The sequence below is a fragment of the Ylistrum balloti genome, unplaced genomic scaffold, assembly GCF_031769215.1.
Source record: "Ylistrum balloti isolate Yb309-2 unplaced genomic scaffold, AGI_CSIRO_Ybal_v1 Utg370364, whole genome shotgun sequence".
Taxonomy (NCBI): domain Eukaryota; kingdom Metazoa; phylum Mollusca; class Bivalvia; order Pectinida; family Pectinidae; genus Ylistrum; species Ylistrum balloti.
The window spans coordinates 342,037-414,125 of NW_026782257.1; the positions used below are offsets into that span (position 1 = coordinate 342,037).

General features: G+C 39.2%; 1 protein-coding gene across 4 annotated transcripts; it reads left to right on the forward strand.

Annotated features, from left to right (window-relative positions):
* Positions 1-1,181: 1,181 nt before the first annotated feature.
* LOC132553876 (microphthalmia-associated transcription factor-like) lies at positions 1,182-29,876 on the forward strand. Of its 4 annotated transcripts, XR_009554361.1 has the most exons (9): positions 1,182-1,296; positions 18,648-18,864; positions 21,374-21,610; positions 21,921-22,025; positions 24,028-24,196; positions 24,361-24,436; positions 25,742-25,889; positions 26,336-27,565; positions 27,614-29,876. XR_009554361.1 is itself a non-coding variant. In XM_060218160.1 (8 exons), the coding sequence occupies exons 1-8, from the start codon at positions 1,190-1,192 to the stop codon at positions 26,633-26,635; spliced, it is 1,359 nt and encodes a 452-aa protein (XP_060074143.1). In that variant the 5' UTR covers positions 1,182-1,189; the 3' UTR covers positions 26,636-29,876. The 4 variants fall into 4 exon arrangements, 3 of the variants coding, with proteins under 3 accessions (XP_060074143.1, XP_060074144.1, XP_060074145.1); XM_060218160.1 differs by having other exon boundaries at positions 26,336-29,876; XM_060218161.1 differs by lacking the exon at positions 1,182-1,296 and adding an exon at positions 3,721-3,762 and having other exon boundaries at positions 26,336-29,876.
* The last annotated feature ends 42,213 nt before the right edge of the window (positions 29,877-72,089 follow it).

Genomic DNA, 72,089 nt, shown 5'->3' on the forward strand with positions numbered 1-72,089 from the left:
AACGATTACATGGTATGACGTACAACAACACCATATTATACAAGTACATAACATGGTATGCGAACGCATATTATATCTTTTCTGTGCATAGGTGTTGTTATCAACCAGTATTAACTTTCTGGTTTGAAGACGAGAGTGAAGGTAACTTCGCACACCCATCTGGCCCCCTTATCATTGTTACTAAACACAATTTTTATTTTGTATAAAAAACAAAAACAAAACAAAAACATCCCAAACATGGATCCCCAAAAAAGTATTTAAAAAGTTAAAAAGTCAATTTATTCTACCGATTTTAAAAAACGAAAAAAAAATGTTCATTTTCCCGCCGTTGTACTTTCATTCCATTGATGGAAAATAAAATTCATTCAAAATGTATATCAATCTTATTTTATGTAATTGAATGATATCTATGCTGTTGAAAACATAAGGATAAAAAGGCATACTGACCCGTATTCTTTAATAATGACTGCCACCTACCAAAATAAATGTAAACGAGCAGACGACAGGTCCAGGGCAACTGTTAATAGTTGTATTCAATTATTTGAAAAACAATTATAATTATAATTTGAGGAAATTATATCATATAATCTCTTAATATTGGGAAATGTATGATCTAATTGGTCTCTGTGATCGTTTTTAGTAAATGTTTTAATTTCCGGGTGTCCATTTTCATTGGCGAGAGCTATATAGGTAATGTTTCGTTTTCAAAACGAGGTTATTCGGAAGTGCTGTACTTAGATCATCAAAAGTACAGCTGAAATCTGGCCTAACTTGGCAAATAAACGAAAAAGCACAATCCACTGCTAGTTGAATGGAAAAAAGACGAAAACTGAATCACCTAGTGTGCGAATTTACGAACTGTGCGAAATTACGTATCCATGTTCTATATCTATATTATGCGTTTCTGTTTAAACTTTAATTTGTATTCGAGTTAAATAATTATGCTATTTAAAACTAATTATTAAACATTGGTGTGTAGCACGTAAGTCACGAAATGAAAGCAACCCAAGGTCTATGACGTCCAGGGAATTCCCCAGGTGGTGACGATATTTCTATTTATAAATACTCTCAAGAAATGCTGGGTTCTGATTGGTTCATTTAGACGTGGAGCCATTTTGAAGGAAACAGAAACATCGACGGAATATTGTGCGTATAAAAATCATAAATTTTACGTGAAAATCGTCAAGAAATGCAAGATTCTGGGATTGAGTTCGACCTCCCTAGTCAACTTGAGGCCGACTCACTCACTGAAGATGGAAATTTCTACGCGTTGAAGAGCAAAGTCATCGGAGGAAGGTAAATTCCTCCCCTTTCGTGTACACGCTGTAATGTGTCATTGCTTGTATATACAACTATAGACAGTCTTAACCGAACCTATTTGTGTCCGAAATGTTAGATCATGAAACATGTGTGTGTATACCTACATATCATTTATACACTATGGCCAATATTTCTTCACACTGTTGGTAAAATGCCGTATCATTCATGTATATCCATGTACAAGCTACCTAGGGGGCGTTTTGTATATATAAACAAACGTTATCCATTGTACCTAGTCACGATCGATAACAAAGACATGGAAAGGTTGGGACCGTGACAGCTCTTTTATTTTCGATTGTTCATATTGATATGTTTTAAACCAGCAAAATAAACATGTATATTTTTGAGGGGATGAAACACACAAGCTAAATATATATTTTAAGTCGACCACACATCGGTCTACATTGTAGGCCATGGTGCGCTCGTTCTGTATAATGACCCCTAGGGCCTAGTGTACACCAGACAGGTAAAAACAGATATGGCTGGCAGAAAAAGTCCAGTGAGATTGTGTTTTTGTTATATCTATTATGTTTTAAATCCAATGTGACCACACAAATGTACCCACACAAAAAAATCTCTTTAACATGTGCATGTCCTGTAAGACATGTGGGTATAGTTTGTACACCCCCCCCCCCAACCCCCCAACCCCCACCCGACCTCTTCCCCCAACCCCCCCACCCGACCTCTTCCCCCAACCCCCCCACCCGACCTCTTCCCCCAACCACCACATTAAAATATGGAAGTCTATGTATCCAAACCTAAAATATGATAGGTAGTATTAAAATGTTACTTATGAGTACTGTCTGGAAATGAGCCCATCTATATGTTATTTTTTCACGATATAATAGATAAATTATGCCTTTAGCCAACAATAAGCCCATGCCTGCACGGCAATAAGCCTATTTATAAGCCTATTTATATGTGTTGTTGTTCAGGAGATAGTTGATTGGGTGATGCAGTTGTATTTCACTTGCAGCTGTCCAATGTTTGATTCCCAGAATAAACATGAAAGGTAGGGGGTTACCTGTCCAACCATGTGGTTATTCACCAGATACTCTACTTTCCTCCCACAGTAATACCCTTTGAGCATTACATCTGGGTCAACCAGAGTGATTAGTATAAGTTTAAAGTTGAAGTAACTTGTCTCGTAATTATTGGAAGAAAAAAAATTTAATTTACTATTTCATTGATTTACAATAAGCTTTCCTTTAGCTCGAAGTCATTTTCTTTGGCTCAGAGTCAGGTTGTTATGTTTATCCCTGGACTGATACAAGAGTAGATAACCTGAAGGAATGAGGACACCTAAAAGTTATCACACTTACACATGAACTATATTAGCTATACCTAATGTGCCAGATAGATAGGATCATAGGTAAGGCCCAAGTCAGTATCTTTTTATCTACACATGCGTATCCTGCAACTGGTGCTGCTGTTGTTGGGATACTCCTGCCACATATATTTTTGCTGTATTCCGAAAACGGCTGTATTTTAGCATGTGCATTAATTCGACGGAATTACTTCCTGAATTAACTTGAAAATTATATTACTAATACAAATAACTGTTGAAATGAGTTCTTTTTTGATATTCATAAAATCGCTGTCATAACTGTTGCAGTTTGGAATTACATTTCTACGCGTTGTAATTATTTGGCATACATTATCCGGCAAAATTCAGCGTAACGTCAGCGACAAGTAAGCAAAATTGAACAACAGAACTACTGAAGTTTTGATTGTTAAATTTTCAATCAACGTTGCCAAATAAGTAGAATACATGGTCAGAAATATAAGCCGTATTTGAAGACACTTGCCATGTTTTCTCCGTAGATGTAACATTTGTACCTAACATAGTACATTTACATTATATTCCTTCATCAACTTAAATAACTTCACCAGTTTCACAAACAATATTGTTTCCGCTTTTTGCAGAGCTGCATTCTGAATAAAAACCTAATCGTGGATCTACACAGATGCATACCATAATTATCATAAAAAAAGCCACATTGGCCCAGTTACTGTATTTGATCTAATAACATGTAGTGTACCTGCCTATATAAGTGCATCCCCTAGTGACTGAACATCGGTTGCAGACGTAATTGAATAGTCAGTTGTAATCGGTTTATTCTTCTGATGCGATTTTGCCGATTATAATCGGTTCAATAATTTTCAATTTCTTGGAAGAAACGAGTGGAAATACTTGGTTTATAACATGTAACTGTTTTTGACTCCAAAAATGAATCATAAAATACAAACAAGAATACTAGTATGACAAGGATACCACAATGACCACCACTACCAACCTCAGGAAAATTTATCTTTCATTAGGTTTACAGCCACAACTCAAGAGAGATTCGGCATAGCGGCAACGATTATAAATGTGCTGCAAAAGTTGTAGGGGGAAATGAGTGGAAATACTTGGTTTACAACATTTAATTACTATGACAGGTATGCAACTTAGTAGAAAAATGTTTTATCTTTCCAACAATGTATGATTCATAACTATGTAAAACATTGCCTGAGTGCTAATCCTTGCATGGTTGCTAGAAATTGGCATTTTGGAATTCGGACTATTGGTCACAGCTGAAGACAAAAATAAAATTGGGATATATAGCCTGATCCCTTAGGACTAATAGTTCTTAAGTCGCCATTTTTGTCAAACTTGAATAGCAAGTGGTCTCTCTTTACACACTCATAAAGAACGAAACTATAAATCAAATGAAAAATACAGATATTTCTTAAATTTTACAGATGAATTAGTTATGAGCAACACAATCATTGGAATCCGTAGTTTTAATATTCTGCTTATTGATTTGATCTGATCGTAAGTGCACCGCTAGCATCTGCACCGTTTTCAGAGAAAATAGATGGGTATGCTAATTAAAACCTACAATAAGGCGCTGTCACATTCTAGCGTATAGAGCCAGTGTATGAGGAACGTATAGAATATCTCGAAAAATTGTTTATATGCACAACTTTTCAGCATTTGAGGTCGATTTTCGGTTAATGACCGTTAGAGTAACTTGAGCCAAGCGTATGAGTAGAGTGCGCAAAGCGTATGTGATGTATATTTGAGTTTGACATATACCGACGTACGAGTAACGTATATCTGCGTACCTCCGACATATGAGAAACGTATGCAGAACGTCAGCCTAACGTATGATGAGCGTACACAGCGGGGCTATAAAAGGTGGCAGATTGCGAATTTCGTCATTCTGCCAGTAGACTTCAAGCTGTCAAGATGCCAAGGTTTCACCCCCCACCCCCCATAATGGAAATACGCATGTAATACACACGGGATAAGTAGGCTGTATGCTCAACGTATGAGAAGCCTACTCGACATATGAGTAACGTACCTTCAGCATACCTCTAGCGTGTTTAGCGTATGCCAAAAAAGTCCATACGTTCCTCATACGCTAGCTCTCTACGAGTGTGACAGTGCATATAGATGTTGATGAACAGGCGAGTTAATTGTTTGTTTGATGCAAAATGCATATTTAACCGATAAAGATATGCAAAGTCGAGTGAGAATATTCAACTTTAGGGTACATATCTAGTTATTTGCCAAAGTAATCTTATGTTCGGATGTCGTCTGGTTTTAATCAGATTGTTTACACTGACAACAAAATAATGGACTCTTTTTGCTTTTGATTTCTGTTTGTTAAAAATAGCAGTAACTTTTATGTTCAGAAATTGTCTGGTTGTTTTCCGGTTGTTTGCATTGACAACAAAATTTTAAACTCGTAATTTTCTTTCAATATATAGTTATTGCTGATGGGGAAAGAAACTGAAGAAAACTGTTCAAATATAAAAAATTAAGTACTAGTGATATGCTTATTGACAAAATCAAACAAGACTAAACCGAAATGGGTTAAGATTGAGGGGCCATCTGGTGATAACTTACAATAAGAGGCACAGTGAGCAGGTAAACACTTGCGCTTTCATTCTCCGTAATTCGATAGAACTTTTTCATTGTATTTTTCGTAGATATTCATTAAGCATGTTTCTGCTTAATTCATACAATAAATAGCATAAAAAATGGCGACGTACATATAACATAGGTGTAAGTCATCCTTTGAGCAAATTCATTTAGCCATGTGCTATGTAAAGATTCTGCCTTGTGATCATTTCCGGGCAGGGAGCGGGAAATTTGAAATGAGTATGGAAAGCGTTCAATTAAGCATCCATTTTGTGATTTTGCAAACAGTGCACTAATTGGATGGAACATGACAATAATACATTAATTTTTCACTCTAGCATGGGAGGTGGGCATGTTACAAGACAATGATAAAGCATATGTTGACATTTCTGCTGAAACTGCAATATAGTGTGATATACATAGGTTTCTCATAACCAGACATGGCCCTTTTCTTGGATGAAGATGTTATGTGGTTTATATTGATATGAAATCTAAAAAGACTTCCTAAAATCATGATTAACAGGTTTGTATTTTATTACATGTAAGATTATATATTTTAAGTCCCATCCGCTCTATAGAATTAGAAAATGACAAAACAATTTTTTCCTGGTAATGAATTACTCAGCAGATTTTTACTCTTCACTGCATTTAAAGTTTACCTTACGTCTTAACTTATATAAGTTATATATAGCCTAGTTTGATTCGAACATGCATGTGCATGCCCTATTTTACAGCCAATCAATGGAAGTTTTTGGTTAACAAATCAAATTTAAAGAAGCACTTGATTTTTGAATATTTCTCTTCACGTTAAGGGTTTTAAAACAAAAATGTAATGTAGTCTTCTTGTTTCAGTTTGTTGAAATTCTATAATTATGTTCAAAGCTGAAGGTTTTTTGTTTTATTCAATTTGAAAAAAAAGAAAATGCATCGCAAACCAATATTTATGACAACACATCAAGACAGGTATATTTTTAAAAAGTTTTTATACCCCCATATATGGAAGGATGATCACCAAAAACAATGACAGCTGTATGTGTTAAACAACTGCCCATTGGCAGGAAGTCTGTTGATGTGTCATATGTAGCTTAGTCACTGTCGATACTTCAGCTTTCCCCCATCACATTTAATGTTTGTCCGTGTAAGCTGCAGAGGTACTAGTGCCCTTCGTTATTTAACCACTAGGTATGTATATATGTACTCAAACAACACTTGTCAATTTGTTGAGTGTTAGGTCATATGGTAAACATGCTTCACCATACCATATTTATACGATAATATGGCTGATTATGTCATGAAAAAAAAGTGTAAAATACCTTTTCCCTGTATATTTCGGATTTTGATAAACTTTTCAAATTTCCCTGGGTCCATGGTCAGTTGTTTCTCTGGCAGTCCATCCCTTAACAATTCTTGTTATCACTATTTCTTTATAAACCATGAATGGATCTTTTTCAAATTTCATGTGTAGGTTCCCCTTGGTTCCAGTTTGTGCATATTTGATTTTAGGACTGATTAGTGAAACCAAACAGCTGACATTCAGTCAGCTTGGATTTTAACAGTTAAAGTTTGCTATAGCTATTTCGTAAGAAGTACTTTAGGGAGCTCTTCTCTCTGTCCTTATATTAGTTGTGCCCATTTTGACACTGATCACTTGAACAAAATGGCTAACTGCCAGACTGCTTGAGTCTCTAAGTTTGTTATTGTGAGGAAAGGTATTCTTAAGTTTGATATGTGTATTTTCTATAGTCCCTAGTTGCGCTTATTTAATTCTGATACAAATCAGCAAAACAAAATTGCTGTTGGCTGGACATCTTGGATTTTTATAGTTCTGTTGGGAATAATTCTTATGATGATTTCTTGAAATGTTATGAAAAGATTTTTCCCTTGGTCCGAAGTTGTTCCCATTCATTTTTTTGTCTGCACTAGGTAACAAAATAGCTGACTTGAGACCATCTTTTGACCCTTGAGGTTTATCATCGCTATTTTTAAGAAATTTCTTGTTATCAAATAATTAGGAAGAAATGGGGAAATAAGGGAAAAGTCGAAAAAAACATAAATCTTGCATAGGTCAAAGTTCAGCATTTTTGATTTCAGTATAGTCAGACATATCTTGAGGTCAAAGTTCAGTATGTCAAGGACCATTCTTCAAATAATCTATGGTGAGTCTTTACTTTAAGTTGAATGTCAACAGGGACATTTCTGTCTTGTTATACTGTCTTTCTTATTTGGAGGTCAGATTGTCCAATTTTACCTAACTCATTACTGCCTTTGAGATCAGTTAAGCAAGGTACATGTTTCTGAACTCTTCACAATGGGAGGCACATATATTGTAAGTGTTTGTTATTTTTGTGAGGAGTTCAATGGTACACTGAAAAGAAACTGCATTATTTGGCTCTGGACAATTAATTGATACTGTAAATCAATTTTTCAGTGGCAAAACTGCAGTCAAGAATGTAAAATAAATACTCATTTTCCATTAAAAATCTCTGATGTAACTTCCAAAAATATCAAGACAAAGTTTGTTGGAGGTTAGATTTCAAGATATTATAAAGGCAGTGAACCTCACTTCAGTTTTCCATATAAAATAAAGGAAAATGTTTAATCTTTCCAACAAAATATGTTAAGGAAATTGTCAGAATATGGAGAAAATATGACTTACCAGATTCAAAATTATTTTATTTTGATTGATAAGCACAAGTTTCTTCCTGCTAAGGCCAAACAAACAAAAATATTCGATGTTTTTGGTAACCCTACCCACCCTAGTATATTTTGTGCTCAAAGTTTTAAATTCAATTTTCAATTGTCAAAATAAAGGTCTTCTCCTGTGTAAACCATGTAAAAATATTGTTTTGTCTACCTACTTACCCTAACTTTTTTCAGCATGTTACAAGAAACAGGTAGTTTTTTGTTTGGTCTAACGGGTAATTAATAAGCAAAGGTGATTACATGGAATGTTTTGTGGTAATGACCAATATTATAACTCTGTTTCCACATACAATTGTGCATCGTGTTATGTTGAAACCCATCAGTGACAGATCAGGGTAAAGATCAGCAGGTTGTGATGGCTTTACATTTCCTTCGTAATGGTCACATTGCTTTAGAAATTACGGTAAAGCAATATTAAATTCTCAGTTTAAATGTTGTCTAAACGAAGCAGTGTAAACGTGATGAAGAGTAACGCAGAAATATGCGTCTATTTTAGTTGTCAGAAAGTATCAGACTGTACTTAGGGCTGTCGCTATATGTCAGAAGTTTTTGTGACTATTTAAGTTGTCATCATTTTAAAAGAGACTAGACTACTTTAAACCCCACTTGAGTTGTCAGCTTCTTCTGTTTATTATAGTTACTTACCGGTACTTTCTAGAATGAAGTTAATTTATGTAAACTTTTTGTAACAGTTGTCAATCAAGTTGTTAAAAATTATCCACCTTATTGAATCTTAACAAGTATTAAAATTTACGTCATGGTACTTTTTAATTAAAAAAAAAGACTATCAAGACTTTCAACATTTTTTAAAATGTTTCATAATATTTTCACGGTCCACTGAACCAGAATTTATGTCTTAATTACAAACACTGTGTCCTTGAATGGGGGGAGGGTGTTCCAGATCAGCTGTCTTTAAATAGGTCAGATCAGTGTCTTGAAGTGCAGTGTTAACAACAAGATATAGCGAGGCTACCCATGTGGAAAAGTTTGTGAGCTATATATTGAATAGGGTCATTTTTGAAGTTTTTGCCTCCCTTAGTATTTCGGGCATATCCAGGGTTGAGTTTTGATGGAAAAAGTTAACAATGGCTTAAAAAAAAAGAAAACTTTGATGCTAGTGGATAATGTGCAAAAAAAAAAAATATATAATATAAAGAATCTGAAAGGGAGATAACATGGAGTGTTTTAACAACATTAATCACTTACACCAGGTAAGCAGAAACCTTGGGATTTGTTTTTATAATCAATAGTCTCCTCCTCCTGTTGTGTTAACTTTCAGAGTCACCTATTTGCAGTATAAACTTCTCATTGTTATTAAAAATAGATTTTACCATAACCAGCTTTTTCTTTTGATGTGATAATTTCTCGTTTGGGTTGTTTTATTATTTTATGAGCGATAAGAAATTTCATTGAAAAGCTTTATGATATAGGCCTTTCTTTGGAATTTTATCATTGAAATGCTTTTCTCTCATTAAACTAATGTTTATTCAATGCATTTAGTCCTTATTGAATTTTAATGTTTTTCAAAGTTTCCATTTTTTAATTTGTAACTCATATAAGTGAATTTCTTTGATTTTAATCCAAACTATTATTTTGGAAAGTCAAAAATAAATTTTAAGTTGCAGAGGACAATTAACAAACAAAAGTTATGGTTTTTAACGAAAATCATCTTTCTCAAAATTAATATCGATTTTGTAAACTTATATATAATATATATAACGGATTTCTTCTGATATTTAATACAGTTTTTAAAATTTACTTCCACTGCATGCTTGATGCAGACATACTGACAGATATTCAAGTACCTTTGAACCAACTCTCCTTTCATAACATACTGAGGATCTAAGAAGGCATTGAAAAGAAATTATTTGGTAGAAAAAGAACCTTGTTCCACCATATGTTAAGCGGTTGAAATTTAATATCATAAATTAAAGGCTTTCTGAAATATGTTTCTTGGATAAAGAATGGAGCATATGAATGTAAGGTTACATACATATGTTCAGATTGTTATGAATGGTGATATAAAATGTCACTTGCATGATAAATTTGATGTTCGAGATTTAATGATAGTGGGAGTTCATTATCATAGAAAATATAACAAAAATATTGGTTCATTTTATTTGTATAAGATGCATACAGATGTATATGTAAATCTGTTAATATTTTATATGTATATTAAAAATGAAAATTCACCTGTATTTGTTCGAGATATGTTTGTGAACTTTTTAAGATTTTAACAAAGGGCTATCTGGTTTTATATTCTAAGCAGCAGTATTTAGTCGTTAATGAGAAATGCTTTAAAATTTTAAAATTAGAAAATATATGACTTGCAAGTTGACAGGCTGAATGATGTTCTAATTAATGTTGTTTAGTTGTGGAGGTAAACTGAAATCTGTAAAACTGTCACATACCTATATGTAGCTGTAAACGTTCGGTTGTTTGATATGTCCTATAGATTAAGACTATGTAGGACCGTTAAAAATATAGTCAAGTTTTCCTTCTTTCAGTTTTTACTTTTACCAAATTTATTAAAATTTGTCAATGTAAACACCTTGAATTTGGTGTTTTACCAGAAATGCAATCGTGAAAGTCGTGGGGACTGCCTTAACTTTACATATGGCCAGTGATTATTGTCATTGTCAGTATAAGAATTCAGATAAGTGTATATATATATGTATATACATAAAGAATATAGGTTTGAACATAGCCATCAGTGACTATTTTGATAATGAGTTGGTAAAAATATGTTTCATGAAAGAAAAGTACAATTTATGAAGAAAAAAAAAGAGATCAAGATCATATTTGTTGATTCAGCGACTCAATGATATGATTAGTGGCCATTTTTAAATCTAATGATCAAAGGGAATTCGAGAGGAAAAACACTTGAAAGAAATTCAGGAAATGTCTTGTGGTTTCACGGTAATAACTAAGGCTGAACGAGTATTGAGGAAGTTTTCTTTTATTTTGTTTGTCACTTTTCAAAGCTATTGGGGTATAGCTATCTATATAGCCAGTAGGAGGGCCGAATTCTGAGATGAACCAATGTTTCAGTTTTAATCGGCTACATTATGTTGACTGGATGTCTTCAGCTAGTTCTGCATATTGATACTCTTCCTTTTTTTCTATTGTTTGCCTCAGTGATTACCAAATAGTAACTAAATTGAACTTTCAAATAATTACAAACAGACATTTGAGATATGAATTTGTTAAGTTGAATTTACATGTCTCATCCTCCTAGAATCATTTTTACAAGTTAAACTGCATTTTAATGTCTAGGTTATGTTGTTGTGAATATAATTTCCATCTACTGAACCAGTTATTATGTATGTAACTAAACTTCACACTGCCCTGTGTCGATAACATGATAAAATCTTACTAAGTGACTGTGACTTTTTATATTCCTTTAAGTGGTATTTTTCTGATCACAATAGTGCATTTGTTGGACAAAATGATTATGCAACAATTTTCTGTAATTTCATAAGTAATGGTGATAATGAAAACTATGGTGTTCAAGTATTTAACTGTTCAATAGGCCATTTAAGGTAGTCCTGTTACATCAGTAGGTTGTTGACTGGGACAATAGAGAAGTTCTATTACATAAGTAGATTGTCGACTGGTACAATAAAGTTGTTCTATTACATCAGAAGGTTGTTGACTGGGACAATAAACTTGTTCTATTACATCAGTAGATTGTGGACTGGGACAATAAAGTTGTTCTATTACATCAGTAGGCTGAGGACTGGGACAATTATGTTGTTCTATTACATCAGTAGATTGTGGACTGGGACAATAAAGTTGTTCTATTACATCAGTAGGCTGAGGACTGGGACAATTATGTTGTTCTATTACATCAGTAGGTTGTTGACTGGGACAATAAAGAAGTTCTATTACATCAGTAGGTTGTTGACTGGGACAATAAAGAAGTTCTATTACATAAGTAGATTGTCGACTGGTACAATAAACTTGTTCTATTACATCAGTAGATTGTGGACTAGGACAATAAAGTTGTTCTATTACATCAGTAGGTTGTGGACTAGGACAATAAAGTTGTTCTATTACATCAGTAGGTTGTTGACTAGGACGATAAACTTGTTCTATTACATCAGTAGGTTGTTGACTAGGACGATAAACTTGTTCTATTACATCAGTAGGTTGTTGACTAGGACAATAAACTTGTTTTATTACATTAGTAGGCTGAGGACTAGGACAATCAACTTGTTCTATTACATCAGTAGGTTGTTGACTAGGACAATAAACTTGTTTTATTACATTAGTAGGCTGAGGACTGGGACAATAAACTTGTTCTATTACATAAGTAGGTTGTTGACTGGGACAATGAACTTGTTCTATTACATCAGTAGGTTGTTGACTTGGACAATAAAGTTGTTCTATTACATCAGTAGGTTGTTGACTGGGACAATAAAGTTGTTCTATTACATCAGTAGGTTGTTGACTAGGGCAATAATCTTGTTTATTACATAAGTAGGCTGTTCACTGGGACAATGAAATAGGGTAGTTCAAACTGAAGTTGGTGTGAATTGAAAGATCAATAAAGGATACGAAGCTATGGCTATTTCACTGGAGACCTGAATTTTTCTGTGTTATCAAGGCTGTGGCAAGCATTGATTTATATTTCTTTTACCTGAATTTTATAGCCGAAAGATGTCAGGGAACATATACTCTCTTTTATGACTTATTTGTGTACAAAGATATGCGATTTTGTTATCCCAAACTTGTATGAAATCTGCAATGACTAACTTTTCAGCAAGTCTTTCTTTCATGATGTCACAAAAACACATTGAAACAATAAACAGCTCTCGCAAATCACCATTAAATCAGTTATTATTTCTTGTCAGGATAATTGTTTTGGTAATAGTTTGTGTACTGCACCATCTTGAACTCGGAGAGTAGTCTCATGGTTATGAGTAAAATATTTATTTCACATTTTTTTTAATAATTTACAGATGTTTATATCATTTTATCCTATGAATCGTGTCCCAGAGACCTCTTCTCTGAATATAACCAAATTTTTTACAACATAAAAAATTTTAATATATATATATATATATATCAGATACATAATATTATGGTATAGTGTATGAAATCTGAATAACAAATTCCGAGGCCTTGGTGAAAGAACCAATTATATATATATATAAAGATTGGAAAATAAGACACTCTATTTTTTATTTAAATTAGGTTTCTTTTTAGGTTTAAATCATCATACATGTTACAGTTTCTACGTGATATTCAATATATATTGTAATGGGACATGTATATGTTTGTGAAAATTACGAAACCCTGTAAAGTTGCTCAATGAACACTTACTTGACTATTTCTTGTGTCTTATGCACGTTACTATCCAGCTCTTTAGAGCATTACCAGTAGTAAATTTCCGAGGGAGTTTTTAATGGTGGCAGATTTATATAAAACAGTACTAGGTAATTTGTCGTTCACTGGCATGTGCTCCGATGGCTTATAAGCATGACAAATTTGATTTGTTAAGTAGTGGGAATAAGAAAAAAAACTTATTTAAATAACAATTGGCTGGTACAGATGAAAATGAAAAGGAAATAGTTTTTGAATTGCCTAGAGTAGTAGTGAATGGAATTCCTTATTAGGATATAGGAGAATGGGGTGCCCTATGGGGTACCCCTGGGAAGGGGGTAACGCATATATATACAACGTATTGTCACCTGTAACCATCATTTGGTCATGTTTCCTAAAGTCTGTTGTATGTGTAACGCTGTTAGTGGAATATTTAGACATAATTACATTTATGAATTATTTGCACAAATTCTGCAGAAATTCACTTCCTTCAATGGACATTGTCATCTGTTGCCTGCACAGACAATTGTAATAAGGAAGTGCTGGACGTACTAAAAGGCATACGCTTCAAAGTCAAATCATTGGGACTTGACAGAACTTTTGTAGTTGCAGATAGTTTTGTGAATTACATTTTGTTTGCAGTTTTTGTTTTTGGAAAACAAAATTTCTGGAAATTTGCAAGCAATGCAAATTTAAGAAGACTGAATTGATATAGTGATTAGAAGATTTTTCCACATAGCTCAGACTTATTTTTCAATTTAACTGCAATTTAACTGCAAATTCTTGCTTTATGAATAAAATCACCAATTCATTTTGATGTTTTGGAATAAAGCACTCTTCAGTTTACAGTATAGGAATTTTTAGGCTTATTTTCAAATACAAGAATTTTTACTTGATGTAAATATTTTTTTTTGAAAATATTACACATCAAATAGTATAAAACCACCTAAAAGCAAGGAACACATATTGATAGGGGAACAAAAGCTTCAATGGAACAGTTTTGGTACCAAGACATAATGTGGGAAAATCCGCTTCGTCATCTGGCTTATTTGGCAGAGCTAACTAACGACTACTGTCAATTTATGAATTATCCGTAAGTATGAAGGGGATTATTTAAGGGTTGTTCTTTTCATTGAAAATGAGGAGAGCAAAAAATTGTATTTTACAAAGAAATGTTTAAAGTCAGCTGATTTTAGTAATGTAGCAGATTAAGTCAATGAAATTAGAGACGTCTTGTCCATAGTGTAGTTAAAGCAGTATGTGACCTTCTGTCTCAATTTGTGATGCTTGCTACTTATATGACTATAATTTCATGCACTTTATTCATTTAGTAGTAAAATATGAGTGAATTTGGTCGAAAGACAAGGCAACAAATTCAAAAATTTTGTTGGGTGATTGGAAAGGATGCAGTTGTAACCCTCTTTCCCTGAGGGAAAGTGGTTGTTTATACAAAAGGTGAAAGGTTTGATTATATTGTCCAATAGCATGTGAAAAGGTATAGAATTATCCTCAGCTGCAAAATCATAAGGTTAGTTGTTTCTCAAACATGATCAGAAGAACCCTTAGGTCATCTTGGCTAACTTGATTGAAACATTGAAATTCACTTTGTTGTTTTTGTAATTGCAGAGAAATGAATTGCTTGAACCTTTTTCATTATCTTTAAAACTCCCATCAGAATGATTATCTTTTTAAGTACATTAAATGTTTGTAGATAATCAGGATATCTTGATGGCCTCATAATACACTAGTTTTGGTCATTATCATGTGACCAGAGAGATCAGTATTTTGTCGCTAGTGAGCATATATATTCAGCTGTCCTTTTCTGTAGCATCCTTAGGTGTATAGACCAAAGATTGTGAGAAGTGACTTTCTAGTGGAGGAGAGGGCTTGACTAAATCTACAGAATTTTCATTGTTAGTAGTTAAGGGCTTGATTAAACCATTAGAAATTTCATTGTTAGAAGTTAAGGGCTTGATTAAACCATTAGAATTTTCATTGTTAGTAGTTAAGGGCTTGATTAAACCATTAGAAATTTCATTGTTAGAAGCGACTTTTGGTGTAGGGAAGGGCTTGACTAAACCAACAGAATTTTCATTGTAAGAAGTGACTTTCTAGTGGAGGGAAGGGCTTGACTAAACCATTCGAATTTTCATTGTGACAAGCGACTTCCTAGTGGAGGGAAGGGCTTGACTAAACCATCAGAATTTTCATTGTGACAAGCGACTTCCTAGTGGAGGGAAGGGCTTGACTAAACCATCCGAATTTTCATTGTGACAAGCGACTTCCTAGTGGAGAGAAGGGCTTGACTAAACCATCAGAATTTTCATTGTTAGAAGTGACTTTTGGTGTAGAGAAGGGCTTGACTAAACCATTCGAATTTTCATTGTGACAAGCGACTTCCTAGTGGAGGGAAGGGCTTGACTAAACCATCAGAATTTTCATTATGAGAAGCAACTTTTGGTGGAGGGAAGGGCTTGACTAATTTTAACCAATTTGATTTTGAACATGACCTTTAGTGAATGGCAGTGATTTTGGATGTAGAACTTTTTAGGCAGAAGTTACAGGACTGATAAAAGGGGAAAACAGGATGTTTAAAATCTTCATTCGGGAGCAGGTCTTTAACCAATTGCTTTTGAGCAGCCTTTGGTATATGGGAATAAATTTGATTTGAAGCTGCACGAGGCAGAGGAATGAGACACATGAGGTATAACAGGAAGTTAAAAAATATACATTTATGCCTTTGAAACTGTCCTCCTTTCATATCAACCAATTATTTTTCTTTTACTGACCCACGTTTGAGTTTGCTTAATCTTTGGTTCTAAGGGTCTATGGCACTTTTCTCCCAAACTATAATTTGGATCTTGACCAAACTTGACTTAATCTTTATGACATGTAAAGAATTTTCTAATGTTATTGGTAAGTATTTACTTATATGACATAATGGAGCATAATTGACTGAAATCAAATGAGAAGTCACCTGACCACAGATCAAGGTCATCATGCAGGTCAAAGATCAAGGTAAAATTTATTCCAGTTTTACTGGAAAATATTTCTTCTGATGTCATGAAGCAAAAAGGGTCAGAATCAAATGAGAAATTGGCAGACTACAGGACAGAGGCTACCTGGTCAAATTTTAAATATTTTAGTGGTAACTATTGTGCTTTTACATCATGATGCAAAGTTGACCAATATCAAAAGTGAAGTCACCTCACTACAAGTCAAGGTCTAAAGGTAAAATGTCGTGGTCAGATTTCAAATATTGTTATGAAATTTTAAGCAAAGTTGACTAGAATCAAATGAGAAGAAACTGGACTAGAAGTTAGATCACAAAGTCATATTTGAATGTAATTCTGGTAGTTATTTGGTGTTTGTAAAATTATGAAGCAAATTTGACCAAAACCAAATAAGGAAGTGCCTAATCAAGGTTAAAGGTCAATGGATTCATAGTCAAAGTTTCATTAAATTCTTTCACAAGTTGATACTTTGTAGCGCCATTTTGAACTAGAATGATGAAAAAGATACAAATAGGCATATAATGACTTTGATGTCTTTGTCAACATTCTAATTCATCACTGTCAACATTCTAATTCATCACTGATTTTATCTCATTGTAACAATCAAAGCTTTAATTTAAATGAAGAGACACTATACAGTGGGACATTACAAAAAGGATCATAACTGACATGTCATCATTCTAGGTTTAATCATGTTCCAATTTTGTGAATTAGAATGCTCAACATGTTCCTTTTGATTGACTTTTTTTAGTCTGCTTTTTGATAGTCTACTTTATTGAATGATTTTGGTTACTGCGATTGTTAGATTATACTGAATTTGATTACTCTACTTGTTTCACTAGATTGATTGATGGGAAAAAGATTGTGCCCTAAATATTTCACGAACCCTTCAACATAGTATCATAACATCAATGTCTGCATTTAAATTCACTCTGATGGTCAGATACAGTATCATGTCATCTGTGATTCACTGCATTATGATATATCGGTGCATTTCTTTTCATAGCTTTCATAAATAGGTCAATGAAACCAGCATTTACTATATATAGGCCACTTGACCTACATATTCCCCCTGACATTGCTTAGATGTTACATTTATCATGGAGGATGGCATTTTGATACTTTTTGCCTTGTTTATTGTTCCCTTAAAATATTTAGTTGTATTGTGAAGATTTGAGTTGATAGTAAAGGACGAGAGTATAAAATTTTTAGTCCGCTTTTCATCCCCACATAAATGTCACCAGTTAACATCATATACCAGTATGATCATCCCATGATAATTTTTTTTATACATTTTGAAAAAAATAGAGTTTAAGGTTTGCACTTGATATAATGATAATGAAAACCTTTAATACAAAGGTTTGCCAATAGACTGTACATCCTATCAGAATTGGGTCTTGACAGGCTTGTATGTGTTAAGTTTGTCGTATGTGGATGGTTTAATCTAATCTTAATATTGTCTACACTAGATAGCAGAGAAATACTATAAGAGGCCAAACAATTCTTTCGTTTACAGGATCATGCATTCTCTTTGCTGATTTGGTTCTGAAAGAATTATAACTTGATCAAAGGGACATTATCAAAATATATTGGTTAAACATCAATTAATATTCTAGGGGCACCCACAGTGTGAGAACAATATGCAAATTTTTCGTTATAGTTGTGGCAACATGCTCTAAATAATTCTATCTCCCTATCTGATAAATGGGGTAATGCGATTGATCCTACTATCAAGGTCTGACCTTTAACCTTGTCTGTACAAACCTGAGGAGCAGCGATTATCTCAGTTGTGCGTCCGGGGGAGTGATCATTTATCTTCAACATAATGTAGGAATGCCAGTATCAATGAAGACAAGGAATTGTACATGTATTTCATCACTGACACACTTTGAATACCTGTTAGAAATGAGAAACACACCAACATAAGGCTCACAAGATATAAGATGTCAGAAATTGGTGTGAATGCTCTCCAGGTGTATAGTTATGGGTGAATATGATGCTTCTTTTTCAAATTTGTGTGGTGTACAAAATGAATACTGAATTATCTAGTTCCTTTTACAAAACTTAAGCAGGTTCAGCTAAATCTCTTTCATCTAAAGGTGATGGTTTATTGGCCTCCATGCAAAACTGAACAAAGTGACCCATTTTGCTCAATGCAGTGAAAGGAAAGGAAAAAATGATAATGGTAACATTTCAGAAAATGTAAATCTTCAGATAGAGACCTTGGGGAGGAAAGTGCTCTGTATATCCCAGTCATTCTTTGTAATGCTATTTTTGATGTTCTGAATCAATTGAGATTAAAAAAAACCAAACTTTTTTTTCCATTACAGCCCGAAGTTCTAAAACCAAACTTTTTTTTCCATTTACAGCCCGAAGGTAGAACTGAAACATGTGAACATGCCTCTTCGGGCAAACCTGAGGTTGCAGCTTCAGCGTGCGCAACTGGCCGAGGAGGTAGAGAGGGAGAAAGATATATCTCACTTATCACAGTCCCATCGTCCTGTCTCCTCCACCAAACCTCAGGTCATCCAAGTCCCCTTGTCCCAGTCCCTCAACTCCAGCGAAGTCCCAGTTCAAATCCTCAAGGTAAGTGCACGTAGATTTTTTTAAGTTAACTCAAGTTGTATTGAAATCCTTGGGGAGACAAAAAGCCATTCAAATTAAAAATATATTACCAGCTTTCAAACAACTTCTAAGTTTATATAAAAAAAGACATTATTTTAAGGAAAAACGAAGATGTACTTTACCCTTTGTACTTGTGAAAAGAAAAGGAAACTGGGATCTTTCAGTTTACAACATGATGTAAAAAATTAGATCACATCAAATTGTTGTAAGCATTTACACTTGTGAACCCGTATTACAGGCACAAATTTGAAACATAGTGACTGTAATACTAAGATATCGAATAAATGTTCCCATCAGTAACACATTGTCGTATATTCTCACTTGATGGACAATTTGATATGTCCTGAATCTTTTTCAATCAAATCTACAGATTAACTGGTCTGTTCATGTCAAAACTTCTTTTTGCAATCATGACAGTTTACATGCAAATGTTGAATTTTGTTTCACTTACTAAGCATCTGTTTGTTTAGTTTAAACTCTGATAGAATTGGATTCATGTACAGTTTTTGTATCAATTTAGGTTGCTTTCAATTTTTCAAAAAACTTTATGTGGAAACAAGAATTTGGTATTGTTAGGAGCCAAAATTGAACTTTTGATTTCAGTCATATTTTAAATGAACAAAACTGGGAGATGAGATGGAAACTGTGATTTACTGTGTCTATGGGCCATAATTTTACCTTTAAGTCATATTTCTCATTTACCGATTTTCAAATTTTCATATTTTATTTCAGGTACACTAATAAATATGTACCTTAGTGAAGTGCGTTTTGATGTGAAAAGATTTTATTGTTATAAAATAGAATGAAAAAAGCAAATGTTTTCTTATGCTTGTAAGACTTTATATGAATACATTAGTTATATCAGTTTTGTAGCTATATCTATAAACATTGTGCAAATGAAATTTATTAAAGAAAATAGTTCATGCATAATTTTCTAAATGCATCATGACTGTAACTTTTTTAATGTTTTGAGGTAAGGAAATAGATTATTATCTGTTAAATTTGATATAATTTTTTTGCCCTGGCATGAAGTGTTATGAAACAAGTTTAATATAAGATATGATGAAACACAAAGACAGCATACCACATCTGATTCTTGCGTTTATTCCCTTTGTAGAGGTTGTTGACCGATTTTGCATCTTTAGTTTAAAGTAATTTTACTTAGCATTACACAACACGGCTGATGCTTCAGGATTGTTGTGTAATCCCTGGGACTTCACCAGGTCAAGGTCATATATATAACATATTTTTTCGGCTTTCTTGTTTATTTCATTGCTTTAGATATTCTATGTTTAAAAATTTATCAAACCTGAATTTCAGTTTGCTAGAATTTAAATAAATTCCAACAAAAATGAAGGTATAAAATGTTAAAATGTGTATTTAAGTTCTTCCATATTGCATAGAATTATAAAGATATATTTACAAAGAATGTTTTTTTGTCAAAGGCAAAAATTCCAAGGATAAGTATCAGTTTATATATGTATGTACACATTATCAAGTACATACTGTAAGTGAAAAGTTAAAGTCAACAGCCTGTATCATTAAGGGATAAAAAAGTTCAAATGTCTCCCTGTCCCCAATCCTCATCATTTAGAGGTGACAATTTAACAGAAGAAAATTGTCCTTATCCAAGTGTTTGAGGAAATACACACTTCCACTCTCTGTCAGATGAGCAGTATCAGGTTCAACTCCTCCTCCCCCTGAAAAACCACAATGGATTTGTCCTCTCAATAGTTTTTGGCTAATCTATTATGACCCAGGGAGTTGACAGTCTGGACATGGTGATATGCAGTATTTAGTACATAAAATATAATTTAGCCCCACAGATTTAAAGGGAGTGACTGATGGCTGGTCCAGTGAAAGTTGTTTAAGGAATCCCAAGGGAATCGGGCTGTAGCATACATCATTTCCTGTCTCAGTCTCAATTTTCGTTTGTGAGAAGTCTGAATAGCTTACATACAAAATAATTGATATCTTTCTTGTTTAAGGAACCTTTTAGTCTATCTGTTCACATAATTATAAACTTTCCCTAAATAATTTACTTTGTAAGACTAAGCATTCCTCATAGAAATTCTCATTCATGAAAGTGTATTTGTACCATTCACATGATACTTTATTTTAATATAGAAGGATTTTTTTTAATACTGGTACCGATTCTGTGATTTTAAAAACAATGTATTGATTTTTGTTTGCTTTCAGATGAAATTGATTGATTAATTGATCTACTGATTCAGTTATCGATCGAACGATTCTGTTACATATGATATTTTTACCGTTTGATGGCCTTAATGACCTTTTATGTGTTGACGGGCTGTTAAGAATGTAACAATAATATTAATGATAATACATATGATATTCTTGCCAGATTACCATTTGTTTATTAAATATGCTCTTTGATTTAAATTCTGTTCATTTATAAACTTTGATAATTGTTAAATATGCATGTTGAAATTCTGGAATAATTTTACAGGTTCAAACCAAACTGAAGAATCCCACCCAGTTCCATGTACAGGAGAGCAAAAAACGACAGATCCAGGCATTCCTGAGTAAGTCCCTGGACAGTTCGGCGGCAGTACAATCTCTTCCCAATATTTCCACGATGACCATTAACACCAATGATCTAGGCCTTAGCGGGAGTGCACCAGTGGTTGACCCGGACAGTCCACTGTCCATGGGACTATGCAGTTCTGCTACCAGTGTTTCTGATGTAAGTGATATATTTCAGATTTCATTAATTAAGGGTGAAAAAATTACTGGATAGAAAATCAAGATTTACCGAGAAGATCAAATTTTATTCTTTTCATCTTTGTAGTATTGAGCTAATTAGATACTTTATAGAAAAAGATTTTTTTTGCGAGGACAAAAAGGGAGTATGGGTAAACATTTCCTGATATAATGTTTAAATTGTTTGGTAGATATTGTTTATCTTGGCACAGACCATTTTGAGTGTGTTGAAATTAATTAAGGTTATTAAATATCTGAAAAACTATGATGTGAAATGTTGTGTTTTTTGGTAGATGGACAACCTCCTAAGTGATATTATCAGTTTAGAATCTGTCGACGCCTCTGTAGATCATGATCTCAACTTCATAGAGCCATCTCTCACACAAATATCATCTACGGTAAGTCTCTTTCATACTTATCTCCAACCTGGGAAATCTAGTGTTTTCTTTTTTAAGAAATACCAACTCCATACCCTCCTAAAGTATGTGTAGTTCTCCAAGTTAAGGCTTTGTGCCCTTCACAATCTTTCTTTTTCTTAACTGCTGTACTCAATCTTTCTTACACTTCATGACCTCAAGGGTCTGTATTACACTTTTCACCAGTTGATGATGCTAATGATCTTTTTATGTGTAAGATTGTAATAATAATGAATGTATCACACTTGATGTCCTCCAATCAAGTCCTTATCTTACTTGATGCCCTCCAATCAAGTCTTTATCTTACTCGATGCCCTCCAATCAAGTGCCCTCCAATCAAGTCTTTATCTTACTCGATGCCCTCCAATCAAGTATTTATCTTACTCGATGCCCTCCAATCAAGTATTTATCTCTTTTGATGCCCTCCAATCAAGTGTTTAGCTTACTTGATGCCCTCCAATCAAGTGTTTATCTTACTCGATGCCCTCCAATCAAGTGTTTATCTTACTCGATGCCCTCCAATCAAGTATTTATCTTACTCGATGCCCTCCAATCAAGTATTTATCTCTTTTGATGCCCTCCAATCAAGTGTTTAGCTTACTTGATGCCCTCCAATCAAGTCTTTATCTTACTCGATGCTCTCAAATCAAGTATTTATCTCTTTTGATGCCCTCCAATCAAGTCTTTATCTTACTCGATGCCCTCAAATCAAGTATTCATCTCTTTTGATGCCCTCCAATCAAGTCTTTATCTCACTTGATGCCCTCCAATCAAGTCTTTATCTCACTTGATGTCCTCCAATCAAGTCTTTATCTCATTGATGCCCTCCAATCAAGTCTTTATCTTACTCGATGCCCTCAAATCAAGTATTTATCTCTTTTGATGCCCTCCAATCAAGTGTTTATCTTACTTGATGCCCTCCAATCAAGTCTTTATCTTACTCGATGCCCTCAAATCAAGTATTTATCTCTTTTGATGCCCTCCAATCAAGTCTTTATCTCACTTGATGCCCTCCAATCAAGTTTTTATCTCACTTTATGCCCTCCAATCAAGTCTTTATCTCACTTGATGCCCTCCAATCAAGTCTTTCTCTCACTTGATGTCCTCCAATCAAGTCTTTATCTCCTTGATGCCCTCCAATCAAGTCTTTATCTTACTCGATGCCCTCAAATCAAGTATTTATCTCTTTTGATGTCCTCCAATCAAGTGTTTATCTTACTTGATGCCCTCCAATCAAGTCTTTATCTTACTCGATGCCCTCAAATCAAGTATTTATCTCTTTTGATGCCCTCCAATCAAGTCTTTATCTCACTTGATGCCCTCCAATCAAGTTTTTATCTCACTTGATGCCCTCCAATCAAGTCTTTATCTCATTGATGCCCTCCTGATTGATTCATATATTCTCACACTTGTTGCCCTACAGTCATATATTCTCACACTTGTTGCCCTACAGTCATATATTCTCACACTTGTTGCCCTACAGTCATATATTCTCACACTTGTTGCCCTACAGTCATATATTCTCACACTTGTTGCCCTACAGTCATATATTCTCACACTTTTTGCCCTACAGTCATATATTCTCACACTTGTTGCCCTACAGTCATATATTCTCACACTTGTTGCCCTACAGTCATATATTCTCACACTTGTTGCCCTACAGTCATATATTCTCACACTTGTTGCCCTACAGTCATATATTCTCACACTTGTTGCCCTACAGTCATATATTCTCACACTTATTGCCCTACAGTCATATATTCTCACACTTGTTGCCATTTAGTCTTTTTTCACACAAAATACACTCTACAGAAAACCTTTTTCACACTTATGTCCTGAATTGAAATTTTTTTTTATCACTAAATCTTTCTCACTTTTATCTAATTAACAACAATTTAGTATGAAGTGAATTCAGTATTTTCTATAAACTTGAATTAAACTGTTGATTTTTTATGAGAAATAACACGTTATTACATTTCACTAGCTTCCACAGTCTAATATGGTAAGCACAGTGCACGAGGTAAACAAGGCAGCCGAATCTTCTACTTCCTGTCCGGCAGCATTCAGAAGGGCAGAAACACCACCGTTTATGACAGAGGAAGAATCCCGCTTATGGCAGAAAGACAGACAGAAAAAAGACAACCACAATATGAGTTAGTTTCATTGTTTTGTACAGTGTATATTTCTTAAGAAATGTTGAATTTTACACGTTTTTCTTATACAGTAAAAATTAATGTTGTGATACCTGTTAAAAGTTATGTCTGTTTGCAGGATTCAAATGAAAATTTAAATTTAATGCAAACATTCTTTTCTTCAGTTGAGAGAAGAAGACGGTTTAACATAAATGACAGAATAAAAGAGCTTGGGACCCTGCTACCCAAGACACTTGATCCGTAAGTTGACTTGACATATATTCTCATTACTTTGTTGTAATTTGTATACAGGCTCACCTAACGGCTCATCAAAATTTTCATACTGGCTCACAGATCAGCCCATCAAAGACCCAGTATTGGTATTGGTAAAACGAGATTGTTTTCTTCTTTAAGAGGGCTTTTGTTTTCTCAGATTTACTTCCCCACTTGCTGACACATACCTCTACAGCTAGGTAGACTGGAACAATTTAATAAATATTCAGATATCAGGTTTGAACTTTAGATCTCTTTGTCAATTTTTGAACTAGCTAAGCAGAGATGGCTGTGTTTTCTCAATTTGTTGTTTGTCTGATTGATATGCTCTGATGACCATCCCATCTGTGTCATTGACCCTTTGACCAGGATTACCTATATTAGAGCTGTGACACAGCTGGACGTAATCACCAGTAGTCACTCAATATACAGGTGATCTCTAGTTCACCTGGAATAAACAAACAAACCAGTTATGATATATATATATATATATATAATATTAGCATGGGATCGAAAAATGATTTTAAATAGATTTCTTGAAACCTCTCGAAAATGTTAAAATCAAGAACGAGTGGAGTATGGCCTTATTGAATTTTCATTACTGTGAAGCATTACAGATAGAGTAGAATGTAGACAAATTAATAACCTTTGTTTGAATAACGGCTGTTTATTGATCATAATCACTCTAATGACCCCCTCCCTCCCCTCACCCATCACAATATAAATATTTAGCAAGGTTGTTTATCATTGTTAAGGTCATTGTTTGTTTGGTGACTGACTCTGTTTACAACAAAGCACATTGTTATTCTGTGATTTATCTTTTCGTATCATAAACATTTTACAGAAAATACAATATACCATACTTATCTGTCAATAATCCCACCAATATATGTATTGTACTCGCAAAAGAAATTCCCAGCAGATAATATGACATTCCTGTAATAAGCCCACCTCTAACTTTAAGCTCGAGTTTCTGTCTTCTCTCTGGGCTGTTGCAGATTAATTATGGAAGATATCATACATAGTTTTATCAAGTTAATCACGTTTCCTTTTTCTGTCTGTGAAAAATACCTATGAGCTATTTACTGCATTTTAAAAGTTGTTTTTTATATTGAAAATTCAGAAAGTTGCATTTTGATAGAAAGAATGAGTTTGATAAAAAAAAAAAAAAGACAATGACTGTATATGTTTTTGTCTTCTGGGTAAAATTCCATTTGTCAGAAGACTTGGATCTATCTTTTTTTGTTAGCATGTGATTGTAGTTTGAGATATGTGTGTTTTATCTGTAACCAGGGACCTGCGTCAAAATAAAGGCACTATCCTTAAGGCGTCGGTGGATTACATCAGGAGGTTGAAGAAAGACCAAGAAAGGAATAGACAGCTGGAAGAACGGCAGCGCGGATTGGAACAAACTAACAGAAAGATGCTTCTCCGCATTCAAGTAAGGAAAAAATTCTAAAATCCTTCTAGATGAAATGACTTATTCACAATTATTCCCTGAATTTGTTTGGTAGCCTCACAAAGTTTCACTGCTCCATAATTAGTTGTAGATTTTAAAAGCTTAATGTTTGAAAAGCATGCAAGCATAAGATTTTGCAACCATTTTTTTCCGTTTTCTGAATATAAATTCTTATAGATTAAAATACCATTTTATAAAAATGGATGATTTTACAGAATTAATTAAAATATATCGATTGAGAGCGATGAAAAATTTTACAGTAGTAATGAAGATATGTTGATTAAGAATTTACAGTAGTAATTAAAATATATTAATGTAGAATGATGAAGAATTTTACAGTAGTATTAGAGATTTTGATTAAGAGTGATGGAAAATGATTATGGATACACAATCTTTTATGTTAAGATGAGTTTTTCGTTTTTCTGCAGCAATTGGAGCTACTCATGCAAGCACATGGTCTTAACAGTGGCATGCAGGATGACATAGACAATTTTATAATGCAAAGCAATGCATCCAACCAGATTCAACAGCAGCAAAATATCACAATGACTCTGACCAACACGCAAAGCCTGTCACCTGCTGTTACTGTGGCCCCTGTAGAAACACTAAGTCACACAAATAGTTTACTGGACGATTTAATGGACGATACCTCCCCTTTGGGAATAGATCCCATGTTATCCTCGTCACCGGTCAGTCCCAACCAAATGGATGACACCGATGATTTGTGATCTACTTTGTAAATTCAGAATTTTCATATATCCATTTGACTCACAATAACCATAATGCCACACCGTGATTTCTGGTAGACAGAGGTTTTATCTGTCCTGAAAGTTTCCTACAACGGCAATTTTGACACAGAGCAAGTTTGTAGAACCACTCTTATTCCAGTAAGCGTGCTGTAAGAATAAGTTCAGATGTGAAAAGGAAGTTAGAAGTGAATACTGAGATAATCAAACACGAGGTGCAGTGTTTTGTAGTGTGTTGTTACCTGATAAGAGAAATGTTTTTATAAATGCGTGTTAAAAATGATTGCTTGTTACATGTTATCTTCACGTTGTAAACTTCCGCAAGAAATCATTGTTGTATAAGAATTGAAGAATTAAACCATTTAATATGAGTTGATGTGCGCTGAAAGTATTTGATGTTTGTAATGAATAATCATAAAAATGATGTATGTTTTTTTGGAAATATGTTCCATAAAATCTAAGATACAGGTGCACCCTAGATTATTGTATGTGAACATAAGGACATGTGTACTTGTAAACTTTAGGGACACATGTACAGGTTAACTGTAGGAACAAGAGCAAAGGTAAAATGTAGGGACATGTGTACAGGTTAACTGTAGGAACACGAGCAAAGGTAAAATGTAGGGACATGAGTAAGGGTAAACTGTTGGGACATGAGTACAGGTTAACTGTAGGAACAAGAGCAAAGGTAAAATGTAGGGACATGTGTACAGGTTAACTGTAGGAACACGAGCAAAGTTAAAATGTAGGGACATGAGTAAGGGTAAACTGTTGGGACATGAGTACAGGTAAAATGTATGGACTCTTGTACAGATTTACTGTAGGTACATGTGTACAGGTAGACTATTGGGATGTGTTACATGTAGACTATAGGGACATGTGTACAGGTAGACTATAGGGACATGTGTACAGGTAGACTATAGGGATGTGTACAGGTAAATTGTTGGGACATGTGAACAGATAAACTGTGGGGACATGTGTTACTGGTAAACTGTAGGGACATGTGTTACAGGTAAATTGTTAGGACATGTGTTACAGGAAACGAGAGACATGTACAAAAACATGCAGTATTCTGGCTATAACACTGTCAGGTCTAATACATTCATGCTGTCAGTTGTACTACTACCATGAGCCAGGATAATCTGAAGTTGCCCATATACATACCTTTAACCTTTAAAGACCATTTCAGGCAGGTTATTTGATAAAGCTTACTGGTGTTCTGAGACTTCTAGATTGACTGTCACTTCAGCAGGGGAAAAGATTTTTACATTACCTGTACAAGGTGCAGGTTTGGAAATGTGATTTATCTGCAAGAATTTGTTGTTATATTTTTTTCTCTTTGTTGTTTAAGTTGTTTCATGATGCATTATTAAAGGGAGTTAATAAGTTGGAAGAGGATACTTTTTATGCTAAGAGCATTCTTCAGCATGTTTTTTTTTTTTTGTGAGAGAACTTTCTTCAGTTCACTGGATTTTATGGATACAAGACAAGATCTCCAGATATATTCAGCTTGGTATTTTAGTGTATGGTGATATTTCTTGTTTGCTTTGGCCACCACCAAAGATATGCCACCTATTTGCATGTATATTTATATATTATGTTTATACTGAGAGAGAAAAAAAAAGAAAGAAAAAAGTTCTGTAACGTGTCAAAGAGAAGTAGAGTGCTTGGGACGATTATCATGAATATAGTCTCTGGTCATAATTGTTGTTACTGAATGAGAATAATGTTGAACTCGCAGATTTTCAATCATTTTCTTTAGGAAATTTCTTCGAATTTCATACGTTTTTAATTTCGTGTATAGGAAAGCACAATACAATTTTTTTTAAAAAATTTCATTATTTTTGAGATGTAGTAAGAGTTTCATGTGGAGAGGCATTAGAGTGGAAGAAGTTCCTTAAGGTCAGAAATTTGTGGAGACTAAGGTCAGATACTTTGAATACCATTGTAATGTATATTACATCAAAACCTTTGTTTGATATGCGTTGTTTCATGAAAAAAAAATACATTGTTATGTGTACAAATAGTTGTAAACCATCTCTTACAACAGTTGTTTGTTATGGTTAACTGTGTTGTCTTATAAACAATACACATGTTGATTGTTTATTTTTTACATTCTTAATTGATAGATAACTTAAGCCTTTTTTTTTTGTTTTTTTTTTAATGTCAATTATTTTTTGAAGTGTGACAAAATTTGAATTTGAGATTAAATATTCTTGTTAATTTTTTTTAAAGTAAGCATGCAAAATATCTTGCATGGTACCTATGGTAGAGAAGTAACAGTGTTATTCCGAAAATAACTTGCTCCTGAATGATAACATTAATAGAATGTACTGACTGGTGATCAGATAACTATAGACCTGCAAACATTGACGGTGTAGTTAATTATTGAGATAGATTTTAAACTTCTACCTTGGGACAAGGTGAGATAGATTTTAAACTCCTACCTTGGGCCAAGGTGTGTAGTTAATTATTGAGATAGATTTTAAACTCCTCTCTTGGGCCACGGTGAGAAAGATTTTAACTCCTACCTTGGGCCACGGTGAGAAAGATTTTAACTCCTACCTTGGGCCACGGTGAGATGGATTTTAACTCCTACCTTGGGCCATGGTGAGATGGATTTTAATTTCCTACCTTGGGCCACGGTGAGATGGATTTTAATTTCCTACCTTGGGCCACGGTGAGATGGATTTTAACTCCTACCTTGGGCCACGGTGAGAAAGATTTTAACTCCTACCTTGGGCCACGGTGAGATGGATTTTAACTCCTACCTTGGGCCACGGTGAGATGGATTTAAATTTCCTACCTTGGGCCACGGTGAGATGGATTTTAACTCCTACCTTGGGCCACGGCAAGGTGGATTTTAATTTCCTACCTTGGGCCACGGTGAGATGGATTTTAATTTCCTACCTTGGGCCACGGTGAGACGGATTTTAATTTCCTACCTTGGGCCACATAATTTCATGTACATTATTATTGAACAATAAATTTGAAAGGATTGGAATTCAGAAAAAAAAATTTGATGGCAACATTATTTTTTTTTTCTTCAGAATTTGCATTCACAATATATATTTATTTGTCTCCTTCCCAAACATGTTTAAAAAATTATTATACCATGAGGTTCATTGGTATTTTGATATTGACCAGTCTGTAAATATTTGTGTTTATATGTATATAAGGCTACATTGTTGTAATATATTACAAATTTCTATTTTTATAACCATTCACCTATTAGTATAAATAGTTGTTTTGATATTATATGGAAAAAAATGTTTTGTACATAAAGAATGTGTAACATCAAATGTGTCAAAAAAAAATTTTTTTTGGAAAGAGATAATTTTAAATTACAAAAGTGAATTTGGAGATTGAAATATCTGCTTAAAATCAATGACAAAAATAAGATAGTTTTGGGGTCAGGGGATACATTTTTTTATCCTTATCCAGAATAGATAGATAATACTTCCAATGTCATGAAGATTTTCTCCATCAACAAAAAAGATCCCCATCTTTATATCCTGGAAAAGACAGAATGGTGTATAAAACATTAAAAGTAAAATAAAAAGTTCTGTGGGCAGCTATATGAATAATCTTTTATTTCTTTGGAACATTCGCACTCAGTTTCTTTGGCTAGCAGATTGATTGACTAGACTGCTAACAGATTTGTTGTCCTGTATTACTGGTGTGGTATTTCTAAGGGTTATAAGTATTGATAGGGACCTGATGTTCTGTTTCTTTGGATGGGTTATAATTTGTTGTTGGTGAAGTAATCCTTTTTAGTTCTTACAAAATCCATAATGAAATCAATGTTTAAAAGAAATGATAGAAGGGACAGTGCAATGTTTAAGTGCTATTTAAGGTAAAATATATGTACTTTTAAGATAAATCTGATGTGCTGTTTTATTTATTACAGTGAGAAATGAGGATGTTTTAAAGTATTTTAATACTGTACACAGTTATGAACTGATTAGTGTTTTAGAGGAAGTTGAGATTTAAGCTGCTTCAACCAACAAACATATGGTGGTGTTTACCAGATTACTTTTTTTCGTTTAGGCGGCAGAATTGGAATTAATATACATGCAATGCTGTGTCATTTTGAGCTTTGTTATTCACATTTAAAAATGAATGAAAGACTACAATGTATATAGGTATGTGCATGTGTATATGAGTGTCAGTTTGAGAGTGTATAGGTCTTGAATTTCATTACAGATTTCTCCTAAAGGTTTATTTTGAATCACAGGAACTTGCCAAAAATTTACAATCCCAGTTTCTGTAAAATGAGATATGTTTATCAGTGCTTGTTAAACATATATGTTAGCAGTGGGGTTGAGGATATTTGACAAATTCCTATGTTTTGTGACCGATGGCCAATTTGTCTCATCAGTGAACTTATATGGAAATGTATGTTTTAGTTTCAATTTAAAGCATTTAAGATGACTACAATGAAACATTTTTATAAAAAGTGATGACATTACATATATTTTTCTTTTGATTTTGAAATTAATATTACTTCATCATTATTACCATATAGCTAGTAATGTTAAAAGGTTTAAATTTTTATGAATTTCTGATAAAGTGGTCAAATTATATTTGAACACATGGAAATTTCACCATCCAGATGTAAAAGAACATCTCGTAGACATATGTCTTTATTTTCACAGTCAGGCTTATGTACGGTTAAATGGTAAAAAATATCACTCCTGGTAAAATAACCAGCTATATGGTATAAGAAATGTCGATGTGGGAGTTTTTTTTATCCTGCAGTCTCATTTTGTGTCATAGCCACACAGGTTAGTTACCCATTGTTCCTGTCAGCCCTCCACAAGTGATGGTGTAGATTGTGCTCTACATTTCAATACGTTCAAGTAGTGTAAATATTCAATATCACAATACTATATTACACTTCAGCAAAATAAAAAGTATTAAAATATCAGATAGATAAACAAGAAAATGTCTTTTGTTTTCTGTTCCTGTCTTTAGCTCAATTAGCTTGGATCTGACGTGAGCTTCATATGCAGCGGTGTCTCTTCTACATCAATATTATATCATAAGATAGCAGGCCATTCAAGTCACTCTAGTCCATTGCCCATCATCCATCTTTAACCAATTATTGTTATTTCAATTTCTAGAGAAGCACTGGATCATTCGTAAATCTCATATGATATATTTTGTTTCCTGTGGTCTCTTTGAACTGATTGGAATAGTAAAAATATGTTATACTAGTTTTTTCCACCGAGGTCTTTCTATGGTAATACACACTGTTGGAATAGCTTTTTCTTCTTCAATGTATGAAGGTGTTAAATTCAATAAATATCCAATATGGCCACCATGATGTCATACCTCAAATTCTTGAGTTACGACCCTCATACAAGAACTTGATCTTACAAAACTCATGCTGTTATATCATTAGTATAGAATCATTAGTATAATCTATGGGACTTTTCTCTTCATATGATACATGGGTATTTGAAATTTTCATTTTCCAATGTTTTCCTGTGTTCTATGCAGTTTGTCATTCTAAGGAATTTGATGTCTTCACTTCCTTGTTAAATGTTTTCTGTTTGCAATGCAGACAATTTTGAATATTTCCTTTGATTTTTTTCAAACTGCAGAAAATATGTTGAAAATGATGCTTCTCAAATATATTTTAAAGAGACTGATAACTGATAACATTTAAATATCTGTTGAAAGTTGGTCACTTTCTGTTAATTATAATATTTAAAAGTGTGCAAAATAATTTTGATAAAGATTTCAAAACTTCAAATAGGAGTGATCCGACACTAATGCATATCATTACTGTTTGGAGAGAGTTAGTGTGACACAATGCGACATTAGAAAATTTAGAAATCATAACAAAACGCTTGGTTCCAAAAGGTCACATGATGATATCCTCCATACAGTTTGTCCTGTCAGCAATTTCTTTAAAACACTACTATTCAGGAATGGCCAAGCAGATTCTGACCAAAGTTGGTCTGGAGCATCCTCGGTGAAAGAGGACTTAATTTTTCAAATGACGGGTCTGACTCCATTAAGGACTGAGGGGCAGGGCCCAAAAAGGAAAAATAGAGCAATTTCTGTAAAAAAAAATCTCTTCTTCCATAGGAATGCTTTGATTCTGTCAAATATTTTTCTTGGAGCATACTTGATTTAAGAGGAGTCAATTTGGAATAAGCAGTGGGTCTCATCCCCTTGTAGCAGGAGGGACAGGGACCAAAAAGGGAAATAGTGGCAATCCTTGAATCCGTCTTTTGCAGAAATGCCTAGATTCTGTCCCAATTTAGTCTGAGGCAACCTTAGTTGAAGAGGACTTTTTGTACCAACAATTGGTCTTAGCATCTTGGGGCAGGAGAGATTGGGTTCAAAAGTGAAAACTTTGCAAATTCTTTATAATCCTTCTTCCTTCTGTGGGAATACCAGGATTCTGTCCCAATTGGTCTGAAGCACCTTGGGTAAAGAGGAATCAATTTTGCATAAATGGTTATTGCGCAGAAACGGTGGGGTCCAGAAGGGGAAAGTGAGCAAATTATTTCAATTCCTTCTTTTCATGTAGTGTAGAATGTCAGGATTGTCCCAATTTGGTCTGAAGGATCCTAGTGTGAAGGGAACTCAATTTTGTATAAACAGTGGATCCTAACCTTCTGGGTCAGGAGAGTTGGGGCACTATAATGGAAAAAAGGAATTCTTTTGAAATCCGTCTTCTTCTGTGGGAGTGCTCAGAGTTATTCTAGAGTCATTAGCTGTTAGATTTCTGGGATGAAACGTGTCTGTTTGACTGGAATAAACTAGCTTAACACGTGCCACAGATCAATTGTGTGATAATACTCGAACAACCTCTTCAAATTAACAAATTAGCCTTAAATTATGATATTTCACAGGAATGAAGCATGGCAAAGTTTGGAAGATACAAATTTGTCCCCAAAAAGTAACCAGTTAATGCTAAGGGTTTGGACCTTTCTCATTTGTATTGGATTCCTATACCTCAAAAGAATCCATACATTTCATTGATGGTTCGCCTAGTTGTTCAGTTAGACATTTATCTTATTTTAATTTTCACTTTAGGAACTAAGAAAGTTCCAATGTTATCGTGTTACTGTACCTGGGAAGTGGAATTAATGTAATGTGGAATTTGATTAACTCCAAAGAAGTATTTAATCAATCTTGAACCCTACGCCAAAAAAAATTTAAGAACATGACCCCTTATATTAGGAAAATCCCCCTTTTGCGGATGAAGTTAGATGTGTTAGATACTTGAACGTATGCCTTTTTCACAAATACAAAAGCGTGTTTGATTACTACTATTGCTCAATAATTTAATTAATCTAATGTGTTAATATGTCACAATTCTATATTCCTGGGCTTGTTCCCATACATAATTTTCGTGCAAGATGTCTTCAACTTACAGGACAAACTCAAAACACAGGACTTCAAGAGATGCAGGTTGAAGATTATGAAAATCTTACACAATGCTATCTTTGGGAAGTATTTTATTTTATTTATTTTTTTAAATTTATTATTATTACTTTTGATATGAACTTGGACTAGTTTGATACTCGTCAGTATTGTTGACCTTGATGTCATTCTGGAATATATTATTATTTACCTGGATTGACCAAGATGTCGTCGATGAAGCAGAAGACGCTTACCCTTTCAGAACAACTGGTCTTATTATCGTTGTACGTTTTCATGAGTGCTTTGGTCATGTATTTATTGAAACAGAAATTCGTAAAAATCAACGTTTTACTACTGGCTCCTTTGACTGTTTAACCAAACCTTTGTCAAGACTTCTTACTGCCTTTCCAAGCTGTATCAAATCTGGGTTTCACTCTTTATCGTGATTATTTTCATGTTTAGTATATTTATCTTCTGTCATAACCCGTCAATACATAACAAACTGGAATCTTTTTTCTTCCATCATAACTCTACAACACAAAACAAAATGGAATCTTGTCGCTTATGTCATTGTCCGTCAACACAAAACAATATTGAATCTTGTCGCTTATGTCTTCGTCCGTCAACACAAAACAATATTGAATCTAATCGCTTCTGTCAAAACAATACAGAATCTTGTCGCTTCCTTCGCAAACCGTCAATAAAAAAATGAAATATTGCCGCTTTCGGCATTACTCTTAAAAAAATATAGAATCTTGTCGCAACTGTCATTACCCGTCAACGCATAACAATACGGATTCTAGCGCTTCTGTCATTACCCGTCAACACATAAATTTGAATCTTATCGCTTCAGTCATAAACCGTCAACACATAACGAAATGAAATTTTATCGCTTCCGGCATAACCCGTCAACACATAACGAAATGAATTTTTATTACTTCTGCCATAATCCATCACATAAATAAAAATGGAATTTGGTGGCCCCTATCACATCCCGCCAGATATCATCTTATTTATCAACATCAATCAAAGTTGCTTGCATCAAAATGCACTTGATACAACTCATAAATTAGACAGTCAGTATGACAATTAACTAATAACATAAAGATAAGAGATATTCCAAGTTTACTTTGTCATGACAATATATTTAACTTTTCAATTTTTCTAAAACTTTATATTTGAAATTCAAATTAGTTTCGTAAATCCAGTTAAATTTAATTGATATACTATTAAACCAGAGACATATATAACACACATATATGTCTCTGATTAAACTTAATAGAATTATCAATGCCATTTTCTGAATTCAATTCAATTAATTGGGTGTAAACATTTTTTCATTTTTTTGGATGTGAAAATTACGTGTAGGTTAGATACAAAATTCTATAATAGAGCCCCTAACCTTCCTTCAATTTCTTGATTCAGTGAATACGAAAGATATAACTGTGTTATGAAGCCGTCAATCGCCATCAACAGCCATCTCGTTAAACTGGCGATAACCCACGAGCTGAAAATTGGGGTTGCCACTAATAAACTAAGTTATTTATGACATGATAAATCTTCTTATCAATGAAGAAATAAAGAACTAAAAATAGAAAAAGTGTGAAAGCACTTGAGTAAGATTACCACTTGGTACGTTAACATTACCATTATATCCAAATCGCGATCAAAACATTTAGCATTAAATGTTCCAGTAGTCTTGTCAACTTAGATCTCTAGATATTGTTAATTTTTTTTTCATCAGCTATCGACATCTATCACAGATATCTAGATATGACATGAATGATCAAACCCAAGAATATGGAATCCAATTTGTTAGATAAAATCAATACGTAATCAGGCATTTACAAACAATGAAAGAAACTGGCGCCCAACTTAATTTGATCATCATGTGTTCTTTAAAAGTTGGATCTAATTCATTCTTTTCTTTTTTTAAACTCTTTTTTACTATATTACATGAAATTCTCAAATCTTAAGAAAAATCAATAATTTATCTTCAACTTTCAAATAAAAGATGGTCCCCTGTAAGTATTTTGATTTTTCTGATCAATCTCACAATTCAAAGGACACAAGAAGGAATCAAGGGAAACCTACATATACAAACTTAGACAGATCCATATAATACTTCTCCAGAAATAGCCTGTCGGGACCCAGGGAAACCTACATATACAAACTTGGACAGATCCACCTAATACTTCTCCAGAAATAACATGTCGTGACCAAGGGAAACCTACATATACAAACTTAGGCAGATCCATCTAATACTTCTTCAGAAAATAGTCTGTCGTGACCAAGGGAAACCTACATATACAAACTTAGGCAGATCCATCTAATACTTCTTCAGAAAATAGTCTGTCGGGACCTAGGGAAACCTACATACACAAACTTAGGCAGATCCATCTAATACTTCTTCAGAAAATAGTCTGTCGGGACACAAGGAAACCTACATATACAAACTTAGATAGATCCATTTAATACTTCTGCAGAAATAGCCTGTCGGGACCAAGAGAAACCTGCACATACAGACATAGACAGATCCATCTAATACTTCTCCAGAAATAGTCTGTCGGGACCTATGAAAACCCTACAGATATAAACTTAAGCAGATCCATCTAATACTTCTCCAGAAATAGCCTGTCAGGACCAAGGGAAACCTACATATACAAACTTAGATAGATCCATTTAATACTTCTGCAGAAATAGCCTGTCGGGACCAAGAGAAACCTGCACATACAGACATAGACAGATCCATCTAATACTTCTCCAGAAATAGCCTGTCAGGACCCAAGGGAAACCTACACATACAGACATAGACAGATCCATCTAATACTTCTCCAGAAACAGCCTGTCAGGACCCAAGGAAACTTACATACAATGTATAATATTTAGAAAGGATAATTTAATTTGAGGTCCAACGGTTCGTGTATCGTGGACTTAAAGAGCACAGTATTTGTGGTCAAAAAGGCAATGTCCAATGAAATTTAGGAGTTGAAGCAATCTTTACATGCAAATGGTTCATGAAAAGAATAAAAAGCTATCATTTTTACCAAAAATAGTACATAAATCTATTACTGGTGTACTAATAAAGGCGAGGAGTTTTACACAAAGTTTGATTGTATTGATGAAATACCTTAACAGGAGAACACAACCAAAATACATGTGTATTTGTATGAATATATGAATTGAAAGTTAATCCAATATACAAATACATGTGTAGTGGTAGGAATTGAAAGCTAACACAATAAACCTAGGAAACAGCTCTTTAAACAACAATCATGTTTGCTACCTCTCTGTAGTTTTTATTGTTTTGATTATTGTGATTTCCTTTGAAATAATCAAGGTGTTGATAATATTTCTCAGTTAGTGACGATATTAAATAAAACTTAATACAACATGTTTATTTTTTTGTGTGAAAAGACAAATATCCTAAATATAAGACAAAGAACACGATCAAACTCCTGACTGAAAATAATCATATTGACGCTGAAGATTAGATATTAAACCGAGTGTAGGTATACCCATAGACACAAACTGAGGATTGGCATATCCATGGACACAAACTGAGGATTGGCATATCCATGGACACAAACTGAGGGTTGGCATACCCATAGACACAAACTGAGGATTGGCATATCCATGGACACAAACTGAGGATTGGCATATCCATGGACACAAACTGAGGATTGGCATACCCATAGACACAAACTGAGTATTGGCATATCCATGGACACAAACTGAGGATTGGCATATCCATGGACACAAACTGAGGATTGGCATATCCATGGTCACAGACTGAGAGATTGGCATACCCATGGACACAACCTCAGGATTGGCATATCCATGGACACCCATGGACACAAACTGAGGATTGGCATACCCATGAACACAAACTGAGAATTGGCGTACCCATGGACACAAAATGAGGATTGGCATAGCCATGGACATAAACTGAGTATTGGCATACCCATAGATACAAACTGAGGATTGGCATACCCATAGACACAAATTGAGTATTGGCATACCCATAGACACAAACTGAGAATTGGCATTTCCATGGACACAAACTGAAAGATTGGCATACCCATGGACACAAACTGAGGATTTGCATACCTATGGACACTGATTGAGGATTGGCATACCCATGGAAACAAACTGAAGATTAGCATACCCATGGAAACAAACTGAGGGTTGGAATACCCATGGCCACAAACTGAATATTGGCATACCCATGGAAACAAACTGAGGATTGGCATACCCATGGAAACAAACTGAGGATTGGCATATTCATGGCCACAAACTGAATATTGGCATACCTATGGCCACAAAATGAGGATTTGCATACCTATGGACACTGATTGAGGATTGGCATATCCATGGACACAAAATGAGGCTTGGCGTACCCATATACACAAACTGAGTATTGGCTTACCCATGGAAACAAACTGAGGATTAGCATACTTATGGAAACAAACTGAGGATTGACATACTTATGGAAACAAACTGAGGATTGACATACCCATGGACACAAACTGAGGATTGGCATACTCATGGCCACAAACTGAATATTGGCATACCCATGGCCACAAACTGAGGATTGGCCTATCCATGGACACAAACTGAAAGATTGGCTTACCCATGGACACAAAATGAGAATTGGCCTATCCATGGACACAAACTGAAAGATTGGCTTACCCATGGACACAAACTGAGGATTTTCATACTTATGGAAACAAACTGAGGATTGGCATACCTATGGCCACAAACTGAATATTGGCATACCCATGGCCACAAACTGAGGATTGGCCTATCCATGGACACAAACTGAAAGATTGGCTTACCCATGGACAAAAACTGAGGATTTGCATACCTATGGACACTGATTGAGGATTGGCATATCCATGGACACAAACTGAATATTGGCATACCCATGGCCACAAGCTGAATATTTGGCATACCCATGGAAACAAACTGAGGATTGGCTTACCCATATACATAAACTGAGGATTTGCATACCCATAGACACAAACTGAGTATTGGCTTACCCATGGAAACAAAATGAGGATTGGCTTATCCATGGAAACATACTGAGTATTTGCATACCCATGGACACACTGTGTATTGGCTTACCCATGGACACAAACTGAGGATTGGCATACCCAGGGACACAAATTGATGATTGGCATACCTATGGACACAAATTGATGATTGGCATATCCATGGTCACAAACTGAGGATTGGCATACCCATGGACACAAAATGATTTTTGGCAAACCCATGAACAGAAACTGTGCCCCATTTCATAAAGAGAGAGAGACAGAGACAGAGAGGACGGACGAACGAATGTAGAATATTTTAAGATTAAAAGGAAGCTCTTGATATATTCTATTTAATGATACTCGGGTAATTTCACGTGCATTGAACTTGCTTTCTGTGTAAAGTCTATTCCGCAAAAAGGGAAAAAAACACTGATAACAATACAAATGCTGTTACAAAATTACAAAGTTACAAAAGTGCGTCCTTTTCGGTTGCTGATGCCGTTAATGGATTGGAGGTAGTTTAGAGTAAAGTTATTCAAATCATGACTATCTCTTTTGATAAAAGAGTTTACATCAATGCAAATTTCTAATAAAATATTTATTTTTTGTTGGCAAATGATGAATATTCATGTTGGGTTACTCAGCGTTGTTTCAGATTTTGGACGAGGCGATAGAATTAATGTTAACGCTACAACGACTGACTTGGATATAAATTATATCAAGAACGAAAATAGAGTGGTAAAATGGACACTATCAGACCCTCTATCGGATAGAGAAGACATTAATAGCAAATAAAAATTTATGTTATTAAAAGATGCCATCAGGTCAACTGTGAGATATTCATCATCTTTACTTATATGAAATATGTGACAAATGCCACTTGATAACATATATAACATTAGATCTTATAGGACCTTATGTATGGAATGTTGCCAAAATTAGAAGGCCAAAATTCGAACCGAGAAAACTGTAACTATGAAACTAATTGTAGTTTAAAAGAAAAAGTAAACAAACTTTATCTTTCAATACTTACCGAGAATTACCGAGAAGTAGTATTACCAGTATCGATACTAACCGAGAATTTGTATTACAAGTATCGATACTTACCGAGAATAACCGAATTATCTCGTTAAAACGCGTTAGTTTTTCTCGTTAAAACGCGATAGTTATCTCGTTCAAACGCGTTAGTTATCTCGTTAAAACGCGATAATTATCTCGTTAAAACGCGTTAATTATTTTTTGGTCCTGTCTTTAGGCTAGAAACTAGCTATTACATTTGAGAAGCAAACATATCAGTTAACAAGTTAATTTCTCCATCTTCTGACTCCCTTCATCCGATAGCTTCTTCACGAAAGAAATAAGCGAATTCATTCCGAAGCCTGACCGTAAACGTCACATCTCTCAGATAGATAACTGTATAAATAACGCATTTTATCTCGTTTTAACGAGATAATTACGTTTTAAGGCTTTATTACGCGTTATAACGAGATAATTAACGCGTTTTAACGAGAAAATTTTTTTGTTTTTGTTTTTCAAAGTGACACTAATAGGCTTTCGTAGTTAATAGCATTATCATTAAACGGTTTCGTTTTTTTTCACCTTCTGAACCAGGTTTTTGAGGCATGTAGCTCCGATGCAGGTATTTACCACCGTTTATTTTAGTGCAAGCAACTTAACCTAACATCCGAATATCAATATTTCTAAATGACAGTACTTTGATTATATCATTTAATCAAAACAAATCGAAAGAGCGTTTGTAACATCAGGTGAAGATCAGAGGGTGCCTGGTCCGACGCTCCCGTGTTGATTTGTGTTTCTCAGGTTCGTGTTGTTGACTATATTTGCCTAACAAGAAGGCCGTTCATGGGATGATAAATAATAATGATAATGATAATAAAAAAAACCAAACAAACAGAATAAACAGAATTAACCTTCCTGATTTTTAAATGTGAAATCGATATGACCTATTTTTGAATAACTGTTATAGGATGTCAATCGTCCCCCCGCCCCCGCCGGAAAAAAATGGTTGCTGTGGTAACTGGTAACTGTAAACAGGTTTTACTATAAATGACCATTACTCATTGGTCATATTTAATTAATAGATAAATTTAGTCTTTGCACCCACGGGGTTTTTTTTAGTTATCCCCAGAATGACAGTACTAGCCTTTTATTATTTTTTTAAAGTTATTATTTAATATAATTGGTTTGACATCACGTTGAGATATTTACACCGGCGCGAACGATTTTATGATAATATTGAAAAATTCTTCTGAGATCGTGAAAGAGAAAAATTATAGAGCATAAAATTATCAGAAAAGGACAACGTGAGAACATCGGGATCATTTAAAACGTGGTAACCAAGTACCATGGCGGACATTCCCGTGTATTCTCTAGTGATTTAGGAGTTCCTCGTAAACAGTTGTAGCCTCGTGAAATCATATGTAAACATCACCGACAGACATTTATCATTAGATCAGACACATTGTTAGCCAAAATTGACTTCTCTACGCATTTAAACAAATTGATATCCAGCGTCACTTTGAAATGCAAAATTTTGTCAGGGAAGTAAAAAAAAATATGATTAAATAAATTAAAAGTAAAAAATAAAATAATGACGAGGCATTCTTGAAAATAGATACTCGGTGTTGCATTGAATTAAATACTTTTCCCCTGGTAAGCTTTTATTCTGAATTCCGGGCAAGGTCTTTCGTAATATTATACTTCTTTTAAGTGACCTGTCAGAAACATGAGCATACAAATAAATGATTTACTGAAAAGATTAATTCGCTTCAAATGCTGTTCTCATAGAAGTTAAATTTGCATCCGTCATAAACTCTTTACCATAAAGCTTTGATATCGGGATTAGGATCAAATTCATCTCATATATTATTCCTAAACCAAAATTTAAGAAATGCTGTATCAGCGATATATCTCGCATTTATTGAAAAGAACGCTCAAAGAATTAATCTTGATTCAACGAAATTAAGTTTTAAGACCAAGATGAGCAGATAGATTTCAGAATGTTTTTTACCAAAGTGTAAAGGATTGGGAGGGAGGGAAAGAGCCATTTGTGTTATTGATTCAAGTGTGAGATGGACGTAATGCCGTTGGCAGAGGCAACTAGGTATGTAGGACCGAGAGGAGCGGGCAGGGTCCAAAGTTATATACACCCGAGTGTGTAGGACTGAGAGGAGCGGGCAGGGTCCAAAGTGATATACACTCGAGTGTGTAGGTTTGAGAGGAGCGGACAGGGTCCAAAGTCATATACACCCGAGTGTGTAGGACTGAGAGGAGCGGGCAGGGTCCAAAGTGATATACACTCGAGTGTGTAGGATTGAGAGGAGCGGACAGGGTCCAAAGTGATATACACCCGAGTGTGTAGGATTGAGAGGAGCGGGCAGGGTCCAAAGTGATATACACCCGAGTGTGTAGGATTGAGAGGAGCGGGCAGGATCCAAAGTGATATACACCCGTGTGTAGGACTGAGAGGAGCGGGCAGGGTACAAAGTGATATACACTCGAGTGTGTAGGACTGAGAGGAGCGGACAGGGTCAAAAGGGATATGCATACAAGTTTGTAGGACTGAGAGGAGCGGACAGGGTCCAAAGTGATAGGCACTCAAGTTTGTAGGACTGAGAGGAGCGGGAAGGGTCCAAAGTGATATGCTCTAAAAAGTTTGTAGGATTAAGAGGAGCGGGCAGGTTCCAAAGTGATATGCACTCGAGTGTGTAGGATTGAGAGGAACGGACAGGGTCAAAAGAGATATACACCCGAGTGTGTAGGACTGAGAGGAGCGAACACAAGTGTGTAGGTAGGACAGTGAGGAGCGGATAGGGTCCAAAGTGATAGGCACTCAAGTTTGAAGGACTGAGAGGAGCGTGCAGGGTCAAAAGGGATATGCATACAAGTTTGTAGGACTGAGCGGAGCGGACAGGGTCCAAAGTGATATACACCCGAGTGTGTAGGACTGAGAGGAGCGGGCAGGGTCCAAAGTGATATACACCCGTGTGTAGGATTGAGAGGAGTGGGCAGGATACAAAGTGATATACATTCGAGTGTGTAGGACTGACAGAAGCGGACAGGGTCCAAAATGATAGGCACTCAAGTGTGTAGGACTGAGAGGAGCGGGCAGGGTCCAAAGTGATATGTACTCGAGTGTGTAGGATTGAGAGGAGCGGACAGGGTCCAAAGTGATATACACCCGAGTGTGTAGGATTGAGAGGAGCGGACAGGGTCCAAAGTGATATACACCCGAGTGTAGGATTGAGAGGAGCGGGCAGGGTCCAAAGTGATATACACCCGAGTGTGTAGGATTGAGAGGACAGGGTCCAAAGTGTGTTTAGGATTGAGAGGAGTGGGCAGGATACAAAGTGATATACACTCGAGTGTGTAGGACTGAGAGTAGCGGGCAGAGTCAAAAGGGATATGCATACAAGTTTGTAGGACTGAGAGGAGCGGACAGGGTACAAAGTGATATGCTCTCAAGTTTGTAGGATTGAGAGGAGCGGACAGGGTCCAAAGTGATAGGCACCCAAGTTTGAAGGACTGAGAGGAGCGGACAGGGTCCAAAGTGATATGTATCTGAGAGGAGCGGACAGGGTCCAAAGTGATATGTATCGAGTGTGTAGGATTGAGAGGAGCGGACAGGGTCCAAAGTGATATACACCCGAGTGTGTAGGATTGAGAGGAGCGGACAGGGTGTAGTATCGAGTGTGTAGGATTGAGAGGAGCGGACAGGGTCCAAAATGATAGGCACTCAAGTGTGTAGGACTGAGAGGAGCGGGCAGGGTCCAAAGTGATATGTACTCGAGTGTGTAGGATTGAGAGGAGCGGCCAGGGTCCAAAGGGATATGTACTCGAGTGTGTAGGATTGAGAGGAGCGGGCAGGGTCCAAAGTGATATACACTCGAGTGTGTAGGATTGAGAGGAGCGGACAGGGTCCAAAGTGATATACACTCGAGTGTGTAGGATTGAGAGGAGCGGACAGGGTCCAAAGTGATATACACCCGAGTGTGAAGGATTGAGAGGAGCGGGCAGGGTCCAAAGTGATATACACCGAGTGTGTGATTTGTAGGATTTAGGAGAGGAGGGGCAGGATACAAAGTGATATACACTCGAGTGTGTAGGACTGTGATAGGCAGAGTCAAAAGGGATATTACAAGTTTGTAGGACTGAGAGGAGCGGACAGGGTCCAAAGTGATATGCTCTCTAGTTTGTAGGATTGAGAGGAGCGGGCAGGGTCCAAAGTGATAGGCACCCGAGTTTGTAGGATTGAGAGAAGCGGACAGGGTCCAAAGTGATATACACCCGAGTGTAGGATTGAGAGGAGCGGGCAGGATACAAAGTGATATACACCCGAGTGTGTAGGATTGAGAGAAGCGGACAGGGTCCAAAGTGATATACACCCGAGTGTAGGATTGAGAGGAGCGGGCAGGATACAAAGTGATATACACTCGAGTGTGTAGGATTGAGAGGAAGCGGACAGGGTCCAAAGAGATATACACCCGTGTGTAGGATTGAGAGGAGCGGGCAGGATACAAAGTGATATACACCCGAGTGTGTAGGATTGAGAGGAACGGACAGGGTCAAAAGAGATATACACCCGTGTGTAGGAGAGAGGAGCGGGCAGGGCCCAAAGTGATATACACCCAGTGTGTAATGAGAGGAGTGGGCAGGATACAAGTGTGTAGGATTGTACACTCGAGTGTGTGTGATACAAAGTGATATACACTCGAGTGTGAAGGACTGAGAGTAGCGGGCAGGGTACAAAGAGATATACACTCGAGTGTGTAGGACTGAGAGGAGCGGACAGGGTCAAAAGGGATATGCATACAAGTTTGTAGGACTGAGAGGAGCGGGCAGGGTCCAAAGTGATAGGCACTCAAGTTTGTAGGATTGAGAGGAGCGGGCAGGGTCCAAAGTGATATGTACTCGAGTGTGTAGGATTGAGAGGAGCGGACAGGGTCCAAAGTGATATACACCCGAGTGTAGGATTGAGAGGAGCGGGCAGGATACAAAGTGATATACACTCGAGTGTGTAGGACTGAGAGTAGCGGGCAGGGTACAAAGTGATATACACCCGTGTGTAGGATTGAGAGGAGCGGACAGGGTACAAAGTGATATACACTCGAGTGTGTAGGACTGAGAGTAGCGGGCAGGGTCAAAAGGGATATACACCCGTGTGTAGGATTGAGAGGAGCGGGCAGGGTCCAAAGTGATATACACCCGAGTGTAGGATTGAGAGGAGCGGGCAGGATACAAAGTGATATACACTCGAGTGTGTAGGATTGAGAGGAGCGGGCAGGGCCCAAAGTGATATACACTCGTGTGTAGGATTGAGAGGAGCGGGCAGGGTCCAAAGTGATATACACCCGAGTGTGTAGGACTGAGAGGAGCGGAAAGTGTCCAAAATGATAGGCACTCAAGTTTGTAGGACTGAGAGGAGCGGGCAGGGTCCAAAGTGATATGCACTCGAGTGTGTAGGATTGAGAGGAGCGGACAGGGTCCAAAGTGATATACACCCGAGTGTGAAGGACTGAGAGGAGCGGAAAGTGTCCAAAATGATAGGCACTCAAGTTTGTAGGACTGAGAGGAGCGGGCAGGGTCCAAAGTGATATGCTCCCAAGTTTGTAGGATTGAGAGGAGCGGACAGGGTCCAAAGTGATATACACCCGAGTGTGAAGGATTGAGAGGAGCGGGCAGGGTACAAAGTGATATACACCCGTGTTTAGGATTGAGAGGAGTGGGCAGGATACAAAGTGATATACACTCGAGTGTGTAGGACTGAGAGTAGCGGGCAGAGTCAAAAGGGATATGCATACAAGTTTGTAGGACTGAGAGGAGCGGGCAGGGTACAAAGTGATATGCTCTCAAGTTTGTAGGATTGAGAGGAGCGGACAGGGTCCAAAGTGATAGGCACTCAAGTTTGAAGGACTGAGAGGAGCGGACAGGGTCCAAAGTGATATACACCCGAGTGTGTAGGATTGAGAGGAGCGGACAGGGTCCAAAGTGATATACACCCGAGTGTAGGATTGAGAGGAGCGGGCAGGATACAAAGTGATATACACTCGAGTGTGTAGGATTGAGAGGAACGGACAGGGTCAAAAGAGATATACACCCGTGTGTAGGATTGAGAGGAGCGGGCAGGGCCCAAAGTGATATACACCCGAGTGTGTAGGATTGAGAGGAGTGGGCAGGATACAAAGTGATATACACTCGAGTGTGTAGGACTGAGAGTAGCGGGCAGGGTACAAAGTGATATACACTCGAGTGTGTAGGACTGAGAGGAGCGGACAGGGTCAAAAGGGATATGCATACAAGTTTGTAGGACTGAGAGGAGCGGGCAGGGTCCAAAGTGATAGGCACTCAAGTTTGAAGGACTGAGAGGAGCGGACAGGGTCCAAAGTGATATGCACTCGAGTGTGTAGGATTGAGAGGAACGGACAGGGTCAAAAGAGATATACACCCGTGTGTAGGATTGAGAGGAGCGGGCAGGGCCCAAAGTGATATAAACCCGTGTGTAGGATTGAGAGGAGCGGGCAGGGCCCAAAGTGATATACACTCGTGTGTAGGATTGAGAGGAGCGGGCAGGGTCCAAAGTCATATACACCCGAGTGTGTAGGACTGAGAGGAGCGGAAAGTGTCCAAAATGATAGGCACTCAAGTTTGTAGGACTGAGAGGAGCGGGCAGGGTCCAAAGAGATATGTATACTAGTTTATATGATTGAGAGGAGCGGCCAGGGTCCACTGTACGATTCACTTAAGTTTCAAGGACTAGGGAGGTCGGTAGAGTGAACTGTGCTTTATACGCAAGTACGAAGGACAGAGAGAAGCGGGCAGGTTCAATCATACTATTCGCTTATGTTCGGGTTTAGATGGGCAGAATCAATTATGCTGTTCACTCAAGTGTGAAGGTCTGTGTGGAACGGGTAAAAACAAATGGGTGGAAGACTTTGTGTAGTGGGAAGTGTCCACAATGTTATTCATGATATTGTGAAGGACTAAAAGGGTTGGGTAATTGTGTTTTACATTCCATTGCGAAGAACTGTGATGGGGAGGTTTAGTCAATTGTGTTATCCACTCAGATAAAGTCAGAAAACATGAAAAGGGTGGGTAGAGTCAATTATACTATATATAGGTTTTTAGGCTCCGAGGAGCTGGGTCCACTTTTCGATTTACCCAAGAAAGAAAAACTCAATTAGGTTACTCACTCAGATCAAGTCAGAAGGTCTGAGAGAGGTGGGTAGGGTGAATAGTGTTTCTCACTCAGATCGAGTCAGAAGGTCTGAGAGAGGTGGGTAGGGTGAATTGTTTCTCACTCAGATCAAGTCAGAAGGACTGAGAGAGGTGGGTAGGGTGAATAGTGTTTCTCACTCAGATCGAGTCAGAAGGTCTGAGAGAGGTAGGTAGGGTTAATAGTGTTTCTCACTCAGATCAAGTCAGAAGGTCTGAGAGAGGTGGGTAGGGTGAATAGTGTTTCTAATTCAGATCAAGTCAGAAGGACTGAGAGAGGTGGGTAGGGTGAATAGTGTTTCTCACTCAGATCAAGTCAGAAGGACTGAGAGAGGTGGGTAGGGTTAATAGTGTTTCTCACTCAGATCAAGTCAGAAGGACTGAGAGAGGTGGGTAGGGTGAATAGTGTTTCTCACTCAGATCAAGTCAGAAGGACTGAGAGAGGTGGGTAAGGTTAATAGTGTTTCTCACTCAGATCAAGTCAGAAGGACTGAGAGAGGTGGGTAGGGTGAATAGTGTTTCTCACTCAGATCAAGTCAGAAGGACTGAGAGAGGTGGGTAGGGTGAATTGTGTTTCTAATTCAGATCAAGTCAGAAGGCCTGAGAGAGGTGGGTAGGGTTAATAGTGTTACTCACTCAGATCGAGTCAGAAGGTCTGAGAGAGGTAGGTAGGGTGCATAGTGTTTCTAATTCAGATCAAGTCAGAAGGACTGAGAGAGGTGGGTAGGGTGAATAGTGTTTCTAATTCAGATCAAGTCAGAAGGACTGAGAGAGGTAGGTAGGGTGAATAGTGTTTCTCACTCAGATAAAGTCAGAAGGACTGAGAGAGGTGGGTAGGGTTAATTGTGGTACTCATTCAGATCAAGTCAGAAGGACTGACTCAGAAAGACTGAGGCAGGGTCTATAGTGTTATTCACTCAAGTGTGAAGGACTGAAAGGAACGGGCGGTGTCTTCAGTGTTATTCACTCAAGTGTGAAGGACTGGGAGGATCGGGCAGGCCCTAAAGTGTTATTCACTCAAGTGTGAAGGACTGAGATGATCGGGCAGTGTCTTCAGTGTTATTCACTCAAGTGTGAAGGACTGAGAGGATCAGTCGGACCCTACAGTGTTATTCACTCAAGTGTGAAAGACTGAGAGGATCGGCCAGTGTATACATAATTACTCAATCAAGGGTGAAGGACTGAGAGGATCAGTCGGACCCTACAGTGTTATTCACTCAAGCGTGAAGGACTGAGAGGATCGGCCAGTGTATACAGTGTTAGTCAATCAAGGGTGAAGGACTGAGAGGATCAGTCGGACCCTACAGTGTTATTCACTCAAGCGTGAAGGACTGAGAGGATCGGCCAGTGTATACAGTGTTAGTCAATCAAGGGTGAAGGATTGAGAGGATTGGGACGGGTCTGCAGCGTTATTCACGCAAGGATGAAGGACTGATATGATTCAAGTGTGAATGATTGAGAGAATGGACAGGGTCTGCAGTCGTTTCCACTCATGTGTAAATGACTATGAGGATTGGGGAAGGTCTATAGTGGTATTCCCTCTTGTGTAAATGACTATGCGGATCGGGCAAGGTCTATGGTGGTATTCCCTCTTGTGTGAATGACTATGAGGATCGGGCAAGGTCTATAGTGGTATTCACTCTTGTGGGTATGACTATGAGGATCGGGCAAGGTCTATGGTGGTATTCCCTCTTGTGGGAATGACTATGAGGATTAGGCAAGGTCTATGGTGGTATTCCCTCTTGTGTAAATGACTATGAGGATCGGGCAAGGTCTATGGTGGTATTCCCTCTTGTGTGAATGACTATGGGGATCGGGCAAGGTCTATGGTGGTATTCCCTCTTGTGTGAATGACTATGAGGATCGGGCAAGGTCTATGGTGGTATTCCCTCTTGTGGGTATGACTATGAGGATCGGGCAAGGTCTATGGTGGTATTCCCTCTTGTGTGAATGACTATGAGGATCGGGCAAGGTCTATGGTGGTATTCCCTCTTGTGTGAATGACTATGAGGATCGGGCAAGGTCTATGGTGGTATTCCCTCTTGTGGAAATGACTATGAGGATTAGGCAAGGTCTATGGTGGTATTCCCTCTTGTGTGAATGACTATGAGGATCGGGCAAGGTCTATGGTGGTATTCCCTCTTGTGTGAATGACTATGAGGAAGGCAAAGTCTATGGTGGTATTCCCTCTTGTGGGAATGACTATGAGGGTCGGGCAAGGTCTATGGTGGTATTCCCTCTAGTGTGAATGACTATGAGGATCGGGCAAGGTCTATGGTGGTATTCCCTCTTGTGTGAATGACTATGAGGATCGGGCAAGGTCTATGGTGGTATTCCCTCTTGTGTGAATGACTATGAGGATCGGGCAAGGTCTATGGTGGTATTCCCTCTTGTGGGTATGACTATGAGGATCGGGCAAGGTCTATGGTGGTATTCCCTCTTGTGGAAATGACTATGAGGATTAGGCAAGGTCTATGGTGGTATTCCCTCTTTCTCGCACGTTCTTCTGACTATCACACACTGTAGATTCGCTTTCTCGCACGTTATTCGTACTATACCACACTGTGGACTCGCTTTCTCGCACGTTCTTCTTACTATCACACACTGTAGATTCGCTTTCTCGCACGTTCTTCTTACTTTCACTCACTATAGACTCGCTTTCTCGCCCGATCTTCTCATTATCACACACTGTTGAATCACTTTCTTGCACGTTCGCCTTACTATCACAACCTGTCAACTCGCTTTCTCGCACGTTATTCGTACTATACCACACTGTGGACTCGCTTTCTCGCACGTTCTTCTTACTATCACAAACTGTGGACTCGCTTTCTCGCACGTTCTTCTTACTTTAACACAATGTGGACTCGTTTTCTCGCACGTTCTTCTTACTATCACACACTGTGGATTCGCTTTCTCGCACGTTCTTCTTACTATCAAACGTGATCTTCTCGCTTTCTCGCACGTTCTTCTGACTATCACACACTGTAGAATCGCTTTCTCGCACGTTTTTCTGACTATCACACATCGTGGATTCGCTTTCTCGCACATTCTTCTTACTATCACACACTGTCGACTCACTTTCTCGCATGTTCTTCTGACTATCACACACTTTCTCGCACGTTCTTCTTACTATCACACACTGTGGACTCGCTTTCTCGCACGTTCTTCTTACTATCACACATTGTGGATTCGCTTTCTCGCACGTTCTTCTTACTATCACACACTGTGGATTCGCTTTCTCGCACGTTCTTCTTACTTTAACACAATGTGGTCTCGCTTTCTCGCACGTTCTTCTTACTATCACACACTGTGGACTCGCTTTCTCGCACGTTCTTCTTACTATCACACACTGTGGATTCGCTTTCTCGCACGTTCTTCTTACTATCACACACTATGGATTCGCTTTCTCGCACGTTCTTCTTACTATCACACACTGTGGATTCGCTTTCTCGCACGTTCTTCTTACAATCACACACTTTAAACTCGCTTTCTCGCACGTTCTTCTTATTATCACACACTGTGGACTCGCTTTCTCGCACGTTCTTCTTACTATCACACACTTTAAACTCGCTTTCTCGCACGTTCTTCTTACTATCACACACTGTGGATTCGCTTTCTCGCACGTTCTTCTTACTATCACACACTGTGGACTCGCTTTCTCGCACGTTCTTCTTACTATCACACACTGTGGACTCGCTTTCTCGCACGTTCTTCTTACTATCACAAACTGTGGACTCGCTTTCTCGCACGTTCTTCTTACTATCACACACTGTGGTCTCGCTTTCTCGCACGTTCTTCTTACTATCACACACTGTGGATTCGCTTTCTCGCACGTTCTTCTTACTATCACACACTGTGGACTCGCTTTTCTCGCACGTTCTTCTTACTATCACACACTGTGGACTCGCTTTCTCGCACGTTCTTCTTACTATCACACACTGTGGATTCGCTTTCTCGCACGTTCTTCTTACTATCAAACACTGTCGACTTACTTTCTCGCACGTTCTTCTTACTATCACACACTGTGGATTTCGCTTTCTCGCACGTTCTTCTTACTATCACACACTGTGGAATCGCTTTCTCGCACGTTTTTCTTACTATCACACACTGTGGATTCGCTTTCTCGCACGTTCTTCTTACTATCACACACTGTGGATTCGCTTTCTCGCACGTTCTTCTTACTATCACACACTGTGGACTCGCTTTCTCGCAGATTCTTCATATTATCACACACTTTAAACTCGCATTCTCGCCCGTTCTTCTTTCTATAACACACTGTGGACTCGCTTTCTCGAACGTTCTTCTTACTATCACACACTGTGGATTCGCTTTCTCGCACGTTCTTCTTACTATCACACACTGTGGATTCGCTTTCTCGCACGTTCTTCTTACTATCACACACTGTGGACTCGCTTTTTCGCACGTTCTTCTTACTATCACACACTGTGGACTCGCTTTCTCGCACGTTCTTCTTACTATCACACACTGTGGATTCGCTTTCTCGCACGTTCTTCTTACTATCACACACTGTGGACTCGCTTTCTCGCACGTTCTTCTTACTATCACACACTGTGGATTCGCTTTCTCGCACGTTCTTCTTACTATCACACACTGTGGATTCGCTTTCTCGCACGTTCTTCTTACTATCACACACTGTGAACTCGCTTTCTCGCACGCACTCGCTTTCTCGCACGTTCTTCTTACTATCACACACTGTGGACTCGCTTTCTCGCACGTTCTTCTTACTATCACACACTGTGGATTCGCTTTCTCGCACGTTCTTCTTACTATCACACACTGTGGACTCGCTTTCTCGCACGTTCTTCTTACTATCACACACTGTGGATTCGCTTTCTCGCACGTTCTTCTTACTATCACACACTGTGGAATCGCTTTCTCGCACGTTTTCCTTACTATCACACACTGTGGATTCGCTTTCTCGCACGTTCTTCTTACTATCAAAAACTTTGATCTCGCTTTTTCGCACGTTCTTCTTACTATCACGCAATATGGATTCGCTTTCTCGCACGTTCTTCTTACTATCACACACTGTGGACTCGCTTTCTCGCACGTTCTTCTTACTATCACACACTGTGGATTCGCTTTCTCGCACGTTCTTCTTACTATCACACACTGTGGACTCGCTTTCTCGCACGTTCTTCTTACTATCACACACTGTGAACTCGCTTTCTCGCACGTTCTTCTTATATACACATCACACACTGCTTTTTCTTTCTTACTATCACACACTGTGGACTCGCTTTCTCGCACGTTCTTCTTACTATCACACACTGTGGACTCGCTTTCTCGCACGTTCTTCTTACTATCACACACTGTGGATTCGCTTTCTCGCACGTTCTTCTTACTATCACACACTGTGGACTCGCTTTCTCGCACGTTCTTCTTACTATCACACACTGTGGACTCGCTTTCTCGCACGTTTTTCTTACTATCACAAACTGTGGAATCGCTTTCTAGCACGTTCTCCTTACTATCAGACACTGTGAACTCGCTTTCTCGCACGTTCTTCTTACTATCACACACTGTGGATTCGCTTTCTCGCACGTTCTTCTTACTATCACACACTGTGGACTCGCTTTCTCGCACGTTCTTCTTACTATCACACACTGTGGATTCGCTTTCTCGCACGTTCTTCTTACTATCACACACTGTGGATTCGCTTTCTCGCACGTTCTTCTTACTATCACACACTGTGGACTCGCTTTCTCGCACGTTCTTCTTACTATCACACACTGTATCAGTTACTCGCTTTTTCTATCACAAACTGTGCACGTTCTTCTTACTATCACACACTGTGGATTCGCTTTCTCGCACGTTCTTCTTACTATCACACACTGTGGATTTCGCTTTCTCGCACGTTCTTCTTACTATCACACACTGTGGATTCGCTTTCTCCAATGCATCATTTATGGTAAATGTATCAACAATTGTCACACCTAATAAAAATTACTTTGAATTATTGCGAGCGCTGTTATACTGACTGTTGGCGAAGCTTTCAGAGATACACAGACGACGAAAGACTTCTTACTAAGCAAGTAAGCAAGCACAGTCATTTGTAACAGGTGGTGGGTGAAAGTCTGAAATAGTGGTAAACCGCTTGTCAAGCTTGCGAGAGCTGTTTAGCTCTCACCGAAGCTTGGACTTTTGACTGTGGGTAGCTAGCTATAGGGTCAGGTTAGAACCCGAGCTAGGAACACGAACAAGGGTTGACTTACTTGGTAGGACAACCTAGTGCTAAGTCAGGACCGACTAAGTGGTATTGCTCGGCGACTAGTTCAGTAGTTGGAACTAGGGTTAGGTGAAGTCACTGGGTGTCGAGCTTGCACTCACGCTCACATGCTAGTCAGAACAGTCTGTGTCGGGACAGCAGTCCATGTGAATACTAGTTCGTTCGTTAGTTTTATTGTTAACTCAGGTAGAGTTTGCTGTTCCACGCTATATGTATATATCGGCATTTGTTAGCTAGTATCTCTGCAAGGAATCAGAGACTTACCCACCGTGTGCAAAGCTAGGCTGCACGTTACAAAATTGGTGGCAGCGGTGGGATCTTGCTAGCTTTCATTTTTTTATATATAGTATTGTTGTATGTTTTACCTAGAACTTTGCTGGTTTGCTATAATATATCTATGTTGAAACATGTCAGATCAAGACCAGCTATCTTTACAAAAAGATATTGATGCTATCTCTGAGGAGATACAACAAATCGAATGTAGGAGACAGTCTCTAGACCTGGGCAATGTCGACACTCGCACACCGCCCATAAACGTTAGGGTACCGTATCGTGATTCGGGTATCGGTATGCTGCGTTCAGAAAACACGAGTAGCTATAAGAAACTCGGGGCCAGACCGAAACACAGTTTTGATTTGCACACTACAGAGCAAGGTCGTTTGTCTTCAGACATATTGGAGGAAAGTCGACTGACCTTGCCAGAGAGCCCCTACACCCCTTATACTGATTCAGACAGATACGCTAGGCCTTCTCAGCAAACACCTCCTGCAAATGTCACATATAGACGAAGCAGATTGCCACAAAGGTCGTCATTGATGGAGGATCGTAGCAATCTACAATACTCTTCATCACTGGCTCGTGAAAAGTCTAGTTGTCACAATGCACGAGTTAACCCTGCAAAGTATGACGGAACAGGTTCCTGGATTGACTATCAAGCTCATTTTGAGGCTTGTGCAACTTTAAATAGGTGGACTCTTGAAGAAAAGGGATTAAACCTTGCCGTGGCGTTACGAGGACAAGCGCAAGGTGTGTTAGGTAACCTAAGGGGTCCTCTTGGTCAAAATTATGATATGCTGGTAAAGTCCTTGGAGGAGCGCTTTTCTCCGCCGAATCAAACAGAGCTTTATAGGACTCAGCTAAAAGAACGCCGACAAAGAGCTACTGAAACTCTCCCAGAACTGGCCCAAGATATACGCAGATTAACGAACTTGGCATATAACACAGTGCCTTCAGACGTCAAAGAAACCCTGGCTAAGGAGCAATTTCTTGATGCGCTTGTAGAATCTGATCTGCGAATAAGAATCAAGCAAGCCAGACCAGTAGATTTGAACGATGCCCTTCGTCATGCTGTTGAGCTAGAAGCTTATCTTAACTCTGAAAAGAAGATAAGGGAGCAACAGGCTTTCGCCAGATCTATTGACTCTGGTATTGCGAAAAATGGGAAGGTTTCTGAGAACAAGGCGGCTGAAACAGTTGACCTGGCAGGAATTGAGAAGTTACTTTCTTCCATGCAGAAGTCAGTAAGTGAACTTACCAAGGAGGTAAACGCAATGAAGCAAAACAGACGACAGAACCGATTTGCGCGGAGGAGCAATAGTCAGCCGACCGCACAACGATTTACGGACGGAAAATGCTATGAATGTGGGTCTCCAAAACATCTAAAACGTGACTGTCCTAACAAGAAAGGTCAAAGTACTAAGTCTGGACAGCAAGATGACAACGACCAGAAACGCAAAGTTACTGTGAATCTGAATAACGTAAAGAAGGAATCTGGTGTGTTCCTTACTACAGAGGTTAATGGGTACCTAATCAGCCTTTTAGTGGATACTGGTGCTACCGTTAGCCTGTTGTCTGATGAAGTCTTTGACAAGCTTGGCGTAGGCAAACAGCCTGCACTGTAGCCATTGAAGTGTGATGTACTGTCAGCTTGCGGCTCCCCTCTGGAGATAAGGGGGAAGGCCAATTTTGAATTGGTTATTGGGAGTTTCCGTTGTGCTGAAGAGCTGATGGTTGCAAAGCTGAACATTGACGGAGTACTTGGTCTTGACTTTCTGCGTAAGTATGGCTGCATTGTGAACATGACAGACGGTTCTCTTCAGATTGAGGAAAAGAAGCACGACATGAAATTTGAAGGCTTAGGTGGGTGCTACCGAGTTAGTGTGTCAAACAACTCTAAGATACCTCCACAAAGTGAAGCAGTTATTCACTGTACTGTAACCATTCCTGATGGAAAGACAGCACCTACAGGCCTCGGTATAATCGAACCTCTAGGTACGTTCCTGGAATCAGACAGAGGTGTAGTTGGGAAAACTCTGGTTACAGGTAGTAACCAAGTACCGGTAAGACACATGAATCCCTCTTCTGAACCACAAACGTTGTATGCAGGAACGGCTATTGGACAATACAGTGTGGTAAATCACGTCAAGGCTCTAAGTAGTGTAAAATGTAAGAAAGGAAAGTCTCTTCCATCACATCTATTGGAGTTGTTTGAGAGAAGTAAAGAGTCTCTCTTACCTCAGCAGACAAGTCAGGTTCGGGAATTGCTTCTAACGTACTCTCCATTATTCGCTGAAACTGATAAGGATCTTGGGCGAACTGACATTATCAGGCATAAAATTGATACAGGATACGCAAGACCGGTGAAGCAACCGTTGCGACGAATGCCTGCACCCATGGCCGACGAAGTTGACAAACAGGTAGATGACCTCTTGGAAAGAGATGTAATTCAGTCATCGACAAGTCCTTGGGCATCAGGTGTAGTGCTCGTTAAGAAGAAGGACGGAACGACACGATTCTGTGTCGACTATCGGCGACTAAATGCATTGACAGTGAAAGATGCGTATCCTTTACCGAGGATCAATCAGTCCTTGGATCAACTTGCTGGTTCTAAGTGGTTCTCCACTTTAGACCTCTGTTCGGGCTACTGGCAAGTTGAAGTAGATGAGAGCTCTCGGGAAAAGACTGCATTCTCCACAAGGAAGGGTTTGTTTGAGTTCAAATTAATGCCATTCGGGTTGTGCAATGCACCCGCTACATTTGAACAGTCATGGAGACTATCCTTGCTGGACTACATTGGCAGACCTGTCTAATATATCTGGACGATATCATAGTGATGGGAAAATCATTCGAAGACATGATCAGTAACCTGACACAGGTGTTTGACAAACTACTTTCAGCAGGTCTCAAATTAAAGGCCAGAAAGTGTTGTTTGTTTGCAAAGCAGGTAGAATTCCTTGGTCACATTGTGTCTGAGGAAGGATGCTTACTATCACACACTGTGGATTCGCAGTCCACGAATGGCCTTCTTAACTATCACACAAGTTAGATCCTTCCTCGGTCTTTGTAGCTATTATAGAAGATTCATAGAGTCATTTGCTGCACGACCTCTTCTATCACACACTGACCGACTTTCAAGCACGTTTTCTTCTATCAACACAATGTCAGGAAGCATTTTATGCAGTTGAACTATCAACACTGACAAATCGCTTTCTCGCACGTTCGTTCCCAATTTTACGGACTTATTCATCCACACACTGACGCAAGCTTTCAGTTCAAGTGGTGGAGTTTTATCTCAACTATCACACGGGATTGAAAAACCTAGCATCGCACGTAGAGCACTTACGAAAATCACACACTATTGTATTACAAGAAAGGAACTTTCTTGCACGTTCTTCTTTATCACAATACTTCCTTACTATCACACATTTGTCGGGAGACGTTCTTCTTACGTCACACTGATCATCGCTTTCGCTGCGTTGGCTTACTATCATGAACACTGTGGACAGTTCGCTTTCTCGCACATTCTTTCTTACTATCACACACTGTGGATTCGCTTTCTCGCACGTTCTTCTTACTATCACACACTGTGGATTCGCTTTCTCGCACGTTCTTCTTACTATCACACACTGTGGATTCGCTTTCTCGCACGTTCTTCTTACTATCACACACTGTCGACTCACTTTCTCGCATGTTCTTCTGACTATCACACACTGTAGAATCGCTTTCTCGGTCGACTTCTCGCACGTAATCTTCTGCTATCACACACTGTGGATCGCTTTCTCGCACGTTCTATCACACAGTTGAAACTATCACACACTGCGGAAATCAGCACAAATTTCGCCTTTTCCTATCACACACTGTACACTATCACACAGTGGAGCTTTCTCGCACGTTCTTCTTACTATCAAACAATATCGTCTCGCTTTCTCGCACGTTCTTCTTCATATCACGCACTGTGAACTCGCTTTCTCGCACGTTTTTCTTAATATCACAAACTCTGGAATCGCTTTCTCGCACGTTCTTCTTACTATCACACACTTTGGACTCTTTCTCGCACGTTCTTCTTACTATCAAACAATATCGTCTCGCTTTCTCGCACGTTCTTCTTAATATCACACACTGTGGATTCGCTTTCTCGCACGTTCTTCTTACTATCACACACTTTAAACTCGCTTTCTCGCACGTTCTTCTTACTATCACACACTGTGGACTCGCTTTCTCGCACGTTCTTCTTACTATCACACACTGTGGATTCGCTTTCTCGCACGTTCTTCTTACTATCACAGACTGTGGATTCGCTTTCTCGCTCGTTCTTCTTACTATCACACACTGTGGATTCGCTTTCTCGCACGTTCTTCTTACTATCACACAGTTCTCTGTTATCACACACTGTTCGCTTTCTCGCACGTTCTTCTTACTATCACACACTGTGGATTCGCTTTCTCGCACGTTCTTCTTACTATCACACACTGTGGAATTCGCTTTCTCGCACGTTCTTCTTACTATCACACACTGTGGATTCGCTTTCTCGCACGTTCTTCTTACTATCACACACTTTAAACTCGCTTTCTCGCACGTTCTTCTTACTATCACACACTTTAAACTCGCTTTCTCGCCCGTTCTTCTTTCTATAACACACTGTGGATTCGCTTTCTCGCACGTTCTTCTTACTATCACACACTGTGGATTCGATTTCTCGCACGTTCTTCTTACTATCACACACTGTGGATTCGCTTTCTCGCACGTTCTTCTTACTATCACACACTGTGGACTCGCTTTCTCGCACGTTCTTCTTACTATCACACACTGTGGATTCGCTTTCTCGCACGTTCTTCTTACTATCACACACTGTGGATTCGCTTTCTCGCACGTTCTTCTTACTATCACACACTGTGGACTCGCTTTCTCGCACGTTCTTCTTACTATCACACACTGTGGATTTCGCTTTCTCGCACGTTCTTCTTACTATCACACACTGTGGAATCGCTTTCTCGCACGTTCTTCTTACTATCACACACTGTGGACTCGCTTTCTCGCACGTTTTCTCTATCACACACGTTCTTCTACGTTCTTCTACTATCACACACTGTGGACGCTTTCTACTTACTATCACACACTGTGTACAATCACACACTCTTACTATCACTACTTTCGCTTTCTCACGTTCTTCTTACTATCACACACTGTGGATTCGCTTTCTCGCACGTTCTTCTTACTATCACACACTGTGGATTCGCTTTCTCGCACGTTCTTCTTACTATCACACACTGTGGATTCGCTTTCTCGCACGTTCTTCTTATTATCACACACCGTGGATTCGCTTTCTCGCACGTTCTTCACACACTGTGGACTCGCTTTCTCGCACGTTTTTCTTACTATCACAAACTGTGGAATCGCTTTCTCGCACGTTCTCCTTACTATCACACACTGTGGATTCGCTTTCTCGCACGTTCTTCTTACTATCACAAACTGTGGACTAACTTTCTCGCACGTTCTTTATCACACACGTCGCTTTTTCGCACGATGTTCTTACTATCACACACTGTGGATTCGCTTTCTCGCACGTTCTTCTTACTATCACACACTGTGGATTCGCTTTCTCGCACGTTCTTCTTACTATCACACACTGTGGACTCGCTTTCTCGCACGTTCTTCTTACTATCACACACTGTGGATTCGCTTTCTCGCACGTTCTTCTTACTATCACACACTGTGGACTCGCTTTCTCGCACGTTCTTCTTACTATCACACACTGTGGACTCGCTTTCTCGCACGTTCTTCTTACTATCACACACTGTGGATTCGCTTTCTCGCACGTTCTTCTTACTATCACACACTGTGGATTCGCTTTCTCGCACGTTCTTCTTACTATCACACACTGTGGATTCGCTTTCTCGCACGTTCTTCTTACTATCACACACTGTGGACTCGCTTTCTCGCCCGTTCTTTTTAATATCACACAATGTGGACTCGCTTTCTCGCACGTTCTCTTTACTATCACACACTGTGAACTCGCATTTTCGCACGTTCTTCTTACTATCACACAATGTGGATTCGCTTTCTCGCACGTTCTTCTTACTATCACACACTGTGGACTCGCTTTCTCGCACGTTCTTCTTACTATCACACACTGTGGATTCGCTTTCTCGCACGTTCTTCTTACTATCACACACTGTGGACTCGCTTTCTCGCACGTTCTTCTTACTATCACACACTGTGGACTAACTTTCTCGCACGTTCTTCTTACTATCACACACTGTGGACTCGCTTTCTCGCACGTTCTTCTTACTATCACACACTGTGGATTCGCTTTCTCGCACGTTCTTCTTACTATCACACACTGTGGACTCGCTTTCTCGCACATTCTTCATATTATCACACACTTTAAACTCGCATTCTCGCCCGTTCTTCTTTCTATCACACACTGTGGATTCGCTTTCTCGCACGTTCTTCTTACTATCACACACTGTGGACTCGCTTTCTCGCACGTTCTTCTTACTATCACACACTGTGGACTCGCTTTCTCGCACGTTCTTCTTACTATCACACACTTTGGACTCGCTTTCTCGCCCGTTCTTCTTACTATCACACACTGTGGACTCGCTTTCTCGCACGTTCTTCTTACTATCACACACTGTGGACTCGCTTTCTCGCACGTTCTTCTTACTATCACACACTGTGGATTCGCTTTCTCGCACGTTCTTCTTACTATCACACACTGTGGATTCGCTTTCTCGCACGTTCTTCTTACTATCACACACTGTGGACTCGCTTTCTCGCACGTTCTTCTTACTATCACACACTGTGGATTCGCTTTCTCGCACGTTCTTCTTACTATCACACACTGTGGATTCGCTTTCTCGCACGTTCTCCTTACTATCAAAAACTGTGTACTCGCTTTCTCGCACGTTCTTCTTAATATCACACACTGCGGATTCGCTATCTCGACCGTTCTTCTTACTATCACACACTGTGGATTCGCTTTCTCGCACGTTCTTCTTACTATCACACACTGTGGATTCGCTTTCTCGCACGTTCTTCTTACTATCACACACTGTGGACTCGCTTTCTCGCACGTTCTCCTTACTATCACGCACTGTGGACTCGCTTTCTCGCACGTTCTTCTTACTATCACAAACTGTGGACTCGCTTTCTCGCACGTTCTTCTTACTATCACACACTGTGGACTCGCTTTCTCGCACGTTCTTCTTACTATCACACACTGTGGATTCGCTTTCTCGCACGTTCTTCTTACTATCACACACTGTGGACTCGCTTTCTCGCACGTTCTTCTTACTATCACACACTGTGGACTCGCTTTCTCGCACGTTCTTCTTACTATCACACACTGTGGACTCGCTTTCTCGCACGTTCTTCTTAATATCACACACTGTGGACTCGCTTTCTCGCACGTTCTTCTTACTATCACACACTGTGCTTTCTCGCACGTTGGATTCGCTTTCTCGCACGTTCTTCTTACTATCACACACTGTGGATTCGCTTTCTCGCACGTTCTTCTTACTATCACACACTGTGGACTCGCTTTCTCGCACGTTCTTCTTACTATCACACACTGTGGACTCGCTTTCTCGCACGTTCTTCTTACTATCACACACTGTGAACTCGCTTTCTCGCACGTTCTTCTTACTATCACACACTGTGGATTCGCTAACTCGCACGTTCTCCTTACTATCAAACACTGTCGACTTACTTTCTCGCACATTCTTCTTACTATCACACACTGTGGACTCGCTTTCTCGCACGTTCTTCTTACTATCACACACTGTGGATTCGCTTTCTCGCACGTTCTTCTTACTATCACACACTGTGGATTCGCTTTCTCGCACGTTCTTCTTACTATCACACACTGTGGAATCGCTTTCTTACTATCACACACGTTCTCGCTTTCTTACTATCACAAACTGTGGACTCGCTTTCTCGCACGTTCTTCTTACTATCACACACTGTGGACTCGCTTTCTCGCACGTTCTTCTTACTATCACACACTGTGGACTCGCTTTCTCGCACGTTCTTCTTACTATCACACACTGTGGACTCGCTTTCTCGCACGTTCTTCTTTCTATCACACACTGTGGACTCGCTTTCTCGGACTCGCTTTCTCGCACGTTCTTCTTACTATCACACACTGTGGACTCGCTTTCTCGCACGTTCTTCTTACTATCACACACTGTGGATTCGCTTTCTCGCACGTTCTTCTTACTATCACACACTGTGGACTCGCTTTCTCGCACGTTCTTCTTACTATCACACACTGTGGACTCGCTTTCTCGCACGTTCTCCTTACTATCACACACTGTGGATTCGCTTTCTCGCACGTTCTTCTTACTATCACACACTGTGGATTCGCTTTCTCGCACGTTCTTCTTACTATCACACACTGTGGACTCGCTTTCTCGCACGTTCTTCTTACTATCACACACTGTGGACTCGCTTTCTCGCACGTTCTTCTTACTATCACACACTGTGGATTCGCTTTCTCGAACGTTCTTCTTACAATCACACACTTTAAACTCGCTTTCTAGCACGTTCTTTTTACTATCACACACTGTGGACTCGCCTTCTCGCAGATTCTTCATATTATCACACACTTTAAACTCGCTTTCTCGCACGTTCTTCTTACTATCACACACTGTGGACTCGCTTTCTCGCCCGTTCTTCTTAATATCACACACTGTGGACTCGCTTTCTCGCACGTTCTTCTTACTATCACACACTGTGGACTCGCTTTCTCGCACGTTCTCCTTACTATCACACACTGTGAACTCGCTTTTTCGCACGTTCTTCTTACTATCACACACTGTGGATTCGCTTTCTCGCACGTTCTTCTTACTATCACACACTGTGAACTCGCTTTCTCGCACGTTCTTTATCACACGATTCGCTTTCTCGCACGTTCTTCTTACTATCACACACTGTGGATTGGCTTTCTCGCACGTTCTTCTTACTATCACACACTGTGGATTCGCATTCTCGCACGTTCTTCTTACTATCACACACTGTGGATTCGCTTTCTCTCGCACGTTCTTCTTACTATCACACACTGTGGACTCGCTTTCTCGCACGTTCTTCTTACTATCACACACTGTGGACTCGCTTTCTCGCACGTTCTTCTTACTATCACACACTGTGGATTCGCTTTCTCGCACGTTCTTCTTACTATCACACACTGTGGATTCGCTTTCTCGCACGTTCTTCTTACTATCACACACTGTGGACTCGCTTTCTCGCACGTTCTTCTTACTATCACACACTGTGGATTCGCTTTCTCGCACGTTCTTCTTACTATCACACACTGTGGACTCGCTTTCTCGCACGTTCTTCTTACTATCACACACTGTGGACTCGCTTTCTCGCACGTTCTTCTTACTATCACACACTGTGGACTCGCTTTCTCGCACGTTCTTCTTACTATCACACACTGTGGATTCGCTTTCTCGCACGTTCTTCTTACTATCACACACTGTGGACTCGCTTTCTCGCACGTTCTTCTTACTATCACACACTGTGGATTCGCTTTCTCGCACGTTCTTCTTACTATCACACACTGTGGACTCGCTTTCTCGCACGTTCTTCTTACTATCACACACTGTGGATTCGCTTTCTCGCACGTTCTTCTTACTATCACACACTGTGGACTCGCTTTCTCGCACGTTCTTCTTACTATCACACACTGTGGACTCGCTTTCTCGCACGTTCTCCTTACTATCACACACTGTGGACTCGCTTTCTCGCACGTTCTTCTTACTATCACACACTCGCAACTCGTTCTTCTTACTATCACACACTGTGGACTCGCTTTCTCGCCCGTTCTTCTTTTTATCACACACTGTGGACTCGCTTTCTCGCACGTTCTTCTTACTATCACACACTGTGGATTCGCTTTCTCGCACGTTCTTCTTACTATCACACACTCTGGACTCGCTTTCTCGCACGTTCTTCTTACTATCACACACTGTGGACTCGCTTTCTCGAACGTTCTTCTTACTATCACACACTGTGGATTCGCTTTCTCGCACGTTCTTCTTACTATCACACACTGTGGACTCGCTTTCTCGCACGTTCTTCTTACTATCACACACTGTGGACTCGCTTTCTCGCACGTTCTTCTTACTATCACACACTGTGGATTCGCTTTCTCGCACGTTCTTCTTACTATCACACACTGTGGATTCGCTTTCTCGCACGTTCTTCTTACTATCACACACTGTGGACTCGCTTTCTCGCACGTTCTTCTTACTATCACACACTGTGGATTCGCTTTCTCGCACGTTCTTCTTACTATCACACACTGTGGACTCGCTTTCTCGCACGTTCTTCTTACTATCACACACTGTGGATTCGCTTTCTCGCACGTTCTTCTTACTATCACACACTGTGGACTCGCTTTCTCGCACGTTCTTCTTACTATCACACACTGTGGACTCGCTTTCTCGCACGTTCTTCTTACTATCACACACTGTGGACTCGCTTTCTCGCACGTTCTTCTTACTATCACACACTGTGGACTCGCTTTCTCGCACGTTCTTCTTACTATCACACACTGTGGATTCGCTTTCTCGCACGTTCTTCTTACTATCACACACTGTGGATTCGCTTTCTCGCACGTTCTTCTTACTATCACACACTGTGGACTCGCTTTCTCGCACGTTCTTCTTACTATCACACACTGTGGATTCGCTTTCTCGCACGTTCTTCTTACTATCACACACTGTGGACTCGCTTTCTCGCACGTTCTTCTTACTATCACACACTGTGGACTCGCTTTCTCGCACGTTCTTCTTACTATCACACACTGTGGACTCGCTTTCTCGCACGTTCTTCTTACTATCACACACTGTGAACTCGCTTTCTCGCACGTTCTTCTTACTATCACACACTGTGGACTCGCTTTCTCGCACGTTCTTCTTACTATCACACACTGTGGATTCGCTTTCTCGCACGTTCTTCTTACTATCACACACTGTGGATTCGCTTTCTCGCACGTTCTTCTTACTATCACACACTGTGGATTCACTTTCTCGCACGTTCTTCTTACTATCAAACAATATCGTCTCGCTTTCTCGCACGTTCTTCTTAATATCACACACTGTGGATTCGCTTTCTCGCACGTTCTTCTTACTATCACACACTGTGGATTCGCTTTCTCGCACGTTCTTCTTACTATCACACACTGTGGATTCGCTTTCTCGCACGTTCTTCTTACTATCACACACTGTGGACTCGCTTTCTCGCACGTTCTTCTTACTATCACACACTGTGGACTCGCTTTCTCGCACGTTCTTCTTACTATCACACACTGTGGACTCGCTTTCTCGCACGTTCTTCTTACTATCACACACTGTGGACTCGCTTTCTCGCACGTTCTTCTTACTATCACACACTGTGGACTCGCTTTCTCGCACGTTCTTCTTACTATCACACACTGTGGATTCGCTTTCTCGCACGTTCTTCTTACTATCACACACTGTGGACTCGCTTTCTCGCACGTTCTTCTTACTATCACACACTGTGGACTCGCTTTCTCGCACGTTCTTCTTACTATCACACACTGTGGACTCGCTTTCTCGCACGTTCTTCTTACTATCACACACTGTGGACTCGCTTTCTCGCACGTTCTTCTTACTATCACACACTGTGGATTCGCTTTCTCGCACGTTCTTCTTACTATCACACACTCTGGACTCGCTTTCTCGCACGTTCTTCTTACTATCACACACTGTGGACTCGCTTTCTCGAACGTTCTTCTTACTATCACACACTCGCTTTCTCGCACGTTCTTCTTACTATCACACACTGTGGACTCGCTTTCTCGCACGTTCTTCTTACTATCACACACTGTGGATTCGCTTTCTCGCACGTTCTTCTTACTATCACACACTGTGGATTCGCTTTCTCGCACGTTCTTCTTACTATCACACACTGTGGATTCGCTTTCTCGCACGTTCTTCTTACTATCACACACTGTGGATTCGCTTTCTCGCACGTTCTTCTTACTATCACACACTGTGGACTCGCTTTCTCGCACGTTCTTCTTACTATCACACACTGTGGACTCGCTTTCTCGCACGTTCTTCTTACTATCACACACTGTGGACTCGCTTTCTCGCACGTTCTTCTTACTATCACACACTGTGGACTCGCTTTCTCGCACGTTCTTCTTACTATCACACACTGTGGATTCGCTTTCTCGCACGTTCTTCTTACTATCACACACTGTGGATTCGCTTTCTCGCACGTTCTTCTTACTATCACACACTGTGGACTCGCTTTCTCGCACGTTCTTCTTACTATCACACACTGTGGACTCGCTTTCTCGCACGTTCTTCTTACTATCACACACTGTGGACTCGCTTTCTCGCACGTTCTTCTTACTATCACACACTGTGGACTCGCTTTCTCGCACGTTCTTCTTACTATCACACACTGTGGACTCGCTTTCTCGCACGTTCTTCTTACTATCACACACTGTGGATTCGCTTTCTCGCACGTTCTTCTTACTATCACACACTGTGGACTCGCTTTCTCGCACGTTCTTCTTACTATCACACACTGTGGACTCGCTTTCTCGCACGTTCTTCTTACTATCACACACTGTGGACTCGCTTTCTCGCACGTTCTTCTTACTATCACACACTGTGGACTCGCTTTCTCGCACGTTCTTCTTACTATCACACACTGTGGACTCGCTTTCTCGCACGTTCTTCTTACTATCACACACTGTGGATTCGCTTTCTCGCACGTTCTTCTTACTACCACACACTGTGGATTCGCTTTCTCGCACGTTCTTCTTACTATCACACACTGTGGATTCGCTTTCTCGCACGTTCTTCTTACTATCACACACTGTGGACTCGCTTTCTCGCACGTTCTTCTTACTATCACACACTGTGGATTCGCTTTCTCGCACGTTCTTCTTACTATCACACACTGTGGACTCGCTTTCTCGCACGTTCTTCTTACTATCACACACTGTGGATTCGCTTTCTCGCACGTTCTTCTTACTATCACACACTGTGGATTCGCTTTCTCGCACGTTCTTCTTACTATCACACACTGTGGACTCGCTTTCTCGCACGTTCTTCTTACTATCACACACTGTGGACTCGCTTTCTCGCACGTTCTTCTTACTATCACACACTGTGGATTCGCTTTCTCGCACGTTCTTCTTACTATCACACACTGTGGATTCGCTTTCTCGCACGTTCTTCTTACTATCACACACTGTGGACTCGCTTTCTCTCACGTTCTTCTTACTATCACACACTGTGGATTCGCTTTCTCGCACGTTCTTCTTACTATCACACACTGTGGTCTCGCTTTCTCGCACGTTCTTCTTACTATCACACACTGTGGACTCGCTTTCTCGCACGTTCTTCTTACTATCACACACTGTGGATTCGCTTTCTCGCACGTTCTTCTTACTATCACACACTGTGGATTCGCTTTCTCGCACGTTCTTCTTACTATCACACACTGTGGATTCGCTTTCTCGCACGTTCTTCTTACTATCACACACTGTGGACTCGCTTTCTCGCACGTTCTTCTTACTATCACACACTGTGGATTCGCTTTCTCGCACGTTCTTCTTACTATCAAACATTATCTTCTCGCTTTCTCGCACGTTTTTCTTAATATCACAAACTCTGGAATCGCTTTCTAGCACGTTCTCCTTACTATCAGATACTGTGAACTCGCTTTCTCGCACATTCTTCTTATTATCACACACTTTAAACTCGCTTTCTCGCCCGTTCTTCTTTTTATCACACACTGTGGACTCGCTTTCTCGCACGTTCTTCTTACTATCACACACTGTGGATTCGCTTTCTCGCACGTTCTTCTTCATATCACACACTGTGGATTCGCTTTCTCGCACGTTCTTCTTACTATCACACACTGTGGACTCGCTTTCTCGCACGTTCTTCTTACTATCACACACTGTGGACTCGCTTTCTCGCACGTTCTTCTTACTATCACACACTGTGGACTCGCTTTCTCGCACGTTCTTCTTACTATCACACACTGTGGATTCGCTTTCTCGCACGTTCTTCTTACTATCACACACTGTGGACTCGCTTTCTCGCACGTTCTTCTTACTATCACACACTGTGGATTCGCATTCTCGCACGTTCTTCTTACTATCATCACACACTGTGGACTCGCTTTCTCGCACGTTCTTCTTACTATCACACACTGTGGACTCGCTTTCTCGCACGTTCTTCTTACTATCACACACTGTGGACTCGCTTTCTCGCACGTTCTTCTTACTATCACACACTGTGGATTCGCTTTCTCGCACGTTCTTCTTACTATCACACACTGTGGATTCGCTTTCTCGCACGTTCTTCTTACTATCACACACTGTGGATTCGCTTTCTCGCACGTTCTTCTTATTATCACACACCGTGGATTCGCTTTCTCGCACGTTCTTCTTACCATCAAAAACTTTGATCTCGCTTTTTCGCACGTTCTTCTTACTATCACACAATATGGATTCGCTTTCTCGCACGTTCTTCTTACTATCAAACAATATCGTCTCGCTTTCTCGCACGTTCTTCTTAATATCACGCACTGTGAACTCGCTTTCTCGCACGTTCTTCTTACTATCACACACTGTGGATTCGCTTTCTCGCACGTTCTTCTTACTATCACACACTGTGGACTCGCTTTCTCGCACGTTCTTCTTACTATCACACACTTGCACTTTTCGCTTTCTCGCACGTTCTTCTTACTATCACACACTGTGGATTCGCTTTCTCGCACGTTCTTCTTACTATCACACACTGTGGATTCGCTTTCTCGCACGTTCTTCTTACTATCACACACTGTGGACTCGCTTTCTCGCACGTTCTTCTTACTATCACACACTGTGAACTCGCTTTCTCGCACGTTCTTCTTACTATCACACACTGTGGACTCGCTTTCTCGCACGTTCTTCTTACTATCACACACTGTGGACTCGCTTTCTCGCACGTTCTTCTTACTATCACACACTGTGGATTCGCTTTCTCGCACGTTCTTCTTACTATCACACACTGTGGATTCGCTTTCTCGCACGTTCTTCTTACTATCACACACTGTGGATTCGCTTTCTCGCACGTTCTTCTTACTATCACACACTGTGGATTCGCTTTCTCGCACGTTCTTCTTACTATCACACACTGTGGATTCGCTTTCTGGATTCGCTTTCTCGCACGTTCTTCTTACTATCACACACTGTGGATTCGCTTTCTCGCACGTTCTTCTTACTATCACACACTGTGGACTCTCTTTCTCGCACGTTCTTCTTACTATCACACACTGTGGACTCGCTTTCTCGCACGTTCTTCTTACTATCACACACTGTGGATTCGCTTTCTCGCACGTTCTTCTTACTATCACACACTGTGGACTCGCTTTCTCGCACGTTCTTCTTACTATCACACACTGTGGATTCGCTTTCTCGCACGTTCTTCTTACTATCACACACTGTGGACTCGCTTTCTCGCACGTTCTTCTTACTATCACACACTGTGGATTCGCTTTCTCGCACGTTCTTCTTACTATCACACACTGTGGATTCGCTTTCTCGCACTTTCTTCTTACTATCACACACTGTGGACTCGCTTTCTCGCACGTTCTTCTTACTATCACACACTGTGGACTCGCTTTCTCGCACGTTCTTCTTACTATCACACACTGTGGACTCGCTTTCTCGCACGTTCTTCTTACTATCACACACTGTGGATTCGCTTTCTCGCACGTTCTTCTTACTATCACACACTGTGGATTTCGCTTTCGCGCACGTTCTTCTTACTATCACACACTGTGGATTCGCTTTCTCGCACGTTCTTCTTACTATCACACACTGTGGATTCGCTTTCTCGCACGTTCTTCTTACTATCACACACTGTGGATTCGCTTTCTCGCACGTTCTTCTTACTATCACACACTGTGAACTCGCTTTCTCGCACGTTCTTCTTACTATCACACACTGTGGATTCGCTTTCTCGCACGTTCTTCTTACTATCACACACTGTGGACTCGCTTTCTCGCACGTTCTTCTTACTATCACACACTGTGGACTCGCTTTCTCGCACGTTCTTCTTACTATCACACACTGTGGATTCGCTTTCTCGCACGTTCTTCTTACTATCACACACTGTGGATTCGCTTTCTCGCACGTTCTTCTTACAATCACACACTTTGAACTCGGTTTCTCGCACGTTCTTCTTACTATCACACACTGTGGACTCGCTTTCTCGCACGTTCTTCTTACTATCACACACTGTGGATTCGCTTTCTCGCACGTTCTTCTTACTATCAAACAATATCGTCTCGCTTTCTCGCATGTTCTTCTTAATATCACAAACTGTGGAATCGCTTTCTCGCACGTTTTCCTTACTATCACACACTGTGGAATCGCTTTCTCGCACGTTCTTCTTACTATCACACACTGTGGATTCGCTTTCTCGCACGTTCTTCTTACTATCACACACTGTGGACTCGCTTTCTCGCACGTTCTTCTTACTATCACACACTCTGGACTCGCTTTCTCGCACGTTCTTCTTACTATCACACACTGTGGACTCGCTTTCTCGCACGTTCTTCTTACTATCACACACTGTGGACTCGCTTTCTCGCACGTTCTTCTTACTATCACACACTGTGAACTCGCTTTCTCGCACGTTCTTCTTACTATCACACACTGTGGACTCGCTTTTTCGCATGTTCTTCTTACTATCACACACTGTGGATTCGCTTTCTCGCACGTTCTTCTTACTATCACACACTGTGGACTCGCTTTCTCGCACGTTCTTCTTACTATCACACACTGTGGATTCGCTTTCTCGCACGTTCTTCTTACTATCACACACTGTGGACTCGCTTTCTCGCACGTTCTTCTTACTATCACACACTGTGGACTCGCTTTCTCGCACGTTCTTCTTACTATCACACACTGTGGACTCGCTTTCTCGCACGTTCTTCTTACTATCACACACTGTGGATTCGCTTTCTCGCACGTTCTTCTTACTATCACACACTGTGGACTCGCTTTCTCGCACGTTCTTCTTACTATCACACACTGTGGATTCGCTTTCTCGCACGTTCTTCTTACTATCACACACTGTGGACTCGCTTTCTCGCACGTTCTTCTTACTATCACACACTGTGGATTCGCTTTCTCGCACGTTCTTCTTACTATCACACACTGTGGACTCGCTTTCTCGCACGTTCTTCTTACTATCACACACTGTGGATTCGCTTTCTCGCACGTTCTTCTTACTATCACACACTGTGGACTCGCTTTCTCGCACGTTCTTCTTACTATCACACACTGTGGATTCGCTTTCTCGCACGTTCTTCTTACTATCACACACTGTGGACTCGCTTTCTCGCACGTTCTTCTTACTATCACACACTGTGGACTCGCTTTCTCGCACGTTCTTCTTACTATCACACACTGTGGACTCGCTTTCTCGCACGTTCTTCTTACTATCACACACTGTGGATTCGCTTTCTCGCACGTTCTTCTTACTATCACACACTGTGGATTCGCTTTCTCGCACGTTCTTCTTACTATCACACACTTTAAACTCGCTTTCTCGCACGTTCTTCTTACTATCACACACTGTGGACTCGCTTTCTCGCACGTTCTTCTTACTATCACACACTGTGGATTCGCTTTCTCGCACGTTCTTCTTACTATCACACACTGTGGACTCGCTTTCTCGCACGTTCTTCTTACTATCACACACTGTGGACTCGCTTTCTCGCACGTTCTTCTTACTATCACACACTGTGGATTCGCTTTCTCGCACGTTCTTCTTACTATCACACACTGTGGATTCGCTTTCTCGCACGTTTTTCTTAATATCACAGACTCTGGAATCGCTTTCTCGCACGTTCTTCTTACTATCACACTGTGGACTCGCTTTCTTGAACGTTCTTCTTACTATCACACACTGTGGATTCGCTTTCTCGCACGTTCTTCTTACTATCACACACTGTGGATTCGCTTTCTCGCACGTTCTTCTTACTATCACACACTGTGGATTCGCTTTCTCGCACGTTCTTCTTACTATCACACACTGTGGACTCGCTTTCTCGCACGTTCTTCTTACTATCACACACAGTGTTGCACTCGCTTTCTCGCACGTTCTTCTTACTATCACACACTGTGGACTCGCTTTCTCGAACGTTCTTCTTACTATCACACACTGTCCAATCGCATTCTCGCCCTTCTTACTATCAC

What these genes read in the sequence shown, in the direction of transcription:
- LOC132553876 (XM_060218160.1), top strand. Translation starts at nt 1,190, where the DNA reads ATGCAAGATTCTGGGATTGAGTTCGACCTCCCTAGTCAACTTGAGGCC. An exon ending in TCCCAGTTCAAATCCTCAAG is followed by an intron (nt 18,865 to 21,373) that starts GTAAGTGCACGT and finishes ATAATTTTACAG; the next exon opens with GTTCAAACCAAACTGAAGAA. An exon ending in CTGCTACCAGTGTTTCTGAT is followed by an intron (nt 21,611 to 21,920) that starts GTAAGTGATATA and finishes GTTTTTTGGTAG; the next exon opens with ATGGACAACCTCCTAAGTGA.